This window comes from Ambystoma mexicanum, chromosome 1p (assembly GCF_040938575.1).
Source record: "Ambystoma mexicanum isolate Mex_15411 chromosome 1p, UKY_AmexF1_1, whole genome shotgun sequence".
NCBI classification, from domain to species: Eukaryota; Metazoa; Chordata; class Amphibia; order Caudata; family Ambystomatidae; genus Ambystoma; species Ambystoma mexicanum.
In genome coordinates this window covers 819,159,710-819,231,798 of record NC_090921.1, presented here as the reverse complement: position 1 = coordinate 819,231,798, position 72,089 = coordinate 819,159,710, and positions in this window count along the sequence as shown.

Genomic DNA, 72,089 nt, shown 5'->3' with positions numbered 1-72,089 from the left:
TATGAAGTTTGGATTAATGAATGATAATGCAAATAGGAGTGAATATGTTAAAGGTTTTCTTGTTCTGATAAACCAATAAAACATTTTTTTTTTAAATGAAAAAAACATTGTAGAGGGACCGGTTGTGCTTGGATAGCCAGCGGTCACGTAGATGCTCGGGAAAGCTGGTGAAGAGCAAGAGGGATGATTGTAGAGGGTGTGTGTGTGTGGCAAAGTTAAGGACTTTGGCAAGGGGAGAAAGGGAATAGCAGAGGATGCTTGGGAGGAGACTAGAGCAGCAGGCAAGGCAATGAATGACCAGCATGGACTTAAGAACATTCATGGAGTGATACGTGCGCAGGAGGCAGTTCTTGAGGATGTTGAAAAGATTGATCCGGGCCTAGTGGCTGTGGAGAAGGTGAAGTGCTGGAGCATAATATCACTAATAAAGAGGGCCTTAAGGTAGGGTGCCTCGACGGAGGGCCTGGTGTGGTCCGAGGAAAAAGGGTATGTTTTAGAAGAGATGAGCATAAAATAGCAAAGAGCCACACAGTGCCCAAAGGAGGAGAGGCAGTTGGAGATTCTCAAGGTGAGGTCAGGGGTGAAGAAGGGGAAGGAAAACCCGAAATAGAAGGTATTTTTGCCAAGGGAGGAAGTGTATAGGGTGAAAAGTGGAGGGTCCAGGTCAGAGTCTTGGGAGACACTTGGAAACGAGTAGAGTCAGAGGTGCCATGTTCCAGGCAATAGAGAAGGAATGGGAGAGTGGTACGAGGCAATCCAGGTAGACCAATCTCTTGCATCCCAGGTTTAGAGAGGATTAGCAGGAGGAGCCGGCGGCCGGCAGTGCTAAACGCAGTGGATAGGTCGAGGAGAATGATGATGGAGGAGAGCTTCGAATGATGAGCAGAGGCGAGAAAGTCAGTGATCTGGGTCAACGCTGTCTCAGTGGAATGATGGTTGTGCAAACTGGATTGAAGAGGGTCACAGATCATTATTTTCAATGTACTTAGGGATGTTAAAGTTCACTCAATCCTTGATTGTTGAATAGTGGGGCAGGAAAGATTCAGACTAATAGTTGGCAGGGCATTTGGGTCAGCAAATGGCTGCTTCAGGGTTAGTAGTACTGTGGCTACCTTGACACATGTAGGAGAGGTTCCAGAAGAGAGGGAGAGGCTGAAGATGGATGAGAGATAGGAGCAGTTTGTTGGTGCAAGATCTTTGATGATTTATGGGGAAAGTCGGTCTACCAGAGGGCATGACGGGTTGGCAGTCCTGAAGATAGGAGCCTGTTCATAAGGTGCAAAGGGGGAAAAGAGTGTAGGCTAGAGGGGGTATTGGAGATTGGAGGTGACAAGGGAAAGGAAGACCTGAATGTACGGGGCGTTATAGATCGTAGAGATGTTGGTGACATAGTTATATCATAGTGTTACATTCCCTCATGGGTGAACACATTCCTCTTTTTGGTGTTGGGACACACTGGGCTCAAATCATGGCTCGAATTGGGTCAGCAGTAAGAATGTAGGTTTCCTGGCTGTCTTGGGCCCCTGGTTGCTGTGAGTCCCAATTCAGGGGCAAAAGGATACTTTTTCATCCTTGTTCTCTCAAGCACTAGGGAGTCTGGTCCAAACCTGCAGAAGTTCTACAGCACGGTGAGGTCCTGTGTACTGTTGTGGCTGGCAGAGAGGCAGTTCTTGTCCCAGCAGCAGGCCACCCCCAAGGGTCTGTGGGGATGGTTAGAGCTCAGGGGACAGAGATTGCCTCTACCTTGGACACTCAGTCTTCCTCTCTCTGGCAGAGGACTTTGGAGAGATCAACTCTTCCAACAGTGGTCCATTAGAGCTGCGTGAACCCGACGGGGCTCAGGACGACTCTGGTCAAAGCTTGGGCTCTGGCCTGACTCTCTTCTTGGGTAAAGGCCTGCCCAAAGCAGGGACTGACCACGAGCCCCGTCGGCTGCCTCTGACTCCCAAAAAAGTTTGCTATCCACCATACCCAAAAAAGACAAAAAGACACTCCACATGACTTCTGGTCCAACCCACCTGACTTCCTGTCCCAACCCAGCTACTCAATGACTGGCTGGGACAGGAGTACTTCCTGGCACCACCGTGCAGCGACTGGCAGCAATTCCAAAGGTAGGTGAGTGCCTACCAACTCTTTTTGCTCCTCTGGGGCTCGCTAACCTTCTATTAGGCCTGACGCATGCATGTGGTCCCTGCACGTAGCACAGCCTCACATGCATCTTCATGGCGGCTCTTTCAGCGGTAGTGGCTCGTCCTGTGTTGTGAAGATGAGGCCAGGAGGCGACCCGCAGAGGGTTCGCCATGCATTGAGGATGAGCATTGCTGTGTTGGTTTTGACGTGGTGTGGTGGAGGCCCCATCCCCTCGTTACTACAAACGGCCTTGAGTATCCTTGGATACCAGGGTGTTGTGTCTCATGTTCGGGCACGAGAATGCGCTACAAGATGAAAAGCAGGGCTAAATGCCAGTGTGTTTTAAAGCTTGTTGCCAACCCTGCTGTTTCCTCTGTTCTGGCCATATGTTTTATGGTATTCCTGTTTTCCTGCTGCTCCTTTCTGGCTATGCCTGTTCGGCTGTCCTGGCCTTGGCCCTTCTGTTCTGCTCCTTTATTTGTTCTCTAGTGTATTCCTTCCTTTTACCCACTCAAGTCTCGCTGTAACCTGTTCCTTGCTCTGTACTAAATTGTTAGGGCTCTATAGCTCTGTTATCCACCTGCTGCCATATCCCTGCTTTGGTGCATTCCCTTCCACCTTGGACCAGAAGCCTCCAAACGACCATGAAGAAGACCTGCAGTACCCCCAACCAGTGCTGCAGCAGTCTGCAATAACCGCGAAGACCTGCGGCACCCCTGTCAGTGCTTCACACTGTTCCTGTGCCACGAACAAACAGGGGTGTCATAACATGGCATCGAAAGCTTGCCAGCTGGATCTCAGGGGAGCCTACCATCCGTTATGTATTAAAGCAGGAGATGAATGGAAAACCACCTTCAAGACTCAACTAGGCCACTATGAATACACCGTCATGCCCTTTGGACCCTGTAATCACCTGCTATATTCCAGCGATTCATGGACCACATTTTTGCTGATATGTTATGTCTGAATGATGTCATTTTACCAAAATGCCAGGGGTAGCAGAAGTGACAGCACACGATCCCTGACCTCTGATGACATCACAGAAAGTGATGTCATTTGACCCCACCCCAAAGTGACATCACAAGAAGCAATGGAACACAACCTTTCAGCCCCTGACAAAACAGTGGCATCACATAGCATTTTTCCTAAGTACACTACGAAAAATATGGTTACGACATCACTGTAATGTGATACGCATTTCATACAAGAATGGATCACCATATAAATCATTAATATCAGTCTGTATAGGCCCATATTACCAAACTACTGTGAATACAAGCAGATGTCCAAGGCGAAATGATAATGATGTGTTATTAAATACAACTTACGCTTAAGTGTGTTATGTAGAACACATTTACATACAATATCAGCCAACCTGTGTTGGTACTCATTTATCAACCTCAGAAGGATGAAAGGCTGAGTTGGCCTTGCTGGGATTTGAATCTTTCAACCTGCAGATCACACACACACACAGGCTGCAGTAGCAAGTGTTCTACCCACTGAGCTATTTTACCAGCTATAGTAGAGTGAGCAATTACATGTCTGAATGTTCTCAAAGTCAGAAAGCAAATCACACCCCATAGTGGCTACCATTAAACTGGTATCTGAGATTTAACAGCAAGCAAGTTCATCTGCAGGTCTGGTGCAAAGTTAACCATATGTCAAGCCTGCATGGATCTACATATCCTTCAGAGGTTGGCAAAATACATACCTTTGGGAGGGTTCATAACTGTGTAAATTAAAGAATTTAGAGTAGCACAGGCAAAGCAGCACACTCACACTGCATCCCATACTCTGGGCACCCGTTACCTCAGAAATGCTAACAAACATCCTGAACAGCATGCCATGGAGATAGGGAAGATAGACACATTACAAAAAAGCATTAAAATAATTGTGCAAAGGATACTTTATGAGCTATGGTCAGACATCGTACACAAGTTTTTAGGCATAAGGATTTTGTCAACTGATCGATGACACCAAGCTGGAATGTCTTGTGATGATCGTAACAGTGACAACAGCAGAAAAAATATGCTATAACTGCAACTTGTGAAAAGCAAAATACATAGTCCAAAATGGATGCCTATTCTACTCTAAATGCTTTTTGGAAGTATTTGTCTGCATTGTGAATTTGGGGTGTTCAAGAACAGACTAAATCAGTGACTCACCCATTGAAATGTGCCTGAAATAAACCTTTAACGAGTCTAGAAATTATTGTATAGAATTCCAGAAAGACAAACTATTTGTTATTGTTAGGGAGAATTCTCAAAATGTGCTAATTCCCCTCTACCTTAGAGACCCCCAGCTCTTTTCTTGGACTTTGGGACTTTGTACTTTTTAATTCTGTTTGTTTCCTGTGTTTATTCTTTTGGTTATGGAGTCTAAACAACTCCATAGGCATCATCTTTTCATGTGTGTCACACAGCATCCTCAGTGCAGTGACACAGGTGAAGCCTTTTAGGCTGTCCCAAGGTTTGAATACCTTCTCTGGGGTAAACTACTGTTTCCCATAGAAAGTAAAGTGAAATTGTCTTTACTAGTCTTCTTCAAATTCCCAGACCCAGCACACCCTATCTTACAATAGAGTGCCGGAGGGGTTACTTAGTATCCCCTATACCTAGAAACTCATGTAGCAGTCAAATCCTACCCTTTCCTCTCGAAATGGCTGGTGGCAGTGGTTTTACCAGGAACTACCATCATTTGTCCTGACCGCGAACACCGATAGCGTTAAATCGCGGGAGACATGTTTTTTAAGATGGCGCCTTAGCCCCCTTTGTTTAAACAGGTCCCGGTCTTCTTTGTTCGCCATTTCTTTTTGGAAAGGTCCTTCTAGAGTTTGTCTCTGCGTGCCAAACCAGGTTTTGTCCCTTTATTCCTACGCCTTTGGCGGGCTTCAGGACTGAAGACTGCCTCTGGCGCCCGAGTGTCTGGGGTGGGCAGGAAGTGAGGGAGGTGCCCGAAACTCCCTGTGCTTAGTCTCCTAAGAGACCGAAATGCACTCTGGCGTGATTGGCTAGCTGATTCTCTGGTAAGGACAGCCACCCTGCTGGGTGAGTGACAGCTATGCTGGAATTAATGGGAGGATACTGGATAAAAGGCGAGACTCTTGGCTTGGAGGGCAGAGTCGACCACTGGAACAAAAGAACCCAAGATAAGCTGGACGAGGATGGCTGCTGCAACTCCTGGACCATTGGTTTGCCCGGTGAAGCCCTGCTGCAGGTCCACAACGCCAAGTTCATCTCGACAGAGAAGCCCTTCAAGGACGACTTCTCCCTTTGAGTTGGTGGGACCAATCAACTCATAAGCCACCTAGATACCATTCTCTGAGCTGGTTGTATTTTGCTCAGCGTGCTGCAGGAAACCGAATAGCCAGGGAGAAGGGCACCAGTTTGTGTGCATGGCTACAGCTACCCGAATTGAAGATTTGCCTTTGCCAGCTTTTTGACCAGTCCCAGTGCAGTACAGGAGTCCCCTGACGTTCCTCCCTCTTGTCCCCACAACTGAGGCTCAGGAACAGCGAGATCTGCCGGAACTGCCAGGAACAGACGTCTTCAGCTGCATCTTTTTCTTCTTTGGCAACTTGCAGGCCTAGTCATCTTGTGACCCAACATATGACTCTTTCTAATGCAAACTACTTCTGAGAACTTTGGCAAAGACTTTTCCGTTTAACTTTCAGAACTGCTTTATCCTATGCAAGACTTTAGCCCATTGACTTTGGCCTAACCTATTGGATTGAATCAACTCCTTTGGGGAACTCAGGCTATTTGCACTGTTTAAGAGTAACTGTAATATTTGTTTTATTAACTTATGCCTTTTTGCGCCTACTTCAAATGCTCTGAATGCCATTTTGCTCCTCCTTTGAAGTAGTTTAAATGCCTCAGAACCTGATATTGTGAAGTACTGAAGTATATTTTTGTGTGATATAAATTGCCTCCTTCTGGTGAATGTTTTATAACTGACTGTGAAATAAATTATTAAGTGTTTTACCAAGAAACGTTGAGTACAAGAGTTTATTTGAATACTTGTAATTATAGACCTCTGTGTAACCTCCCTACAGCTCACATTCCCTCTTGAGATAAGCCTTGCTGCTCAGCAACGCTACGCTACCACAAAACTGTGTAGTACAGACTTATACCAAAGGTTGGTTTTGCTTACACCTGTAGTCCTAGTTGTGTGTAGTGGTCCCAAAGGGTACTGCATACAAACTTTGCCTAACAGTTATTCCTAAAAGTGTTACACTTGTCCAACCCTCTGTTTTTTTAAAAAGGCCTGAACAAGAAAGCCAGCCACTTCAGAAACAAAAAGCCACATGGCGCTGGTTACAGCCCAGAAGCTTCCATTTAAAAAACCCTTTCCTTTTTTTAGAGTTATCAAGGGAGACCACAGGGAAAGCAAGGGTGCCCTCAGGGGTTGCAGGTGCGACCCCTAGCGACCCCCAAATGACATCCCTGTCTGAATGTATGGGTTCATTTAGACAATATCCTGGTGTTCTCCGCTTGCTACGATGAACATTTCTGCCATGTAAGAACAGTTCTGGCTAGATTGAAAAAAAATCATCTCTCTGCTAAATTGGATAAATGTCGCCTTTTTCACCACCCTTGCATTGAATTCCTGGGATACCAGATTGGTGAAATGGTGTACAAATGGATCCACACAAGGTTCAGGCAATTCAGGATTCGATTTGTCCTCAGTCCGTTAATGCGCTTCAACGTTTGCAAATTTCTATCGTTGATGTATTCACAATTTATTCAGCAAACGGCCGTGAAGACCTGCAGTACCCCAATCAGTGCTCCAGCAGTCTGCAATAACCACAAAGAAGACCTGCAGCACCCCAGTCAGTGCTATGCACTCTTCCTGTCCCACGTAAATGCAGGTGTATAATAACGTGGCGTAGGAATCTTGCTCAAGAGGTTTGGGAGTTCCGCATCCTCTAGGACTGCTTGTGGAGTCTCCTGTGTCGCTTACACTGTTTTATCATCATGCCTGCCACTCCTGATCCACGAGTGCCAAGAAAGACCCAAGGTACTCAACGTAAATGTGATTTGGTTCTTGACACCTTCCCAAGTGCTCGCCCCGAAAAAGGCCTCTGCTCCTCAGCCCCTTTTCTTGCCCCAGCCCCCTTAGCCCCTTTTCTTGCCCTCAGCCCTCTAGAGCACCTCTTGTTGCCACCCATTCCCTCTTATCCCCTTTTCTACGCCCATTCCTCCCTGTTATTGCTCCCTACCCTTTTGGCCCTTGTATTGACCCCTTTAGTCCCTTTTCTTCCCTAGCCCCTTTTACATGCTTTTCTTGCCCCCATTTGTGCCCCAACCCCTCAAGCTCCTTTTCTTGCCTCTACCCATGTACGCCTCTTCCTGTACCTTTTCTTGCCCCAGTCCATTTTAGACCCTTTTCTTGCCCTCCTTAGCCCCATGTCCTACACCCAACCACTTTTGGCATTTTTCTTGCCCAGCTCCTTTGAACCCCTTTTAAGCCCCCTTTCATCCCCTTTCTCGCTGCCTTTCACTGTTTTTCTTGCCCCAGATTATTTTCTTGCCTCCTTTCGACATCTTTCTTTCCCCCAACCCCTTTAGCCTCTTTTCTGCCCCTTAAGTCCCTTTCCTAGTCCATTTATCTCTGTTTCTTTCCCCCTCCCCTTTTGCCTATTTTCTTCCCCTTTAGGCCCTTTTCCAGCCCCCTTTCACCCCATGTCTTGCCCCAGTCCATGTGTATCCCCTTTTCTTGTCCCTTTTGAACCCCTTTCTTGCCCCAAACCCTTTTGGCCCCTTTTCTTGCCCCCATCCACTGACGCAGGCTTTGCGTTGTCTTTCCCCCAGCTCGGGTCATGTTTGGTCATAGGAATCAGGCCAGGCCCCCTTGCTCTGCACTACCCCTGCCCCTGAAATCCCTGGCTCTCTCAGGTCTAGGTCCAATGAGTTCCTCCTCATGTTTATATTCAAGAATAAATCAAATAAGTGGTGTGAGACCTCTTCATTTAAAGATACATTCTGCATGTAATTGGACAAACGCTAGAATGTTTAAGGGGTCTAATCCCTGTTCTTGAATGAATTGGACTTGACCCTTCTGACATCAAACCCAAAGTGCTTTGTGCCAGAGGAAGTTCAGGAGACAGGAAGGAGAGAGCGAAGCAGGGAGAACAAAGATGGCAGAATCATCCTTCATCTACTCAAAGCTTCGCCTGTCTGCACTGAACTCCACTTCCCATCTCAAAGTATCAAAGGCCCTTTGAAATGCAGTACCCTGGTGTGAGGCCAAGCCTTTTGTGAATGGGTGCACCCTTTGATTCCTGCTCCCAGGCCAGTTTTCTGTGGAGTGGTTGTCTTCTGAGAAGGGAGTTACCTACCCCTACAAAGGAACTAATTGAGTCAGTCCCCAAGGCAACAGTTCTGCCAGACGTGGCAAGGCCCAGCCTGTCTGGGGAGAATAAACATACTCCTTCCCCAGCTGGGCATGTGTTCACAAGACTGACACATGTGTGATATCAAATTGCTTTAGCTTTAATAATTATGAGAATACCATCCACCATACCACAGGTATGGTCTATATTTAAAGTTTATTCTGCCACCAGAAGGTAGACTCAAAATTATAGGGTATTGGAACAGAGGTGCATATCTTAAATGCAGCCCCTCTGCTGCTGAGACTAGGTTGTCAATCAAGCTGTCAAATGGGCACCTGTGACCTCTGAACCTGCTCTCTGCCACTGGTAGACCAAGTGAGGCAGATTAAGAGGCTGATGCAGCACGGCACAAGTACAAACTATGTTTTTGGCATGGATCCTATGAAAGGGGAATATGATCAGCAGATTAGCCTTTCAATGATGGAATTACCAGCATCATTTTATTACATTTATAAAATGTAAAAAGCCAGTGCTCCTACACCCTTGTCAAATGGCAATCCATAACAGTCGCTCTTTCTGCTGCTTCCTCAAAGTCTGGAACTCAGAGCTACATTTAAGTTGTTGAATAGTTGCTGAATCGATGAGACCTGTTGAGGTGAGAGGGCTAGAAAGGAGGATATAACCATGTTCAAATAGGGAGCCAGGAAGTCCGTTTTTAATTTGCATCTAGAAATTGGGGAGGTAGGGGGGAGAGAGATCAGTGGAGGGAAAAAGGCTTTCAAGTGGATAATGGTTTGATCAGATAGTGAGGGATCAATAGTGAGGTCAGATAGGGCAAAGGAAGAAGAAAGGAAGACATGGTCAAGAGAGCTTGCTTGGATTTGAGTGGGAACATTTGAGTTGATGAGAGAAGAAGATTATGGCAAGGTAGGAGTTCTCCATGAGAGCTACATGGGCTTCTGTGTGAAGGGAGTCAAACGGAATGTCAAGATCAGGGAAGAAGGAGTTGGGTGGGCCAGGAGGCCACTAGATAAGGAGGATTGTGAGGGAATGAGAGAACTCAAAGAAGAGACAAAAGACATCAGATGACCGGTGGGGTGCAGAGGTAGAGGGATTTTTGCAAGTCTCTGGTGTTACCTGAGTGCCTGTGAGCCCCCCACCCGTATACAGACTCAGGCTGAGGCTGATGTGGTCGGTTCGGGCTCCCCGGTTGCTCTGCGGCAGCCGGGAAACCCCCTTTTATTTATAGGGCCCGGGGCGGAGTGCAATGTCACTCCACTGCGTGCCTGTGCCCGTAAAGGGGCAGTTCCACACTCGTCCTTTTTCATAACAACAACAGTGAACAAAGGATTACTACCTATCAAAAATATAAACACACCGCACGCCAACATTCCCAAAGAACCCCTTTGAGGACAGCCTCCTTGGTTCCCCTTCACTTGAACACTCTTTCGCCGGAGAGATTGCAGAGGAGCCGGGCCACCGCCCTCATCTGGCACCTCTGTCATGTCCTTGCTCTGCACCGCCTCTGCCCTGGACTCGCCCAGCCTCTTGAAGAAACTGGCATTGCGAGTGATGGACGCAGTCCCATCAGAGGCCATCACCATCAACCCTTTCACTGCCACCACGTCCATGGGCCCCGACTCATACATTAGTGATAACTTCCCATGTGGGTGTCGGTTTCTTACCAACACCTCATTGCCGGGGCAAAATGCTGAGGCCTAAATCCCCTCTGAATGTTCTCCTGCTTTATTCTCTCCTTCCTCTCCCTTTCCACCTGCTCATTGTCTATGACAGTGGGCTCATGCTCGCCTGTTTCTGGCAAAAGACCCCTTGGATATCGCTGAAACATCACCTCTGCTGGTGCCACCCCATTAGATGTATGTGGAGTGGTGCGTTATTCCCGCAGAAACTTGTATAGGGCCCTTTGCAAACACTGACCTTGTCGCTGGGCAATGCAGAATACTTTATTGAGAGTCCTCATCATACGCTCTGCCTCACCATTCGCCCTGGGCCAGAGCAATGTTACCTTATGATGATGTAGTCCATACTCCTCCATCAAATTAGCAAAACTTTCGCCTTGAAAGGGTGCTCCGTTGTCTGATCACAGCACCTTGGGCAATCCGTGAGTGGCAAAGATCTTCTCTACAGCCACCACCACATTTTCGAACACCGCCGATTCAACAAACTCCACCACCGGGTACCGGGACCACTCATCAACGATGACCAAGAAGTACATGTCCCGGGTGCTAGATCCAAAGTCTGCGTGGACCACCTCCCACGGCCTGGTGCCCTATGGCATTGTCTCTATTTCAGGCTCCTTCTGCACTAGTGACACCACCTGGCACCACACACATGCTGTCACAAACTCCTCCACCCACCTCTCCAGAGCCGAAAACGACACTTTCTGGCAAAGACGGGCCTTTGTCTTGGCAGTGCCCTGGTGCCCCTGGTGGGCCAGCTCGATAATCTGCTGTATCCTCCCCTGTGGAATCACTGTCCGGCCCCTCTGAGCAGCAAACCAGTCTCAGAGAATGTCAGTTCGTCCTTCAGCCTCCACAGTTGTTCCAGCGTGATTTTGGCTTCATGAGTTCTTAGGGCCAGAGTGTCCAGTGCCGCCCTCCACAAACCCTGCTAAACGGTCGTCTTGAGAATGAGGAAACATTCATCCTCCGCTGAGGCCTGCTCCAACTCGCCCACTGGCACCGAGATGGGAGTGGCCGCTTCCACCACTAGCCGAACATGCTCGTCTGCTTCTTCTGCACAGCTGTTACGTGGCCCTTCTGGCTCACCTCTCGGATGTCGAGAAAGGTAATCAGCTGCGTTGTTGCTGCCAGGCCGGTACACCAGAGAGACCCCATACTCTAACAAAGCCAACAACCATCGTTCAATCTTCGCTGGTGGCTTGGAGGATGACCCTGCCAGGATGGGCAGCAGGGGCTTGTGGTCCATGACCACCGTCACCGGCCTCCTCAGCACATACAGCATGAAGTGTTGACAGCCCCACAGGACCGCCAAAGCCTCTCGCTCAATCTGAAAATACCTTTGTTCTGTTTCTGACAAGGCTTTGCTGGTGTATGCAACTGGACGGACCTCCGAATTTGCGTCCACCTGGGTAAGCACTGCTCCTAAGCCAAACAGGCTGGCATCCACCACGATCTCTGACTGAAGGGCCGGGTCGAAAAAAGCCATGGTGTCCTCTACCGTCAGAGCCTCTTTGATGTCCTCGAACGCAGCCTGTTCAAGTGGTCCCCACTGCCAAGTGACGTCTTTCTTGATAAGGGCCCGCAGTGGCTCAGACCGGGAAGCAAGGTTCCTGATGAGCATTCCCATAAAGCTGCCCACCTCTGATAAGTTCTCCGGCAGTCGGGCCTCCATTATGTCCTTCACCTTTCTTGGGCCAGGTGACACGCCCCCTTCATTAAATACAAATCCAAAGAACTCAATGGTGGATTTTAGGAATTCACATTTTTCTCGGTGCAATGTTAAGCCCAGCGACTGGAGCTGCTCAAAAGCCTTTGCTGGCTTATTTAGATGCTCAGCCTCGGACTTGGCGAATACCAAAATATCATCGCTGATATTGAGCACACCTTCCAGGTCAGTGAGGGCCCCCTGGATGGTGTTTTTTAAAACCTCAGCTGCGGCCGACAACCCGAAGCTCAGACTCTTGTAGTGGTGCAGGCCACGATGGGTGGTGAATCTGGTAATGTACCTTGACTCAGGGTGCAGCAACACCTGATGGTACCCAGCCCGTACACCGGGCTCCTTGCAACTCTGTGATGATTTCGTCAATGGTGGGCATCAGATGTCATTCCCTCTTGATTGCTTTGTTAGGGAGGCGCATGTCCACACATATTCTGACAGAATCAGGCTGCTTTGGCTTTCTCGCCATGAAAATCAGAGAGACCCATGGAGTTGGGCCCTCCACCTTCTCAATGATGTCTAGTTTGACAAGGTTGTCCAACTCCTGGTGGACCAGGTCTTGCAGATGGAACAGTACCTGCCGATGTTTTGGGGCGACCGGTTGGATCGGCTCATCTATATGCAGCCTCACTGGATAACCAGCCATGCGTATGATCCCTTCAAACAGGCGAGCGTACTTCTCCAGCAGCATCTGAATGTCCTCCACATATACGGAGTAGGCAAAGCTGACGATGCCCAATGCTTCAGCAGTGCGCAGCAAGGTGTTAGTGCTAACTGAGGTAACCTCGAAATGTGCTCTGATTGCTGAACCACCATGCCTCACATCAGCCACAAAGGGCCATCCAGCAGGATTGGCTGAGCCCTGCCAAAAGTAAAAATGCATTCCTTCGGTGTTGTTAGCCTTGGTGGACCATGGCCTCATAGTGATCCCGCGCCATGACGTTCCCCGATGCACCTGGGTCCACAAGCACCGGAACCGATGATTTGTTCACTTGCACTAGGCACCTTGGCTGCCGCTTGGTCTTGGACTGTAGGACACACACACTAGATACAAAAAAGACATTCTCCTCCTCTTCTTCTTCATGATCGTCCTGGGTGGCACCTTCTTCCCCTTGATCCACCTGGGCAACATTGGGCAGGTGCTGCTGGCAGAAGAATCCTGCTCTGACTGGAACCCTTGGGACTACATGCAGGAGCAGAGCCCTGCACATACGGGCGTAATGGTCCACAAAGCTGCAGCAGCCTCATGACTTCCCTATCGCCGGACACTCTGCTGGGTGTGGAAGGTCGTACCCACACTTCCTGCAACACTGACCTGGTGCCTCTATCCCACTGGTTTTAACATGGGCACCTGGTCCTCCTGCCAGCAAGGGCACGGCCCACTGCACAAATGTCCCCTGCCTTTCCGGGGCGCACCCCAGCCTCGATTCGGGATGCCCTTACCTCCAACACCTCCCGACACCTTCCGCGTTCCAGGATGCGGGGTAGAGAGATGCTGGGTTCCCACAGAGCCTGCCTGCTTAGTTTTCCTGACGCGAAGCCCTGGATTAGCCGGTTTCGTATCATGGTGTCAGGATTGTCCCAGGCACATGGCAAAGCTAGGCGGCGCAACCTTCCATAGAACGTGTCCAAACTATCGTCATCCTTCTGGTGAGACAAGCTCATGATGAAACGTTCGTAGTCTGCGTTGGCAAGTGGCAGGAAATAATCATGTAGAGCATCCTTCGCTGCATTATAGGAGTTATTCAGAGGTTGGAGAGACAGAAAAACCCCATGCACCGCAGGCCCAGCAGGGTATAGCAGAGTTGCCAGCTTGCTATCATCATTGGTTTCCATGGTGGCCCGAAAGTACCTCTCCCGCCTATCAATCCACATCTTCCATCTAGGTCCTAGGCTGGACGGGGCTGGACGGGGCACCCGAGATATCAAACTCGGGCATTGGTTGTAAAGCACCAGGTGGTCTCATCCCAGGCAGTTGTTGTGGCAGAGGGGACTGGGGCATCTGCGCAGGGGGCTGCTGAGGCACAACTTGGTCGGCATCACTCATGCTGGCGAGCGCACAGCACCCCACCCAACATAGATGGGGTGGCAACTCAACACACCTCTTTCTGCTGTAGATCTACACTCCACTCAGATGGTACCGAGCCTCAGCACACACCACTCCACCAGATTGCTGCAGCACAGTCTTGAACGCCCCCAAAATGTCCAAAAAGAAGAAATTCAAGGGTCCCAGCAAACGCCACAGTCTACACTGCCCAGGATGGGCAGAAATCACAGCTAGCCGTAATAGGCCAGTCAGTGGCTCCAAAAATTGAGCTGGGTGGGCCCAGGGAAACCAACAAAGGAACAGCAGGCCTCCCCTGGCAGCTCCTCACCTCAAACTCAACGAAATTCTGCAGAAAAGAATTTCACAAGGCACATCACGTGCAATATCTGCTGTTCGCAGATGGATTTCCCATAAATTGAGCAGGATGGTGCACAGGCACTCTAAAATAGAGCCACAACCAACCCCCACCTTGCATACAAAATTGGCCGCCAAACCGAGTGATCAGTCCCCTCTCCACAGCATTCAGGATGGTGAAAATCAATTCAGGAAAGAAAAAGAAATTCACTGCCTTCACCGCCATGCCCGGGTGACTGACCCGGTCTCCGTCGCCACTGTTGCAAGTCTCCGGTGTTACCCGGAGTGCCCGTTGGCCCCCTCCCACCTACAGACTCAGGCTGACGCTGATGTGGTCGGTTCGGGCTCCCCGGTCGCTCTGCGGTGACGGGGAACACCCCTTTTATTTATAGGGCATGGCGTGGGGTGCAACTTCACTCAGCCGCAGGCGTGTGCCTGTAAAGGGGCAGTATCACAGGGATTAGCCCTATCGATCATAAGGCCACCAACCACCTTCTAGGTCAAACGAGAGGAGCGGAAAAAGAAGGCAGAGTGCGAGTGTGAGGCAACAATGATGAAACAATCCTTGTCTTGCCAGTCACTTCATAGACAATCATATCATACCAATCAAATATATGCCTATCAGTTCCGACGTACTGATGAAGACTCCAGTTTTTGATGTTATTTCTTAAATTGACAATGTGGACATTATAATTTCATAATGTTTATTAGCCTCTCCTGTTGGTGTTGGAGGTAGATAGAGTATGTCAGAGGAGATCTCCTCAGGGCATTGCAGGCAACCTCCCTTCCTCCTTCCTGAGCTGTTGGGAGCCAGTGGGGCATATGGCATCCTTGTGATTGGCTTGCTGGGATTAACATGCAAGGGACGTATGCCATGGAGCCATGCATGACAGTGTTGTGGTGCACCTCTTGATCAGCCATCCAAGCAAATGGTGCTGGTTTGGAAGATCCCAGTGTGGACAATACAGGCACTGGTACTGTGGTGCTCTGCAGGGTAGAACAACAAGGAGACTTGTTGGTGGACCCTGGGTGAGCCTCAGAGCAGAAGGGGAGTGGGACCAATGAAGGGACTCTGTATGGGACAATGTTGGAGCTGCAGGGCTAAGGATCACAGAGAAGAGGTCAAGAGGGTTATCAGGTAAGGTGGCAACTCAATCCATTCCTGGAAGAGCTTCCCCCATTAGATACCCAAAGTGAGATAGGGCAAGTCCAGGAGAGGAGTTGGTGGTTCACAAACCAAAATGGTATCAAGTTTTGTTGATGCAGTGTCCTGGAGCATCCGAGAAAGGACTGGGTTAGCGTGAAGGGAACCATGCAGTGGAAAGAAGCAGCAAGCCAGGTAGAGAAGCAACCTGCATGGAAGGTTGTGGTAGCAGTGTTGGCATATGGTTTTCCACCCAGGGGGAGTGGAAACACAAGATCTAAGGACATAACACTCCTTGTAAAAAAAGTGGGGGTCCAACAACATGAAGAGACAGAAGGGAGGCAAATGAATGAAAAGAGCTCCACATAGGTAAGCTTCACACCTGACAGTTTAGCTGTCTGTGATGTGGCAAATGAGGCACTCGGGTTGGTCATAGCGGGGCGTGAGGCAGATTTCCACCCACTTTGGGAGCAGTGCATGAGTTGATGATATAGCACCATCCAGAAGAGGACAATCAGTTGTAGCTTGGACGGGCCTCCCCAGGGAATGGATACATGAGGGGCCATGGCTGGATCCAAACTCCTCTGTGATCCGGAATCCAAGACCAACTCGGGGACAAGGTGAATGGTGGGAGGCACCACAGAGGTTGAGCAAAAAGGGTTTTGCAGGCGTTGGGGATGAACCAATTTCACTTTATCGGTTTCCAGACTGCTTGTGGTCTTACCATCAGTACCAATGAAACTTTTTTAAATCAATTATTTTGGGAGCAAGGGTGGAAAACATGCATCTTTTAATTTTTTTTATTTTCACCCTTCGGAGTCAGTCTCACGCACGAGTGAAAATACACCTGCGCACAAACTTCAAAACAAGAACATGCTCGAGATCTGACTCGGTTACTGAAGTCTTCCTGAAATCTTCTCTTGAGACAAGGGAACACCAGAATAACTTAACAATCATCATGAAAAGGAACCTGAAATATCAAGAACCCGCATTCGCGTTCCATCTAATAACAGCAATACAGGACAGCCACTTTCAACTCAAAGGCAGATTGGAACTCTAATGACTCCTTGCTACTTTGAACTCCACCAACAGGACTTCCAGGGAGCCTCCCAACCTCCATGTCCCTTCCCTATGTCACTGACTCACCTTCCAAGCTTCTAGCGCCGCTGTGCTGAATGCAAGGGCCCCATACACACTGCAAACTTACACCTGCTGGCACCACCTCTACCACATGAACTCTGCTAACACCACATTTTTAACCTATAACATACTCCATCACCTTCATCTCCCCCTCCAGTCCAACAGCTGCCCTTGAATCCTGTCCCTGTCAGCTATTAGATCTTGGGTTTGCCCCTCTGGATAAAACATACACCCAAGGGTACCTGTTACAAACAACTAGAATCATACAGGAACACACGGACCGGAGTACTTCCATGCTGCACTCATCAACACCATCCTCCTCCAATCACTTTCTTGCAGAACCATGTGCCATGAGGCTGAAAAAATGCCAGAAGTGTGCCACAAAAGGCCACCTTACACATCAAATTACACCACCCCTTACATCTCCAAATCCATTTTGCATTGATGATTGGATTGAAGAGCTACTGACACTTTCGATTTACGAGAGGCACATTTATAAGCATAAAGGTGAACTGGACAAGTTTGATGAGAGTTTCTGGAGGTGTACAGCTAAAATTGATGTGGGCTAAGCACATTACCAGTGCTTAATTTGTAAAAAAATAAGTGGCAGTGCCCAAAAAATATTGGCCCCATAATGCCGGGCGTGGCGCCGCCCACAGTGCGCGCGCGGCCTGCGCCAGTTCAGTTCTAGACCTAGATCAGCCCACCACCAGCCCATCACACTGCTGCTGCTCCTAAGCACTGGGTGCAGCAGACTGAGCAGAGCAAGCTGAAGCTTCACTCACACAACCCACAGAACGGGTACATCAAAGGTGACATAGTTCCTAAGTAACCGCAGCTTAACCTTCCCACACAGATCAGGTCCAGTATGGGCAGAAGTGTCACTCCCAGAGTAGGTATCACCAGAATCAGTGGGTACATCACCTTCCTGCACAACCTCTTCAGGTCATCTAGAAGCCGTGTAGGCTTTACAGGCAGAACATGTCCAGCATTGACAGCAGCACTATGAGCTTGCCTTCACCAGAAACAGGCAGCACACTGTATTAGCATGGGCTGCCATTGTTGCTGAGATATGAAGACATGTGCACAGCCGCTCCCGCTGACCCGTTCGCCGCTTGCATCGCTTCGCGGCCCCACGGGCCTGCTGCACGGCCAAATCCTCAAGACTGAGGTGTGTGTGTTAGACTGCATGATAGGATTTGGGGTGCTTACCCCCGGTTTGCATTGCAAATTACCCAGTTGAGGAAGGTGGGGAGGGGATCGTAAAAATGCCTGCAATAAACTGTGGTGTTAATAGTGCAAGTACAGCATAGATAAAGTACCGCAGACTTTTCCACTAATTCTATATTACACTGCAGCTTGGTCACAGTAGTGCAAGCTGTGGTGTGTGTGTGGGTCCTGCGTCCAGCAGTCCTGACAGAAATGGCCCCCATTTCCTGCAGGGCCGCACGCCCTAATACTGTCTGCGAGAGTGGGTTTGGCGTGTGCATTCTAGGCTGTGTTGCCATTATGCTGCGGGGCTTGTTAAGCAGAAAGCACAGCACTGAGCAAACGCAGATTTGCTGCGTCACAGCCAGGGACACTTTAAATAGTGCTGTTGATGCCTTCTTGAGATCAGCGCTGATTAATGGCACGCGCCCTGAACCACAGCGCCAGATGACAACAAATATGAGCTATAAAAATTGTCTCCACGACGGGACCATGGGAATGTGCCGACACCCTCTGCAGGCCTGGCTCAGTGTATTTCTCGATAAGCAGCGCCGATATTTATGAAAATTGCCACTTGGAACTACCAATCAAAAGTTTGGATTCTGTAATCTTTTTGATAAAGTATACTGGTGATTAAGGTTAGTGCTGTGAATCGTTTGTGCTTGTACTTATTGAGGCAAGAATGCATTTCATCCAGGTAGAGTTCAGGGGGCAATCCCGAAACAGGTGCTGCCTTGGAGGAGGGCTGGAGGGCTGGGGGTGCAGAGACCTTGGGCAAGACCAGGCACAAGCCAGACTATAGTCTGATTGGACTGGCTGTGTACAGGGTGCTATGGGCGGGTTCAGCTCAGCTGGCACTGCAGGTCGCAGGCCCGCGGGGCCGCGAGGCAATGCGAGCGGCTGTGTGAATCTGATCACATAGTAATGGTAAGTGCCCCGCAGCTGCAGCCTTGGTCGGACGACCTAGGCTGCAGCCGCGGGGCATTTTTACCGTTACTATGATCAGATTCACATAGCCTCCGCTCCCGCTCGCATTGCTTCGCGGGCCGGGCCCTGTGGGCCTGCACGGCCAAATACTGCCCTATGGGCTACGGTCGCACGGCGGTCCCGGCACGCCTGGGTGGGCACAGCGACCACACAGAGACGACACCAGCCGCAAATCACGCAATGAAAATTTGTGCAGCGCATACATTCAAAGGGGGAGTGAGTGACGTGTTGTTGTTGCAGATGCAGCAGGCAGTTCACGAGCACACTTGACTTGGCGTGAGTGACTCATGAAAGCCTGCTGCCCTGCACGTGTGGTTCCAAATTCGGTGTGCAGCCTAGTTTTGCTGCTGCAGGCAGCTTAAGTTCCTCTGGACTGGGGCAGGCGCGGTAAGTACTCGTCCGGAACTACTATTTTTAGTGTATTATAGTTATTAATTTGTGTCTCTCTGCCCGCCGCTGAAATGAATAATCATCCACGGCGGCGAGCGGCGCGGCAGCGCCATAATAATGAAGTACGCGTACATACTCGAGCTCCCCTCTCCCCCCTACTTGATCCCTACCTTGATTGTGGTTTATTTTTTTTATTTTTATTTATTTTAAACTTGCAACCAAAATTACAATGGTACAAGAGCGGGATACTCCGCTAATACACATTCCACATCATGATCAAATACTGAGTCATTTGGGGTGGCAACCCTTAAAGTCCTCATTCACTTAATCGAGGGAAAAAACAAAACAGGTTCACTTTTGCTTCCTTGCCCATAAACAAGTGGTGCCATTGGCAACGCAGCGATATTACAACAAAACAACCTACACCCATCTAGGGGGCCGTATATGGTGAGGGGCCCTGAACATCACCAAGGGCACACTCGGCAAATTCTTAAATTAACTTATGCGAAGACATACATTATGGGCCCTACGTCAATAAGGCTCAAGCTATGCTGCCAGCAGAACGAGGAAAGCAACACTCATGCAATTCCAAATCCTGCTTCCGGAGGCCTGGTCAACTGGTTTCTCAGTAGTAATGGTTTTCAATAACTTTTCGGCCCCTTCCACACCCAAAAAGAGGTATTCCTTTCCATTCCAAGTTACCCTAAATTTGTCCGGATGGAACAACCTGCTTTAACCCGGTGTCCCAAAAAAGATTTCTTGACGACGTTGAGAGCTCTCCTTTTCTTATCAGTTGGCTGGGAGAGATTTGGAAAAAAAGAGGATGCTATGGTTTTGGAATTCCACTGTTTTCTTTGCCACTACTGCCTTTAGGATCTTATCTCTGTCACAAGTGTCACTCAGACACACCAGTAGTGTAGTGCCCTCCTGTGACACTGATTTTGCTTTGGGTCCCACCGCCCTGAACCTGTAACATTTGTCTACATATATGGGGTTATCCTCCACGTCGAGCTCCAAAAGCTCAGGGAACCAAGTCGTTACAAAGCCTATCGGATCTTCCCCTTCTGCACCCCTAGTGAGACCTAAAATGCACAGTTGCGAGGCACGCATTGCATTCTCAAGAGTTTCAAGTCTATTGTCCGACACCCTGATACATTTCACCACTGCTTCCTTTTGACTATTGATTTTCTGCACCTGAGGGAGCATTTGTGCTGTTTGGTTATCATGCTTGCTGGACTTCCGCTCTGACGTAGAGGTTCTCCCTTCCAACTGGGCCACCTTCTCTGTCAACTTGTCCATCTTACCCTCCAGCTGGGACATCAATTGCTCTATTCGTCCCAGTGCTTCCATGACAGGGGCCTGGGGTGCAGACTTGTCCATGTTGTGTTGACCACTGCGAGGGGCGAAAGAATCTGTCTCTTTCACCACTCTTTTCTTTTTCCCTTTGCCAGATAATAATAATAATTTCGCATTTATAAAGTGCTACGAACCCTCAGGTATCTGAGCACTGCTTATTATTACCCACGGTGTGTGGTGCTCATTTATCGACCTCGGAAAGAAGAAAGGCTGAGTTTGGCCCTGCCGGAATTCGAACCTACGTTAGTAGGCTCCGCACAGATGTCAAAGCGAGCATGATGGCATTGTTAACACATTACCTGATGTTTCTTTTTATGTAGGCCATTAGAGCGGTGGGGGGCCTAGGCCAAAGGGAGTAGATCAGATATTGCAGGCCTCTGGCAGCCATGTTTTAAGGTCTGCTTATTTGACACGAAAAACGTGTAGAGAGCAGCTGTATGCCTCTGCAGGAAATCCCTCCCCCCTGCCTCCTATATGTTGGAAGTCGGAGACTGTGCCATGTTTGACACCAGCAGTTGTGCCAATATGGCAGCGAGTGTTCTATAAAAGGTATCCATATCGAATGTACCCCCGAAGAGATGACAATCTGCATGTTGCTATGAGACCACAAGTTCAAACAGTTTGCTTTGTTTATACAATTCAAAGTTTTTCTGCACGTTTTTAAATGAAAAGCCGGTGTTTTGGGTGTATTTGAAGTTTTAAAACACAAAAGAGAAACCCAGATGAAATCTTCACAGATCACATCAATTAGTATGCTGGTATTTACTAAAGTTGATGATGGAGACAATGAGCTAGAATCTAGAATCTAGCTAGAATCATTCCCATTGTGTATAGTATGCTTCTATATGTGTCATGGTTTCACTGGCTATAATGTTGCTTCCTCTATAATAATAGTTATGTTCTGTTATGTACTGTAATTAATTTTGTAAAGTGACCAAGCATAGCGAGGGAGCCCAAAATTATTTAGATGAGTTTGGGGAGGTTCTCCCCCCGAAGAACCTTTTCAAAAGAATGTGTTGAAATGGTAAATTGTACAGCACACTTTCTGGAAAAAATGGGTAAAAATACATACAATCTACTATTGGTTCTAGTGTAAGACCAAAAAAAAGCAATAAATGCCATGTCACAAGAAAGAATTGTACAGCGTTTTTATGAAGCTGCCTCCACATTCTATCTATGCTGTTAATGGGAATTGTAAATCACCTGCATGTGCCTGCCATCACATTCTATGATAGCAATTGGCACTGTAAAGCACTTGCATGATCCTGTGGACGCAAACAATCTATGCCAGTAATGGTCACTGTGAATCAGTTGATTTATGTGATTTTAGCAAAAACTATTTCAGAGAGGAATGTTTTAACGAAAGAAAAACACAGAAATAATCACTGATTTGTTTTCTCTATTTGGGGGTGGGAGTAGCACTTGGTTTCCCTCTGATTGTATCCCTACCCCAACCACCTCCCCACCCATTACATATATATTGAAAGAAGATTCAGTGATTTCTTCTGTAAAACATCCCTCTCTGAATATTTTTCTGTTAAAATCACTGGATACCAATCAGTTGCATGAGGCTGCCAGCCAGGCTATGGGAATAATGGTCACTGTAAATCAGTTGCACATGGCTGTAGTCAATCTATTCTAGAAATGGTCACTGTAGATCACTTTCATGAGGCAGAAGCTGCAATCTTTCTTTTCCAGTAATGGTTGCTTTAAATAATTTTCATGAAGCTGCGGCCACAGCCTACACGCAATGTCAATAATGGTAACTATAAATCACTTTCAAGAAGTTGAGCCCACAATAAATATTAACATTGATTGTTACTGACCGCCGCACTCAAGCACATGCACGCATTGCATTCATGCTAACACCCATACTCAGATACTCCTGTAGAGGAGGAGCCAAAAGCCTCTACCGGAAGTCCCACCCCTAACCTGCCTATATGTTGGGAACCAGAGATAGTGATAAAGACGACACCGGTAATGATGCCATTAACACAAGCAGCCTTTGAAGCAAAGTAGTACCCATTAAGAAAGCCATTCTTTATGTATCCACGAAGAGCTGACAGTCTCTTGAGGAAGATCCCCGAAGAGCGGGAGAAGATGAATGAAGGACCAGACTGGTGACGTCACATGATGTAACGTGATGCACTGAGAAGAGACAATGGTGAAGCATGTAAAGAGAACATATAGAATCCGATGGTGAAGTAAAGAATTGAGTAACCTGTTACGTGTAAAATGAAGATTACATGTGTGAAGAGCACGGAAGAAAATGCAAATCACTTTATGAATGTACAGAGCCAGCAATGCAAGCAGACTAAGTGATCATAGAAGCTAGCTATACATAGTATAATAGACTGCAGGCGGTGCCACCAAGGTATACATAAGCATAAGAATCTGGATATTCCACATCTTGTTTTAGCACACTGGGATCTCATGAGCAGGACGCCGGAAGTGTGTTGCAGTTAACAAACATTAGCTGATGAGCAAGAAAGAAACAAGGAGGCTTGGCTGGCTCAGTGTCAAGAAGGCCAGTGGAGCCGAGTACAGGTTGTATATTCAAAGGATAACATTAATACAAAAGATGAGCCAAGCTACTGCCAAGGTGCAGATGAGAGACAATGAGTGCCAAGTTTTATTTGTTTTAATACCATTCAATATTGAATTGAAGCTCAAATCGTGGTCTTCAGACATGTGACCGAGATGAAAACAGATATGAGCAGAACTATGCAAGAGACCAGAAGATAAAATCATGGTCACTCCCTATTATTACCAGGAGTTTGTTGAGCCTGCAAGGACATGTTCAAAGGCTAATTGATGACAGAAAGTAAGAGTGATGATAGATGTTGGGCTAATTGGGTGGGGAGGTATGGTCAAGACCAACCCACCCGCACCTGGAGTACCAGCTTGTGCACTGCTAGTGAGTGGAATATTCCAGAAGGGTACAAGCGTGCCAACCAATGATAGAGGGCCACGTAGCAAAGAGCCCTATAGTTTGTGAACCAATAGATTGTTGTGTATTTTGTGACGATGAAGATGACTTGCACTAGAGGAGGGCTTAGTTACCCACCTGATAGTAGAGACCCAATCACGACATGAAACTCCATAGAAAGTATATGTAGATGTTTCCCATTACCCAACAATAGCCCCACATAAGGTTTTACAATTTGCCATGTAGCACAACGTCAATGATGATGGGTTTTTAGTATAAAAGAGTGTTTTTTGTGAAAACCTTGTGCTTGATACTGTTGACATCCATAGATGTCCGTTGTACTCCCTGTTTTAGATAATTGTTAATAAATCTGCGTGCCTTAACTTCCTGAGTCGACCTTATTATTGATGTTTTAGTAATTTCTGCATCCCCATCCTTCCCATAAGAACACTACCTTGTCTTAAAGAGCCCCTCGGGTTCACCCTCATTCTCAGATACACCCATGTGCACACAAAAACACTCACTCTGACACCAGCATATACATACAGACACACAGGCACACACAACAGACTCACTAAAAACAATTGTGTCCACGCACAGTATTCATTACACTCAAACATGCATGCAGGCACAGAGACAGTACAAAACTAGAAATACAAACACATTTGTAAATGAAAACATGTCTTACCCTTTTGAGGGGAGTCAGAAGGAGGAGCCGAACACACTGAGGACATGTTACCTTGCTTTTAATGAAAATATAAGACAATGGGCCTCATTACACGGTACCGCTAAATTCCCTATCTAATTACGACCCGGACTTGCCGCTATTAGCGCAACCGGTAAGTACGGTGCCACTAATAGCGGCAAGTCCGTGGGCGCGCGACCCCCAGGTCGGAAATAGCGGCACGGCGCTAATAGCATCCCATCACAAGCTAGGCGGACATGGCAATAGCGGCATGGGAAAGACCCAAAAAACCCTTACCGGCATGGCGCAAATACCGGCATCGCAAACCACCTGTTAAGAGACCTGAGCATTGTTTACACCTGCCACAGGTGGACACATCCTGCACAGATGGAGGCGATGGATACTGTGGCAGCACAAAAGAGCACACCACACCCCTTCCCACACCCCTTCCCACACAAAAATGCTTCCAATACTGCCAGCATTACATGGGCTGGAGGACATGATTGCAGTGCGGCAGCACCAACAACAGGCAGCACAGAGGAGACGCAGGAGGAGGAGGAGGAGTAGGGCAAGACAGGCACAGCAAGCACCACCAGGGCACCCAGAAATACCACAGAGCCAGCCACCAATCTCCAGGATCCAAGCCAGTCCATTGAACCAGACACCCGAGCACATACAAACCCTGTACCGTCTGCACTGGGATACCATCACCATCATCGTGGATAAGATACATGACGACAGCGTGAGACTCATAGACATTAGAACTGCAATCCCCCCTCTAGTGCAGATTGTCTGCATGCATGCTGTCAGTTGTGACTTCCAATCACAATTCAAAGAAGACATGTGTGACATGTACAGTCCACAGCAGGGTGGCCTGTAACAGGTACCCATTCTTCACCCCATACAGGCAAAGCCGGCTATCCCCTGAAGAGGTAGCACCTAACCCCTGTATGGAACCCACAGAACCAGCAGGAAGAGGACAACAATATTGCACATACCCGTACCTGCGTCGTGATGGAGCAGGCATTCGGCCTCTCCAACACACAGCTCCGGTGCCTAAGCGTGCCAGGTGAGGCTCTCCTGTACGGCCATGACAAAGTGCCGAAGATATCCATGGCATGTGTGATGCCGGACTAAATTTTCATCAGACGGAATGTGCCTCTACCACCTGACATGCAAGCGCCAGATGAGGATGATGTGGATGGTGATGAGGATGGATCAAAAGGCCCGCAAGGACATGCAAGTGGCAATGTCCAGGAGGGACACGATGTGCGTCAGCATCTGATGTATCAGATTCCATGACATCCAAGGTACAACTATTATGGATGCAGATGGGTATTACTGCCCTGATGCATGTGGTAAGTCCCACAAAGAACCATCTCCCCAATACAGTACACACACACAATGATGAAAACCAAGCCTGTGTTTCAACTTGTCAACAGTGTATTGTGAACAAAAGACAATAATTAAGTGCATGGCCCCAACTGTGCAAACGACTTTACCCCCCTCCCCCCACAACACTCCCAAGAACACCCTTACCCCCCTCCCCCCACAACACTCCCAAGAACACCCTTACCCCCCTCCCCCCACAATACCCCCATGTGAGCCTCATGGTGTGTACGTGTCCTTCTCCACGTGTGCCACCTAGTCCTTGCTGGCCCTAATTGTCAGTGCCTCCTCCGCCATTTGGTGGTTGGGTTGTGGTGCGCCTCAGGTTGCGCAGAGACCGGCGCAGGAGGCTAGTTTGCCGGGAACTCCCAGAGGAGGTGGTGCCCGGTTCATCCTGTGTTGTGAGTGGACATCGGCGCTCAATCGTGTCTGCTATACGGATCATGGCCTGCCTGAGTTGGGCCATTTCATTGCAGATCCTGTTCATGCATGCCTCAATACCCTCCCTTGTCTGCCGTGCATACATACTGAGGTCCTCCCTCAGACGCCCTGCCTCAGCCACATGCTGCCCTACTAGCCCAGTGATCTCTGCCTGCCTCTGGATGATGGATGAGAGGTCATGTTGCATGCTAGGTGCTGGTGGGATGACTGCTGCGCCTTGATCCATGGCACCGGCATCAGGTGAGGACACCTGGGGGCTCCATGCCCCTTCCAGGGTGGGGGTGGCTGATCCTCCATGGCTACCCGGACCTGATGACAACCTTGGGCTTGCCAGAATGGAGCGTGTTGGGCTGGGGGTCTGGCTTTGATCCACAATGCCATGTGCTTCCTCCTCGTCCGAAAGTGGGGCAGTGGCTGCTGCCTCACCAGTTGAACTGGTGGCAGCAGAGTACGTGCCCTCCATGCTGGTTTCACTTGCAGGGAGACACACTGCCTTGGGTGCTATGATGGCAGCAGGCATGGCCTCAGGCTGCGTGGAACTGGTGCTCCTGCTGCCTTTGTCCCTCTGGTCATGGTCACTCCTCCCGGTTCCCCTTGAGGCTGTGGCGGTGTCCCCTGTGGCATCTCTCCTGGGTTTTTTGGTGGATGGGGGAGCAGGTGTCGCAGTGCGTGGCTCCTCAGTTTCTGTGTGTGATCCTGTAGGGGTGAGAAATGGGGATATTCATCATTTATGGTTCGACCTGCCTTATGCTGAATGCTTACGTCATGCCGCTCTATGCATTTGGGCCTCTTTATTGTGGATTCAGGTAATGGGGATGTTGGGTGGGTCATGCATGAATGGGTCTGTGTTGCACGTGTATGTGGTGATACATGCATGTATGTTTGTGGCTGGATCCACAGCATTAATATGGACACATATTTGGGGGGCCCCTCACACTTCACTGTGCATTTTCTGATGTATACACTCACCTCCATCGGACGAAGTGGCCACGCCATGCTCCATTTCTCCAACACCCTCTATGGATTCCACTCCAATTGTGGATGCACAGGTCTCCTCCCACTCACGGAGTTTAATAGGCGATTCGCTGCCTCCTCCTGTGCCCATAGCCAGGTTGCGGTTCGCTGCCAGTATGTTCCTGACACGGAGCCGGAGGTCGTCCCACCTCTTACGACAGTCTTTGACTGTGCGGGTGGTGGTGCCCACTGCGCTGACCTTGTTGGCAACCTCTGCCCAGATGGCCTTCTTCTTGAGGATGGTCTCCCACTGCATGTCATTGCTGAAGACCACATTTGCATTTGCCGCTAGTGTCTCGGTCAGCATTATGAGCTCCTCATTGCAGAATTTTTCCTTACATTGCCACTCAGTAGATTTTTTTACGGCCTTCGGCATCTTTAGGCTGTCCTGGAAGGATTTTTGTCCGAGTTTCCTGGAAAGGTGTCCTGGATGCGGAGGATGGCAATGGATTGTGTTTTTAAAGATGGCCGCCGTGCTCTTTCCCGTTCCTGTGCGATGACGCTATTTCCGCTTCCGCGTTTTAACGGTGACCGCAATTTGCATGCAGTAAGAAGGCGGAGGTGCTATTAGCACTTTGGTCGAATCCGTTAATGGACTTTTTGGGGGCTTTTACGACATGGCGGTAGGAGGATTACCGGCATGGCGCTATGCTCGTGTCCGCATACTCGTAATAGTCCGCAATTTGTGGGCTCTTGCAAGGGCGGAGACGCAAATAACGCCATGCCAGTAAATGCCTTTTTTTTTACCGCACAACGTGTAATGAGGGCCAATGCCCTGTCTTTCCCTATTACTAAAGGGATCACCCTTTATATATAAATTAACTACAGGTGCTTGGCTGTCATCAGGAAGTCCATAAGTATAATGTGTCTTCAGTCCCCAACCTAAGTCTACCTGACCCTACCACTTATATGAATAACTCAAAATAAGCCAAAATAATGTCTCTCTTCTCCTGGTCGTCTCTCTACTTGCCTTCTTCCCTTCCCAGTGGATTTCTGTTTAAGGCTGTGTCTTATCTCCTGTGATTAATGATACACAAATGTCTCTCTTTAGAATATAGGATTCTTTAAGATATCTTCCCTAATTGTATTTTGATGTTTCCTCCAGAAGCTTATGTAGCTCTTCCTATATGCTTGTGGGCTTTGTCTTCTCTTTAATGCCAGCTTTATGACAATGTTACTTGAAATAGTTTCTCACACTCAGGTCTTTACTTGTAAGTCTCTTATCTTCTTGAGGGTTCACAAACCCTAGGCTTTGTATGATTGTATCCAAATTATGAGTCCCCCTCTCCTGTGTTCTTGGTATTGGATTCTCCCTTTTTTGATTCTGTTTCCTTGACTCTCTGATTTCACAATCCTTGTTACCCTTATTTGTGGTGGGCTCTCGCCTCTCTTCAAGTCTCTGTATCTGGGGATTTCCCCTTCCTCCCAGGGTATTCACTTCCACTTTTTATCTATTTCCCAAATAGCATTATTCGTCATGTTCAGTATGGATTTCAGAAATCTCCCATTCTGCTCACTTAATGTTCGACTTTCATATTTGTGACTTTGGGAGTTTTCTCACCTTTCAATACTTTGCCCCGGTGACCTCACACCTCTCCTATTCTGTCCGGTTCCTTTTCCGACATGGGAACCTCACAGGGCTCGGCGTGCGCTCGGGTACTCGGCTTCTCCGTTCCTCTTTTCTCTGCCTGGCTTTGCCAGCACAGCGTTCCCAGCTCCTTTTTCTTCGGTGCTGTCTACGCACACGGGATACAGGTAGCTGGCAGTAGTCCCTTCTCCGATGGTCTCTGCGTCGTTCGTTGTGCATCTCGCCCGCCACAAAGCAGCCATGGTCACGTCACCGCCTTGCATGGGTCTTTGGTCCCCATTCGGGTAACGGTTCTAAATCGTGAATGCTGTGCTGATAAGTTTTCCCGCAGGGGTGGCTAGCATTTCAGCACAGCATTGCATTCCTGGAAGTTTTCCCAGAGCTGGTAGCAGTGGGAGAAAGAAATTGGCCAATAAGAGGGTGACAATGCTTATATATAATGAGGCACAAGCAATTGACCTGTGAAATAAGGTTCTTACAGCTGGTGTGTTTGTTTGTGTTACAGTATTTATAATGGAACATTCCGTTGGAGCACAACACATAGGGCCTCATTACGACCCTGGTGGTACGGAGTGAACGGCGCCATAAAAGGTGCCGGCGCCGTTCACTCCGTACCGCCGCATTACGAGTTCCCCTCGCGGGACACGGTAAGCACGCCTGGGAAAACCAGGCGTGCTTACCGGGTCCTGCGAGGGGAAGAGGGAGCAAACAACGGGCCATCTCGTAATGGCCCGTTGTTTGCTCCCTCTCCCATTCCCATTCAGCCCTATGGGGGCTGAAAAGGGAATGGGGAAGGACCGTGTCTGGGTCCTTGGAGGGAGGAATTACCGGGCCTTCCGAACTCGGAATCGCCTGGTAAGTCCTCATTCCGAGGACCCGGGCCCCGACGCGATTTCGGCGGCAGCCATGCCGCCAATAGCGGCATGGTTACCGCCGAACTCGTAATGAGGGCCATAGTTTGCATGAACAACAATATTGCTGATGTGCTAGTTGTGAAAAAGATGCTCGATGGGTGGCCAAGTAAAGGTTCAAAAGTGTGACAGGATGAAACTGATGACCTTGGAATTGTAGAAACAAGTGGCGATTTTTTTGCAGGAATGTGTTTTTCCTTGATTGTAGCTCGACATCGTTGTAGGCTGTGTTTTGGCTATTTTTTCAGGACTCTGAGAGCATCAGGGATAATAGGATATGAGTAAGAGGAATTGTGGAAGGGGCATGTGACAAAAGAGGGAGTTTGTGCATTGTCAGGTTGAAAACGGATCAGAAAGATGGTGGACAGATGGTGGTGATGGGCAGTGCTTGCATGGCTCTGTATGCCCCTGGAGGTGATGCATCAATGCATGTGTGTCATAAAGAGGTGTGGGGAGACACATCAGACTGGAAGGGCAGTAAAGAGCGCCCAAGTGTTTGACGTCTGTAAAACTGTTGCAAGTTGGTGTAGAACAAAGGACTTTGGGACACCAAACACAAGTTCAGGTATCAGGATAGTAAGTAATGTAATGTATCATATCATACCTGGCCTTGGGTGGCCAGAGAGATATGCGGGACTGGCCGTGTCTTAGTCGTGCATGAATGCATAAGGTGGCTGCCTGGCGGGAAGGTGTCCTGAAGTACATGGCAAAGAAGAGGAATGCTTAAAGGAGAGAAGGTGACCATTAGGCGGTGCGGGAAGAACCAGCAGGGAACTGAGAGGCTGAGGAACCAGTAGAGGGTTTGTGTTCATGCTTCAGTGTGGTAACGATGATTAACTGTATTATGAAGTCGGTTAGGACATTTTCTTGTTTTTAAGGTGATGGGGCCAAGGATTTACATTCTGTGCATTTGAATCTCTCGTTGTTAAATGCAACCTTTTTACAAACATAGAAACTCTGGGACGTCTGTGTCGTGCTAGTTGCTCCCAATGTACCCGCTGGCAGCTGCAGCGAGAGAACTGCCTCCGCATGTGAGGCCCATTGCCCTCCAGCTTTGGATGCAGTCTTCCCTCTGTGGGGAAAAGGCAGTGCTGGCAAGCCAGGACTTTCATACAGCGTCGTTGTTTAGTAAATATGACTGTGGGGACTCCGCATTGCATCGACCACACCCGAAGAGTCCCCGAAATAGGGGAGGCAGCCACATCCTCCCCCTCAGGTGTGTTGGTAGGTGACAGCACATGCCCCAAATCTGCAGAAGCTTGCCAAACTGTGATTGGTTGGAGGGACATCACGTGGGTAGGAGCAGGTGTTAAAGAGCCATGCCCAACAGCATTGTGTCACACCTTTTCGAATGGCAATCAGAGGATGGGGACCACACACACCTGTCCCCTTCTTGTGAGTTAACACACGGTTTTGATCACATGGGAGTTAACAGGTTCTCAAAGGGACAGTCGAACGGGGACGACATTGAATGTGCAGTTTAGCATAGGCCTCCAGTTTCCTAGGATATGATCACGTTGCATTTGTGAAGCGGTTTCACTGTAAGGACACCCCTCGGAGGGTGTGGTGAAGTGTCCTCTGTGACATTGAGACCTGCGAGACATGCTAACCATAGTTACGTCGCAAACTCGGCAGAACTGCAATACGGAAGGAGGCTGGAACAAGCAAAAGGGGAGTCTTCACAGAGCTGCGGTGCAGGGGTTTGGAGCAAGCTGAGGAGAGTCTTGGAAGGCCAACCAAGCAGTGGTGAGTTGGTGGATATCAGATGCAGAGCCCCATAACCACCAGTGAGGACAAGATGGCCACCACTCCCAGATAAGCAGGAGAGCGAAATGCTGTCAAGGGGGGAGATGGAAACTGAGAGGCAGAGGTGAAATGCCAGAGGATATGACCATGCAGAGCAGCCAACGGATCGTCTTTTCTGGAGGTTTATCTGACTGAAGAGAATGCAAGAGGAAGGAACAGAGAAAAGCATGACACATGCTGGCGAGAGGTTTGCAGATGCAAATTAACAAGGGGGTTCCGGGGAGTCCCTTTGCCAGACATTAGTCCTGGTTACGAGAGACTTACCCAGAGTCTTTAGCTCACTATCCTTCACAGAGTAGAAGGATATCCCAAACATATCAGTCTTTGTCCTGCCCTGGGGCAGTCCAGCAGCGAAATGCTAGGCAATTCTCATTTGAACAAGAGTGCCAACAGCAACCCCAGACACGTTTTTCGGTGTGGTTGGACCTCATCAGTAGAGTGAAGCTGTGCCTCTCAAAGAATAGTGAGAAAGAGGTCCACGTCTGGATTCTCCTAGTAACTTAGGATGAGACCCAAAGTTACTTAAATATGCAAATTAGCAAGGGGGGTCCTGGGAGTCCCTCTGCCAGTTATTAGTCCTGATTACAAGAGAATAACCCAGAGTCTTTAGCTCACTATCTTTCACAGAGTAGAAATATCCCAAACATATCAGTCTTTGTCCTGCCCTGGGGCATTCCAGCACCGAATTCAGTAGGGTGGAACTGTGCCTCTCTAAGAATAGTGAGCAAGGGGCTCACCTCTGGATTCCCCTAGTAACTTATGGTGAGACCCAAAGTTACTTAAATATGCAAATTAACAAGGGGGGTCCTGGGAGTCCCTCTGCCAGACATTAGTCCTGGTTTTGAGAGACTTACCCAGAGTCTTTAGCTCACTATCCTTCACAGAGTAGAAGGATATCCCAAACACATCAGTCTTTGCCCTGCCCTGGGGCAGTCCAGCACTGAAATGCTAGGCAATTCTCCTCTGAACAAGAGTACCAATAGCAAACCCAGACACGTGTTTTGGTCTGGTTGGACCTCATCAGTAGGGTGGAGCTATGCCTCTCTTAGAATAGTGAGCAAGGGGCCCACATCTGGATTCCCCTAGTAACTTAGGGTGAGATCCAAAGTTACTTAAATATGCAAATTAACAAGGGGGTCCTGGGAGTCCCTCTGCCAGACATTAGTCCTGGTTATGAGAGACTTACCCAGAGTCTTTAGCACACTATCTTTCACAGAGTAGAAATATCCCAAACATATCAGTCTTTATCCTGCCCTGGGGCAGTCTAGCACCGAAATGCTAGGCAATTCTCCTCTGAACAAGAGTACCAAAAGCAACCCCAGACACATGTTTCGGTCTGGTTGGACCTCATCAGTAGGGTGGAGTTGTGCCTCTCTAAGAATAGTGAGCAAGGGGTCCACGTCTGGATTCCCCTAGTATCTTAGGGTGAGACCCAAAGTTACTTAAATATGCAAATTAACAAGGGGGGGGGGGTCCTGGGAGTCCATCTGCCAGACATTAGTCATGGTTATGTGAGACTTACCCAGAGTCTTTAGCTCACTATCTTTCACAGAGTAGAAATATCCCAAACATATTTTCCGTCTGGTTGGACCTCATCAGTAGGGTGGAGCTGTGCCCATCTAAGAATAGTGAGCAAGGGGTCCATGTCTGGAATCCCCTAGTAACTTAGGGTGAGACCCAAAGTTACTTAAATATGCAAATTAACAAGGGTGGGTCCTAGGAGTCCCTCTGCCAGACATTAGTCCTGGTTAGGAGAGACTTACCCAGAGTCTTTAGCTCACTATCTTTCACAGAGTAGAAATATCCCAAACATATCAGTCTTTATCCTGCCCTGGGGCAGTCTAGCACCGAAATGCTAGGCAATTCTCCTCTGAACAAGAGTACCAAAAGCAACCCCAGACACATGTTTCGGTCTGGTTGGACCTCATCAGTAGGGTGGTGTTGTGCCTCTCTAAGAATAGTGAGCAAGGGGTCCACGTCTGGATTCCCCTAGTATCTTAGGGTGAGACCCAAAGTTACTTAAATATGCAAATTAACAAGGGGGGGGGTCCTGGGAGTCCATCTGCCAGACATTAGTCATGGTTATGTGAGACTTACCCAGAGTCTTTAGCTCACTATCTTTCACAGAGTAGAAATATCCCAAACATATCCGTCTTTGTCCTGCCCTGGGGAAGTCCAGCACCGAAATGCTAGGGAATTCTCCTCTGAACAAGAGTACCAACAGCAACCCCTGACAAATATTTCGGTCTGGTTCGACCTCATCAGTACGGTGGAGTTGTGCCTCTCTAAGAATAGTGAGCAAGGGGTCCACATCTGGATTCCCCTAGTAACTTAGGGTGAGACCCAAAGTTACTTAAATATGCAAATTAGCAAGGGGGGTCCTGGGAGTCCATCGGCCAGACATTAGTCCTGGTTACGAGAGACCTACCCAGAGTCTTTAGCTCACTATCTTTCACAGAGTAGAAATATCCCAAACATATCCGTCTTTGTCCTGCCCTTGGGTTAGTCCAGCACCGAAATGCTAGGCAATTCTCCTCTGAACAAGAGTACCGACAGCAACCCCAGACACGTGTTTCGGTCTGTTTGGACCTCATCAGTAGGGTGGAGCTGTGCCTCTCTAAGAATAGTGAGCAAGCTGAGGAAAGTCTTGGAAGGCCAACCAAGCAGTGGTGAGTTGGTGGATGTCAGATACAGAGCCCCATAACCACCAGTGAGGACAAGATGGCCACCACTCCCAGATAAGCAGGAGAGCGAGATGCTGTCAAGGGGGGGGGGAGATCGAAACTGAGAGGCAGAGGTGGAATGCCAGAGGATATGACCATGCAGAGCAGCCAACGGATCTTCTTTTCTGGAAGTTTATCTGACTGAACAGACTGGAAGAAGAAGGGACAGAGGCAAGCACGACCCAGGCTGGCGAGAGGTTTGCAGATGGCTATCATTGAGGAGAGGTGAATATCGCGAGCTGACGCGAGGAGACTGGATACTCACTTTTAGGAGGGATTCAAACCCATGATTTTGGACATGATACGCATTACACATGGAAATTAGTGAACCAGTTTCATGATTATTTGATGAAAATGGATGTACATTGTGATTTGTTTTTGGCTTGAGAAAAACTGCCCTGATTTGAGAAAGGCACCTTGTAATGCCAAAACACGTGTAATCCAAAGGGCTCTACCAGACAATAGCGGTTCCTCATTTCATGTGGTTGCCAACTAAGCGCCACCACATTAGTGGGTTTTCATTTTCACTTTCTGTTTTTTACTTTTTCAAGTTCAAGGATAAAGTTTTTGAAGTATCACAATTTCGTGTGGTGCAAATTTCTTTGTATGTTGGGAAACCATTTCTTCTAAGTCAGGAAGATACAACTAAAGACCTGTACCATAAGGGTTGAAAAAAATCTCCCCAACAAGTGGTGCTCAGCTTTGTGGATACAGGTTTCGGGACACAGTGAACACAAAGTAGTGAAATACCTGCGAGAGACTTACACACAAGCTGCACAAAAAGAGATTAATTTATCTTGAAAAGTATCACTATATAAAATGCAAGTGTTCTCTGTTGATACTGTGAACAAATGAAAAGTTGAAAAATGAAGTGAATTATGTCTAGTAAAAGGACTTATTTCAACTGGTGCAAACTGTGAGCTACTAGAGGCCCTTTCTCAATTCCAAGAACAGTTCGCTACATAGGAAGTGGAAACCTCTGAATCTACCGCTCCCCTTGCTCCACAATCCTTGTGCCCCAGCCGTACCATGGAGGAGTCCCTAATATTGTATCAAATGGAGATGGATTACAAAAGAGCCACATTTTCTGAGCAGGAATATGACTGCGAAATTGAGTGGAAGAAAGTGCAGTTGGAACACTTCAAGCTCAAGGAGGCCATAGAGTAGAAAGAAAGAGAAAAACTGGAACAGGAAATGGTAACAGCTGACAGAGCCAGAGTTCTGCAACTACAGCAAAAACAATCAAGGAGCTGGAGCTTGATGCAGCAAAGGCCAAGAGCACCCTTCCCAACAAGACATTTGATGGTAAGGGGTCAACCCCTTCTCTAAGAATTCCCAACTGATGGTGAGGGAATACAAGTAGGTGTATGATGGCTTGTTGGCTTGTTGGGATTGAAACCATTTGTAAGAGCTTGTAGAATATCTGAACAGCCCCTCTGTGTGACAGTAAATTGCCTTATATTGCCTTAGAAGCACTCTTGGAACTGGATGAAATTGAGCAAGGGAACTAAACATGTATGAAAACAAGATTGATTGTTAAGTATGGTAAGACTTCCTTTCAATACCTTGAGATGTTTAGGGAGCAGAAGAAGAAAGGCAGTGTGTCTTGGTCCATTTGTGTTACTCCTTCCTTTAAATGTATAGTTGGATATGAGGTTGCAGGTTGGGTACCTTTGATGGTTTAAGACATTTGATAATACATGAGCACATATTGAATGCTCGATCTCCAGAGCTATAGCTGCACCTTGGTGATTCTAGGGAATTTGACACAAAGAAGTTGGCAGTGGCAGGTGACCGCTGGATAATCCACAAGCTGTCTATGAAGGGGGCTCCCTCAGAAAATTGAAAGCACAAATCAAACTTGTAACAGTTTTGTGACAAGGCACACTCCAGCCTGAGACTTCTTACGCTGACAATGAATGTGGCGCACAATGAAAATGTTTTTATTTTTATTTGAACCCTTGGTTCTTGGTTTGAGTAGGCACCCAACCCGTCTCACACCCACCTTAACAAATACCCTGTGTCGCAATGGACTATGAACCAGGCCGGTGTGTAACAATGAAATATTTATAAATGTTTAGAATTCAAAGAAAATCAAGCAAATCAAAATTAGGGCAGCAGCTACCACTGTGTGGCAGTATACATGTAAAAATCACACACTACAGTTACTTCACACCCCTAACATAAGATACATAAACCTTTAATAGAAACGGAAACAAAATTACTTTTCTTCAAAATAACAGATAGCACACAGGTTAAGCACTCCCTTTGCAACACTTCCCCCAAACAGCTGCTGACTAAATTCTTTGTTGATGGAAAGCAGTGGCAATGAGTCATAAAGAAGGGAGAAAAACCAGATTTAAAATTCCGCCCACCACCCCAAGATGGGAGGCCAGAAACGAAAATGAAAACCTTCAATAGGAGCAAAATGGCATACACGGATATTACTTGTTACTTGTATCTCAGTTTATAATTTTGGTAGGCTAGCTTTGACAAAAGTTTGTTTAGCTGCACTTAAGAGACAAGGAAGCTTACAGACTACTGAACAGGGCACCAAAGCAAGGTGGACACAGGTAAGAAATCGATTTTTGGAAGGAAACAATGCAGAAGAAAACACATGCGCCAGAATTGCAACTCTTATTTTACACAGGCTTTAAAATGACAAGCAGCTAAGGAAAGGGGCTTAGCTGTCAAAATCAGAAATCGTTTTTTGTATGAGAAACTAAGGCACATAGACAGGATTCTGAGGGAAAGGGGATATTCTTAATGGGATGCAATTTGGGTTTTTCTGGGAAAAGTGCAAATCGGAATTTAGAGAAAAGCACAATACATGGGAAAATGTGTTTGTTGTTGCACAATGACAGGTTCTACTGAGGCTATATTTTAATGACTATATTATCAAAGAAAGACACTGCGCGCAAGGGGGTTAATTTCGAATTTTAACCAACTCGCACTGCATACCTCTTTATAGGGAATAAATGAATACATTCAGTAATTTATTTCAAAATGGTACTAAGGACTTACACAGATAACTGAAATAATTATAAAAGGAATACGCTAACAGATAGGGACTATCACAGATTCTTCTATGGACAGGTGAACAGATGATACTGGCAATTTGGGATTTTGTCTGAGATTTTAATACGATTTGAATCGGATGCAATGGTAAAAGAGCGTGATATGCAGTTTTTGGGTACTGGGTGATATGATACTTACAAGATAAGCTTGAGTTTGAGAATTTGGACAGCCAGCGAGGTCTCTGCACAGCAAGGCCACGGATTTGGTCACTGGGACAGTGGGGTCAAGAGATCTGGTCACTGGGACAGCTGGGCTCTCCTGGATGGGATCAGCTGGGCAAGGTCTTGTCACTGGGCTCTCCTAGATGGGATCAGCTGCCTTTCCTCCTTTCTCCCTGGAATATTGGGTATGCCTGGATCTGAATGGGTGGTTCTGCCTGTGTGGAATTAGCTGCCTTTGGATTTGGTTTTTGAGTTTTTTAATATTCTGTGTTTCTCTGTCTCCTGCTTATACAGCCAAAGTGACATCATATAATTTTACAATCTGGGGTATGTACTCTGGAATTACCCCTCTGCTGGGATAGGCCAGGCTACTGGTGTCCCCTCCTCCCCGAGTTGATTGGTTCATGGGAAATTACATAATTTTATGTGTGTGCATTTATGACTTCCTTTGTTTCCCCAAAGTTAGTTTTTACAAAAATAAATTTATTGAGCAAAACTTCAAATCTATAGTAGTCCCCATCATAAAAAACAGATATGCAGATTCCATATTTCAAAGGGAATCGGACAGTCTGATCGCCAACTCTGTGCGAGGTAGCATCACGTTTGGGCACAATTTCACCATTTCTATGAGATACATAATTGTTAAAATTATGGCAATGAGTACACATGTTCATAAATATGTTTCACATATTTCCCCCACGTTTCATATGGTTCCCATTTATAGAGCAGCCAGAGCCGCATTTTTCATGGTCATTTCAGTTCCCCATGGGCTAGAAAGATGCACATGGTCTCTTTCTGTTCACTAAACCTTTACATAGAAACCTAGCATAATATAATCATTCATGTGCTTTCATAGTGCTTAGAAAAATGTCTTAAACTGCAGCAGTTCTTTAGTGTCACTGGGAAAGTTGGTCATGTGGGAGGGCAGTGCTGCAAAAAAAAAAACACAGCCAAATTGTCGGCACTTGGCTTCAGTTTACACAAATGATCTCCTGGGAAGGGTTTGAAGTAAATCGCACCTTTGGGTCAAAACGCAGGGCCCAGTCACCTCCTTTGGATTTGCTGGCAGTGCTGCCGGCCTGTCTAGTAGGACCTGCAATTATCACACCTTCAGCCCCAGGACATGTCCGTGCAGAATTAGTTAACTTGACGATGTGAAAGTGGGAGGCAAGACCTCCTTGATCAATGCCTGGGCCCAAAACCAGTTCTGCTGATTTCAGAGTTTTTTATTTCTTTTTCTTTCAACAGAAACCAAGTCTTTTTGGGAATAAATATAATGTACATTTTATAGCAAACCCCCATATTCAATCACCTTTCTGTGCAAGCACAGGGTGTCACTTGACATTTAGTTTTCAAACTGCATTTTCCTGATCTGCACAAGAGCAGATCTACACGTGTGTTTATTTCCTTTCATGTCACTTTCACAAATGAAGGTTTCTTTTAAATTAACCTTCTGGAGGGCTTTTACATCTACGGTCAGTTCCTGGACACAGAGAGATGCTGCAAAGAGTTTCTTTGTAATTGTCAGGAGACAAGAGAGAGAGCCGCGCTATTGCTTTCCTTTGAAGTAATTTAAGTGTGCTGGTCTCTTTCAAAAGGAAATCATATCCGTGTTGACTGAAAACAGAATTCCTGCCCTGCATGTACTTTCTCAGTAAAAACAATGCCGTAAGGAAGGTATTGCCTTACTTCATGGTAATCAGAGGAAATACACATCAGGGCTGTGTTTAATGGAGCAAAACATTGTGCTGTTTAAAATGAAAGGAGGAACAAATTGCAATGCCGTCTTGAATGCAAGTCATTTTTCTTGTGCTTGATTTGAAACAAAAATAAATGCAGCCATTCTCTGGGGTGGCAGTGTGCCAAGCAAACAAAAAGCACAGCTGTTGTTGTGGACTTGTTTAATGTGGTTTCGGGTGAAGGGAATTTCTGTTAGGGCTGGTAAATGTACCCCCAAACTCTGACAAAAATTACTCTGAATGGGTCCATAAAGTAGAAGGTGGTAAGTCCCATGGGGGAGCTAATAAAGTTAGTGAAATGCCTACTTAAAAGCAGGAGGCCAAGAAACCCTTCCATAGACTTCCACTTAACGGTGGAGATTGTGGGTCTTAAAACCACAGAAAGGGGACTATAGGTTGACGCGAGACGAAAAGAGATCTAGGTCAAAGGCATTACTTTTCTGCCTGAGCATGAGTCCAATGGTACCTGCCCAGAACGTACAAGTCTCCACAGTCACATTAGGGCCTAGCGGAACTTCTCTACTACTGTAGCAGAAGTAACAATAAACACCAGAAAATACATTCAGAGGGCTTCTATCAATGGCCAGTAGACCACTGGTCTTAGAGTCTCTGTGGCTAGCATGACAGTAGTGGACAAGACAGTGATCTAGGCTGAGGATTATCTACCTATAGAGCCACAGGCCACCAGACCTCTTGTTGGACCACCTAGAAACACCCCTATATTCTAATTAACTGTAGAGGCAAAGGTATTATCTACTTCTGTACCAGTGAGTGCCAAAGAAAATGCACCTACAACAGTCCTGTTGGGGAACGACCTTGGTATTGTGGGTCTGATACCCCTGGTACTGCTGTGGTCACAAGATCACAACCGCAACAGGAAGACGCTGACAAAACTGTCCCTACATCTAAGAAACCTCAGTCATCTAAAGAAGTCTAAGAGGAAACCTAAAGCTAAAAGAAGAAAGAAGGGGACTTGACCTCCTGTAGCTGAGCCAGTGCCTGGTTCAGTACCTACAGCACCTACAGCAGGGTTTAATTCCTTAGGAGAAGATCCCCATACTGGCCAGAACACTTGACGTTGGAAACCAGCCTGAGCTACTAAATCCTCTGTCAGACGAGAGTCTCTCCAGACAAGAACTCTGCCTTGTTCAGCAAGCTTGTTCTACTCCACAGGGCTTTAGAAAACAGCATGATTCCCTGTGTAAAGGGTTAGTCCTTGGGAAACACAACATCTCCAGGGAGGACGGGCTCCTTTTTAGTGAGCCTATTGAGCCTAAGACTGACGCCCACAAGAGATTGGTGGTGTCCAGGACCTTTAGGCTCTTCCTAATCCAGTTAACCTATGAGGTGCGTCTGGCTGGGCACCCTGGAGTGGAGAAACCAAAGAGAGGTCTACTTTTCACTACTTTTGGCCCTAGGTAGGGGGTTGAAATAGAGGGTTACTGCAAATCTTTGTACACCAGCCCAACAACAGGAAAGGTGCATGGTAAGTGCCCACGGCCCCTATGCCAACTTCCTGGGGTTGGGGTAGCCTTAGACAGCATTGGCTATTGTCATAGTTGATCCCGTAAACCCTCCTACTTCACCAGTATGCATATTTATTCTGGTTGCGGTGGACCATGCCACCAGATAGCCTGAAGCAGTGCCAATGAGAACTTCCTCTGCAAGAGCAGTAGCCAGGACTCACTTGTGTATTTTTACCCATTTAGGAATCCCCACAGAGATTGTCTCTCACAGGAGATCCAACTTCATGACTAGGTAAATGCAATCTGTGTGGCAGGAAGTGGGGTAATATACACATTATCCACCACATACCATCCACAGAACCATGGTTTAGTTGAAAGTTTCAGCAGGACCATGAAGAACATGATGGGTTCCCTAGAATAGCCCCTAAAGAGGAAGGTGGGTTTTCTCGTACCATGCATTCTCTTTGTTTGCAAAAAGGTACCTCAGGATGGAGTTGGATTTAAGTTGCTTTAAGTTGCTGTTTGGCCACCCTGTAAAAGGTCCCATACTGTTGCTCAAGGAATGCTGGGAAGTCTTCTCACATAGTCAGGCCTTAAAGGAGATAAGCTATGTCCTGGCCCTCGGGAGGAGAATGGCCAAGATTATGCATAACACAAAGAAAAACGTAAAAGCAAGTAAGCCTCTGAAGAAACACCCAATTTGATCAGACGGCTTCTTGGGTTGGGCTAGTTGAAGGACAACAAGTCCTTATCATGGAGACTACCAAGCCTAGAGTTTTGGTGGACAAATGGACTGGACCCTACACAGTTGTCTCATAGCTAGAGGAAGTCAAATATCTGGTTGATTTGGGAATTCCTAAGGAGGCTAGCAGAGTCTTCCACATCAACAGGTTAAACCCTTATTTCCAGAGAGAAGAAGTAGCTGCCTTTCTTCAGGCATCGGAGTAGGAGGGAAAAAGTGAGCCTCTCCCAACCTTCCCCAAAGCAAGCCCAAAGATGGGTCAGTGGAAGGAGTAAATCTATCCCTACATTTGACTCATCTGCAGTAGGGATATTGTAGAGCTTTACTCTAAAAATGTTCCTGTCTGTTCTTACTTGAACCAGGTCTTACATCTGTATGTCAACATGATAATGACACTGGGGATAGAATGCCTGTCATAAACAGGATGTATGAAAACGTCAGGAGCCACATGAAGGCAGAGGTCAGCAAGATATTAGAATTGGCTGAAATAAAACTTTCTACCATTCCTTGGTCCAGTCCTGTTGTGATGGTACCTTAAGCAAAAACTAAGGAGTTAACAATTTGTGTGAACAATATAGCTCTCAGTGCAGTCACGCAGATTAGTGCAATCGGTCTGCCAAGAGCTGATGAGCAAGTAGACAAACTAGGTGCTATCAAAAGGTTTGATTTTACTTCTGGCTACTGGCAGTAGCTTCAAACTGTGCTAAGGAGAAAACAGCATTCTCCATCCAGAAGGCCTGTACCAGTTCAGGATCATGCCTTTTGGACTTAATAATGCATCTGCCTTAGTGGTCTCGAAGGTTTCAGTGTTGCCTACCTGGATGACATAGCTGTCTTAAGTGGCTCCTGTGAATAACATATGAGCCACCCCAGTTATGTGAAGTTTTATAGATTGCGTTCAGTAAGCAGACACGTGTTTCAACCACCAGATGTTCTCCAGGCTTGTAATTGCATTGTTTTCCTGTTCCAAATCTTACTCGGAGGGGAGTCTATTAGATTACACTCCATTTGTAACTTGTAAATTCCAATTAAATCAATAACAGCTCCAATTCCTTAATTAAGGTGTGATTTCTTGTTGTGATTAACAAGTATCAATTTATAAGATTATTATCTTCTTCAAAGAAATTCCATGGATGTCCTGTCAGGATTCACCCTCGGCGTGCCGATTACAAGCCTTGAGAATGACCTGTGGTCGAAACACGTGCCGGCTTATTGAGCACAATCATTAAAACTTCATAAGACCTATTGAGACACATGTTTCTGTTCTTACCGCAAGATAAGCGCAAAAGCCTAGTAAACAATACATTGTTCTATTAGAAATAAAGTAAGTTGCAAAGTCAGAGGAGGAAAGAGACGAGAAAACAGACGGATCAGGTGCTTTAGGAGACAAAATATTGTTAAGAAGTTCATAAAGATAAGGAGGGTGATGGGATAGAGAAAGTGTGAGTTCCAAAAAATATGTTGTCTTTTGTAGCAAGTTAAGCAGAGTCAAAGGAAAAGTGCAAAGATGAAAGTGCAAAAACGTCAGAAATGAATCGAGAGTTTTTCATTGCCGTTTGGCTTTAAGCAAGCTGCAGCAAAGGGAAACCATCTCAGGAGAGCACCAGGACTGAGGAGTTTTACGAGTAGGAGAAAAAGAGTACAGAGGAGAGACTGAGTCAAGCACAGATGGTACAGAGGAATGCAAAGTACTAGCATCTTTATAAGGAGGAAAGGCAGAGAAGATAGAAATTGATGAAAGAGAGGAGTGCAAGGAAGAAATAAAGGATGTTCAGTCAAATGAAGAGAGATTATGACAAGAAAAGATAGTCGAGGAAGTAGAAGAAATTGCCAGAGCGGGGGGAGAGGCAGAAAAGGAAAGTAGTAAGTGATCAGAGGCATGAAAGGGTCAAGAAGACACAGGAGAAGAAGGCCATGAAGGCCCTGACCGTGCATGCTTTGCTGGGTCCATATGCAGGAGCCCCTTCACAGCTAGGACCCCAAACACTGTGTGCTGAACCACAAGGGAACCTTCATACAAGCACTCTGGTCCTATCTATCCCAACTGGCAAGCTCCTGAGGCCTGTGTTGCTTTGCTTATTGTAACTGTATTAGCAAACTTCCCTTCCGGATCCTTCTTCTGTGGCTGGCTTCTCTCTGGTGTGACTTATTCAACATGTCCCTGACATTTGTTCTTCTTTGGTGTCTCGCCACGCCGACCAAATTCTCAGAAGCCCAATCCAGTGCCCAAGAATTACGTGAGAACCCTGTATCTCCAGCAACTGCCAACTGCAGCCCATTCGCCTTTCATCTCCTGTGAGCCCAACCTCTGACCTGGGGACCACTGGAGCGAGAATAACTACTCTTCCCAAAGGCCTTTGGGACCCTCCTGCATGAGTGACATGTCTTTGGATCTCTCGGTGGCCGCTGAACAATATGCACGGCAACCACTCTCTGGAAACCTCTAACCGCCGAACGCAGAACTGCTATTTCTGTTATAGGGTATTGCTCTCCTGACAAAATGGCTACTGGCAAGTCTTTTTTTTTTTTACATTTCCTTATCCCTGGGCCTCTTCTTCATCTTCAAGAAACTCTTGAAGGCTCCCTCAAACAGAACTCCAGAAACTGCTTCTTGGGGCACGTTCTCACAAAGGTACGTTTTTACTGACAATGAATGCCTCTATTCACACTACTGGCTTCTCTTGGTCTCCACTTGCACGTGTCAGCCTAGATAGAAAAGCTTTTACTTACCTGTAAGTGCCCTTTGCATCCTAGGAAAGTCTCTCTATTGACTATAAAGAACTCTTGCGTACTGTGCTACTTACCTTACACATTGTGAAATCTTCTGTTTTTCACAGTTCCTTACATATGAGTGTAAGTAACTATGAGTGATTCCGACCTCGCCAACCTTAAACGCAAGTGTAGGGTGGCTGAGAGGAAGTGGAGGGCATCAGTCTCATCACCTGACAAACTGGCCTGCCACCTTCTCCAAAGGCAACATGTGCAACTCTATAGTCCCCTACTTCTATGCACTTACTGAGCCACCATCCTAGCAGTACTTACTACGTTCTTGCCACTGCACTCTCGCCCTTCCACACATGGCACTTCTCCTCTGCCCTCCCCCTAGCACTTGCACGATCTGCATGACACATGGCCCAGTAAGATCGTTTGTTGTGTCCTCCATCCGTCTACCCTTCCTTGTCTTGTCGCGCCTAAAGACTCTTGTGTACAGGCGGGTTATAAATGACTTATCATATCATATCATATTGCTTTTTCTCTCTGTCTTTCCTTACTTAAAAATTATATTGTTATACAAAGATATAGGGCCTCATTACACGGTAGGTGGTATCCATGGCGCTATTAGCGCCATGGCTACCCCCTTACCGCATTCCAGGTCCATGTTCCCGGAATGGGGACTTACCAGGTCATTCCGACCTTGGCGGGACCGGTAAGTCCCCATTCCGGGAACCATTCCCCATTCCCATTTGAGCCCCCATAGGGCTCAATGGGAATGGGGAAGGAGCTAATAACGGGCCCTCTATTAGCGGGCCCGTTATTAGCTCTGAAGTCCCTCAACGGGTCCCTTCCTTAACGCCCGGTAAAACCAGGCGTTAAGGAAGGGACCCGCTAAGGGACCTCGTAGTAGAGCGGTAAGGGATTACCGGCACCGGTGCCCTTACCAGTGCCGGTAATCCCTTACCGCCTACCGTGTAATGAGGCCCTATATTGTGTGGACATTCTCTCACTTGATAGTAATGACAAGTGTGTACTATGCATGTGAACCACCCCACTCCACCTCTTAATAGTTAAGCCTGGGCTGCTCTGTAATGATTACCACCTGGTGAGCCTGGTGAGCTTGAAGGTATAGCTAGCAGTACCTAGGTCAGGAGAAAACACCAAAGGTCCCTGAGAACACTTCCTGAGAAAGAATCTTCCTAACACTGCTTTCTTTGCCTGTGACTAAGGCGGAAGCGGGTGCTCTTGCGCATTCTCTTCTGCTATATCGTGGGACATCCAGTTCTGGACTCCTGCATGCGCTCTTCACTGAGGCACCCCTATATCTCCAGTCCTCAACCCTTTGTCTCACCCGCACATCACTGCTCTGCATCCAAAAAGCCAGCACTGTCACATTCACTGATGCACAATTCCAGCCATCTAAAATCCTCATGGCTGTCTCGTAGGAGGTCTCCTGAAGGAGTCTGTTTTCCTGGAACAATCCTTCTGTGCCCAAGGACTCTGTGCTCAGTCCCTGAATCAGGCATCAGGACCACCACCTGTAAAGCCCGATATCACCTTTGACCCTGAATCATCAAACTGTGGGCCGTTTCTGCAGCCTTCTTCACATTTATGGGGTCTTATGGCCTCAAATCCATTGATGATGGCCGACGTCAGTCCTTAGAGGTCTGTTATGTTATGTTATGGAAACTTAGTAAAGCGCACGTACACCCAAAGGCATCTTGGTGCTGGCTACTGGGAGGATAACAAATGGCAAACCCAACAACAAGAAAAAAAGAGAAAGCTAACTATAAAAGAGTAATTTTCAACAGCCTGCGGAAAGTGAGGTGATCTTCAGTGAGCGTGTGCAGACCATCCTCCAATGTATTGCTACTCTGACTTTGCCTGCTTCTGATTCTCTAGATCACTCTGGACCTATGGATGTCAAACCTGGGTCAGGAACTCACCCGGCAGTGTCCTTTATCCTTGTCAGCTTCAATGATGCCACCTCTGCAGCTCCCCTGGAATGCTGGCAATGCCTGCCTTAACTAAACGTTTCCTTATAACAGCGCCCTGAACTATTCGCTTTGTCTGATTGACTTCTATGGTCAGACTTGTGTTAACTTGCATAGCTCCCACCCAGACACAATTAAAAGCATATATGTTCCTAATGGGGTCTAGGATTATGTTTTCAAAGTACCCAGCTATCAGTTGATTATTAATACTGACCTGCTATTTTATATGCATTCTGTATAAAAAGCACTGCTTAAAACCCTTTCCAAAGTGGATACAAGTATACTTGTATAACCATTTTCCGGCTGTTTCTAAATGTGCTTTGGAACTTTTATTGATCCTTCACTTTTTAAATTTTACTTGTGTACAAATGTATTACTTATCTGTAAATGCATATATCCCTTCAATACTCCTACAAAAAAGTGTATATTTCAGTAAGAATACAGTGTGGACAATCCTTTACTGTGTACTTGTGTGCTGGTAAACTCTGCTCTATGACCTCACCCCCCCACCCCTCTGTCTTTTTGCTCTCTCACATTACCAAGGTTAGTGTCAGCAGAACAATTGCAACCGGGACAGTGTAGCAGACATGCCAAGTCTCCCGCAACTCGCAGGAGTCTCTAGCAGAGGGAGACAAACTACAGCACTGGCTCCCGCCTAAAATAATTAAAACCTATGGGGACATTCCTGACTCCTGCTTTCTGGAGCACAATGTCCCTCCCACCTGGTCGAGAAACTTGGAATGCCTGGCGTTCTGGCCCTGTCAAGTGGGTGGCATCAGAGAACCCACCCACCAGCCCAACATGGGTGCCTTAACTCCATGGGCGTTATTTTAGGGGGGGACAGGGGTCTTTGTCCCCCCCAACTTTCATGGCACACTATTTTGTCCCCATTCATTTGGCTGGGGCAACTTTTCTTTAGATGTCATTGTGGAGGGTTTTGACCCATGTGGAATCATTAGACGGGGTAAATGTGGGGATTAAGCTGTCGCTGCCCATCATTTTACCCCAGAACAAAAATAAATCATTGGAGCGGGTAAAGATGGGGATGCGCTGTCGCCGCCCATCATTTCATCCCAGAATCCAGGAGAGCTGCGCAGTTGTGCACACACCAAAATGGGTTGCCAAAGGAAAAACAGTAGCGCCGGTTAGCTCAAAACAGCGCTTCAAAAACCACCCTGGTTTCCCTGAATGCAAGCTTCAAATGCCCATTTTAAACATTGCACATATGCAAAATGTTCACTGAACACCAGCAGACATTTGGCAGAAGGAAATTTGGTGCATACTAAATCTGGGAAGATGAAGAGCCCAAAACAATGTTTATAACAAGACTGGCTGAGCTGTGGATTTCAGCAGTTTAAGTAAATTTGGACTGAAAGACACTAAAAATCTAAATGTTTAAAATAAATGAGTGACCTACTTTTGAGTGTCACATAGGCTGCAATTGTTTAAATGTCATAGTTTTAAACTTAGAATCAGCATTCTAGCTGCATATGTAAAAAATTGTTAGTTATTTGAATGCAGAAAACTGGGGAACAGAAATGACATGTGGCTAAAAACTGGCTTAAAGAGATTCCAATTTTGCCTAGCAACTACCCCCATCAGGAGTGAAACTTGATTCACAAGTAACTTCCCAGGCCTGGCTGTTTCCTGCTGGCCACACTAAGGATATGCCATCTCTCTGATAATTGAATTAAGGGGAGCCCCCACAGAATACAGGAGCTCTGAACAATGCAACCCCCTTCACCCAGGCAGATGGTTTATTGCAGATGTCGTAAAACAGCTTCCTCTTGGCAGAAGCTGGGAGGGGCAGGGTCTCTGAGCTTGGCAGAAACTGGAAAGACTGGTTTCTGTACCATGTGACCTGAAAAAACCACACCCCTTTGGGGCCAGAACATAACTCTAAAAAGATGAATAACTCATAGTACGGACTTGTGAAAATTATTTAAATGACACCATAATTCTTGTGATTTTTCTGCCCACATTTTAAGAGGTTTTTAGAACCGGTGGCATGATCTGGGGGCAAGCTAGCAGTTAAGAGGGTATTACTTAAAATGTATGCATGTTAAAAATCTGACATTTCATCAAGTAATGTCCATACTCCTTGCGCACATGTGTGTAAATTTGGGTTAATGTCCGAAATTGCAAAATCAGTTAAAAAGTGCAAATGTTGCCATTTCTGAATGCAAGCCCCCAGGAAGAGCAGATTTGGACAGGGTATACCTCCTGTGATATGTGATGGGTGCGTGTAATTTTAAACGAATGTGTACCTGTGCAAATATGTTTTTTTTATCAAATATAGATTGTGTGCAATTTGACAGGGGAGGATCCTCTGACCCATAAAACCTACAGCATCACTCTGACTCACAGTTCCTTCCCCAATCATGAGAGAGGGGAGAATTGGGCCAATGGCAAGTGTAGAGGGGTAGGGTCTAGTGATGCTGCACACACACCCATTTTAAAAACAGATAAAAGCAGACAGACAGGACAGATAGGGACCTTCAAATCCATTTGCTGCGGGACACTCTGCCGGGAAAATCCATACTTTACCTCCATCAATCTCTAGAGAAAGCTGTGCAGAAAGATCCAGACTTTAAATCCATCAATCTCCAGAATCCAGAGAGAGAGCAGACCCAGACCAGACCGCTGTTAGCAGAACCAGAGAGAACTGACCCAGATCACTGTGAAGTGCAGAGACCAGACCAGAGTCCAGTCTAAAACCTGACCAGATCCATGGCGAGGCCCATTTATTTCAAAAATATATTGTGAGTACCTAGCAAGACTGTGCAGAACCAATCTCTTAGTTAAAATGATATAATTCAATCGATTTTAATCTAAGTAGAACTGCCTCCTAACTGTCACTTGTCATTTTCTAGTTGCTAGCTGTCACTTGTCTTTTTGAACTTTAAAATTTCAAATCTGAAAAACGACCTTTATTTAATCACTCATATCTCCGTGACCGTTTGTCCTAGAGACGTGCAGTAACTTTCATCTGGAAGCTGAGATCCTAGGACCCCAAAACGATAGTGATCGTCCTTGTAGTTCCTCTGTAATCGCGCCCGGCGCACTCGCGAATTTTGCCGCAATTTGCAAATTTCTCAACGTGTGAAAACAGCAGTTTTCTTGCTTTCATTTGCCAAAAATTCGTTTAACCTGCTAGTTACTCCTAGATCCTTGCTAAAGTGTGCCTGAACTCATCCCAAGTATATTTCACTCACCCTGAACCTCCTAGAGGAAATTAAAAGCATTTTAGTATATTTTTCACTTCATTGCCAGCACATATAAAAGCATTTTGGGCCTGTGTTTAAAACTCCAATCTGTAATCTAAGCTTGCTGGGGTGAACTGAATTACATTTGATTGCATTTCTGAGAACTGTGTGCTTTCCTTCCATTTCCTTGCATTGCATAAAGGGGGGAGGGGATTGCCAGAGAAAAGTGATTACATTGTTTTGTTGAAATCATATTGAGTATTTTCTGTATTGCATTTTCATTCAACATTACATCCATCTGAACTTATATAAAGCATTCTCTACCACCTTCTTCTTCTGTTCCCATTCACAAGTGTGCTAGTGCCAGATTCTCCGTTGTTAATCTTTATCATATCAGATTAAGTGTGATATCCAATTATTAATTTATTATAAAGCGTGATATATATATATTGTTTAAATTATCAAATAAACCTTTTAAACTTGCAAAACAGAACTACTTCTTGGCTCAGTGGGGTCAGGGGGATTCCAAGGGAGGGGTGTTATATAGGGGTAGTCATCCAGAACGCATGAACTGGACATAAAGATATATCAATAAGGGTTTCCATTCAGTATCCCAGACTAGGCATTGACTTAGCTGTAGTGTTGAATTGAATCCTCTTACAAATTGGGGGCTCGTGCCGGACGTTTGGGTTAGATCTATCACTTGTGCAGATTAATACAGCGTGCCAGCTGACCAGATACACATATCCGGTCGGATCACACGCTGTGTTACGCTGTAAAGCACTCCTCAAAGGAACGCTCTAAGGAAAAGGTCTGTTTTGCAAAAATAAAATACAAACTTCTGTAAGTCAGGAAGGAACTCAAATTCCAGAATGACGACCTTGGTAGATATGAAAATAGCCAGAGAGCACTTCTTACAAAAGCTATTTGTGAGAGGTGAGTGGACCCATCAGGACCAGATGGTCTGGTTGCAGGCCATCACGCAACAGGTCACGGAAACAGGGTCAGATATATGGAGAGATCAGGGTCCCTTACATGTGGCCCTGAGTGAACTATACATGGCTCCTAAAGCTAAGGATGAACAAGACAAGATGGTTAGGATAGCGGCATACCTGTACCTATATATGGGAGACATGCAGGATAAATGTACTGAAAGCCAAGATCTGGCGAATAAGCGACAGATGGCGTTAGAGAAGGTCCAATCTGACCTGGTCTCTTCTGAGCAGAGGCTGCAGGGGAGCCAGGAGTCAGAAAATGAGAGTAGACAGCACATCATTAAAATAAAGAGGGATATGGACATCCTGCAACAGGAAAAGGCTGACCAGGATACCAGATTTCTGGCCTTGCAGAAGGAGTACCAAGAAGGTTTGGACTCCCTACTGCAGAGCCAGAAAAAGCTGGAGCAACAGTTAGACTTCAATAGGGCATGTGCTGAGCAGGTAGTCACCCTGCAAAGCCACCTAGATAGGGAGAAGAGAGAGAGATAAACTGATCCTGAAAGACCTGGATACCCAGGCAGAGTTTGATCAGGAGTGCCAGAAAGCTGGTGCCTTCCAAAGGCAAAGGGACGACCTGGCGGCACAGATGCAGGCTCTTAGTCAGGAAAGGGATACCTTAGGCCAGGAAGTCTGCCACTTAAAAAGGAAAATGGAAGAAAATCACCTGGCCCTCCAGGGACTGGGTGACCTCCAAAAAGAACACCAGAACTTGTTAGAGCACACCAGGAATGTGGGGAGGATGCTCTGGCAAGAAAGGAGCAGGCCTATAGGGACACAGCTCAGGAGGTAACCCTCCTGCAGCAAAGACTGGCCCAGTGCTCCAGGACCAATCAGGAAACGCAGAGAGAGAATGAGGCTCTCTGCCAGCACAATGATAGGCTCCAACAACAGGTAGCGATGCAGGAGAGACTGATAGAGTCTAGTAAGGCCTTAACTGAGGAACTGAAGGCGCAGGCTCTTGCATTGCAACAGGGAGCAGGGGCGGATAGAGATGAGGTTCGCTGGGAAAGAGAAACTCCTGAGCATAACCCCAGGAGCCCTAGTACCAGAGGCCTTTATTTCTCTCAGTCCCTGGACTCTGCCACCCCCATGTCCCATGGCGCACATGAGCACAGGGCCACAGGGATGGCAGATTACTATCCAGCCAGAAGCATGGGGCTCATAGGCCAGTACCACCCAGGAATGGAGGGGCGGGCATCCGGGTATGGGCACCCAAGCACAGTGCAATTTGATGGGGAACCCCAGGTGAGTAGGCCCATTAAGGGCATCCTGAAAACCTCTGCCCAGTAAGTCAGTGGGGGGGGGTACCCATCAAATCCTGGCAGCAAGGAGGGATCTGAAGACTCCTCTGAGCGGTACAGGACACAGGAAACCAGGTCCCCACATTCTGCCATCCATTCCCAGGCTCGCAGAATCCGGGAAAACCTGGAAGAACAGACGGGAACCTCTGCGAGCAGTGCCTCTGAGTCAGAGGACGAATGGACAAGGGTTACCCGAACCAAAAAGGCCAATAAGGCAAAAAGGGCCTTGATTAAGGACCCCTTGAAACAGATTAAGGCAATCAGGAGTGTCATCACGCCTTATCATAAGAACGCCAAGTACTCTGTTTGGGAACACTTGGAGCTCTATGAGCAAATGATGGAGACTTTTCATTTGAAGGACAGCCAAAGCTGTATCCAATATGTAAAGTGGACATTCTCCCCAGAGTACTCCAGTTTCTTTGCAGGGCTGGAGGACCAAAATCATTCCAGGTGGTCCACCTATAGGGCGGCCATATTAAAACATTTTTCTGTTCACAGAAACCCTCAAGAGGCTCGCAAGGCAGCCTACAATTTACAATGTGGGGAGGATCAGGCCCCACAAGAATTTGTGTAGGAGTTAAAGCGTGCTTTTGCACAGACCACAAGAAGGGTGCGCACGGATAGCAGAGAATTTATTAATACGTTTTTCCATGCCTTGCCCAAATATATAATGACCCAGCTCGTGAGAGATTTTCATGAGAAAAGATCTTTAGACTGGGTCATTGAACAGGCAACCCAGATCTATGAGGTGCAGAAGCCAATAGAAAATAAAAATAATGCGCCCAAAAACCCCAAAGTCAACAACACCCCTGCTGCTGTCAAGGTGGCAGAGGTAAAGGTCACCCCCGTTTTAGAGTTGGGGATGGGGGGGCCTAAAAACCTACCTGCACCTAATAATGCTAGGCCCAGAAGGTCCTCGGGCCAGGCACAGACAGGGAGCCAGGGAGGCAGCCCCACAAATGGGGTCCCTCGCTCTCCTGACTATGTAAGTCCCCGTTACAAGGGATATCGACCCATCCTGGGTTATGTGTGGACTCCTCCAGCCCAAGGGGGGGGATCCAGCCAAGCACCTAGCCCAGGGAACTTCCCTCCTAACTTCCCACCGGAGGGCAGAAATTCTCCAAATCCTGGGCAGAACTTTTTCCCCAGGTATCCACCCAACTTCCAACCCCAAAATCATCCATCCTTCTTTCCCCAATTCCCTGAGCCCAGACAACCTAATCCGGGAGAGGGGAGGCCAAGGGTGGAGGGGTATCCAAATCTTCCCAACCAGGGGTACTACCAAAGAAGGGATAGCTACCCTTCCCGGGATCAGCCCAGGGGAGAAAACAGGGCCCCATATCAGCCTTAGCGGGTTTCCCAGTTAGAGCGCCAGGTTCAAAACATGGGGCGGGATCTGGGTCACATACTGAGGGCTCAGCAGAACCCTCAGATCGGCATGCCGGCGCAGCACGCACCCAACTCTGGACCTGGTGCCCCAGAACAATGACGGGGGCAGCACCCCGATAACTCACCGGTTCCCAGGGAGGAGGCACAAAGGGAAGGGGGGTGTAAAGCCTTGGAGGAAGCTTCCTTCCTCACTTGTAAATAGCCCCTGGAAACCCAGGAACCGGAAACAAAATCTCTTGCCCCTGAAAGTCTGCCTCCTAAGGAGCAGAGGGGGGGTAGGAGAAACAAAAGACCCAAACAGACTCAGTTTGAGGAGGAGGTACAGATATTCCAATTTGAGGGAGAGGGATCCTCAGAGGATCCTGGGAAAAGGATCTTCTCCTTCAGAGAGGGGGGAACTCCTCCCAAAGAAAATGGGTCCCTAGGGATGCAAATCCAGACTGGGGAGATGTGGAGACTGAGCTACCGCCGCCCACCATCTCATCCCAGAACCAACAGCAAGAAAATCCCCTGGTTCAAACCCATCCTGGTGACTGCCTCCAAAAAGGGGGGGGGGCGGCCCGGAACCGGAGCCAGGGGAACCCACAATGGCTCTGATCTCCAGTTGCCAACTTTTTCTTTCAGATTCCCAAGGCTCTCCACCGAATTCTGCCCAAATCTCTTCGCTAGCGATGTCCAAAACCAGAAAGTTAGCCCACCAGTTGTCCAAAAATGTGCATTATCTGTGCCCCCTTGAGGAGAAGGAGGGAAGATACTATGCCCCGGTACAAGTACAGGGGCAGGGGACAATTTTGGCACTGGTGGACACTGGATCTCAAGCTACCCTTCTGTCCAGAAGGGCCTTTGACGAACTGAATGCAGGAAGGGGAGAGAATTACCAAATTCATCTCACCTCTCTTCCTGGACAACTCCAGAACTTTGACGGGAAGGAAATTCCCGTCGAGGGGACAGCAGACTTGGACATTAAGATCGGGCGACACAAGGTGAAACACCCGGTCATAGTTGTGACTCCAGAGGGCACCCCTTGTTTACTAGGGAATGACCTCCTGAGATGGTTGTCACCCCTAATAGATTGCGTAAACAAGGTCCTCTGGACCCAGACTAGCCGACCAATAAAATTAAAACAGAGTGTCAACCATGTTAGTTTAAACGGCACCTGCCACATGGTTGAACAAAAATCTGACCAAGTAGAATTTCACTTCCAGAATAGCCAAATTCCAGACGTGACAGTAATAGCAGTAGGACAACAGACTGGTGATGGAGGGTCCTCTCTATTTCTGAAAATCAACCTTCCTTCCAGTCTAAAGTGGTACTCCACGCTGGAAGGAAACACTCTGAGATTCTATACTAATCAACAATCAGAAACTCCCACTCCTATAGTCCAGAAAGATGTGAAATCAGCTCAGAGCCTGGCTGATATTCAGCAAATTGGAGAGCAGTTGTTCATCCCTGTTCAGTTAAATGATGAGAAGGACTCTGTTCTCGCTCAAGTGTGTGTGAATAATGGTAAGAGCTTCATCAGCGAAGCCATGTTTCGCCAACTCCCAAAAGATCCAGCCATTCCCACCTCCAAACTGATAGACAAATGGGAAATGGACCTGGAAGCACCTAATTCCAAACATCTCCTGCCAAGCAGGTGTATGCTCAAAATCTCCATTGGCAACAAGAGCATAGTCCACAATTGTTGGTTCGTGCGAGACGTCCCTGCCGCCTTTTACTTAGGCAGTGACATTCTCAATCGCTTTGCCATTAGTTTGGACCTAATAAACTTCAAAGCTTGATCCCGATTAGCGGATAATCCCATGGGCTTTGATGATCCAGAAAAAGCATTTAGGTCAGCTCAATTGCTACCTTATGCAGTTGAAATTCAGGTTAAAGAGGAAGTCACCATCCCAGAAAGGACCCGACAATTCTCCCTGGAAGTGAAAGTTAAAAGGGGACAAGAGTTGAAAAACCCTGATGCTTACATACATCTAAATGCTTCTCTCCAACAGCAAGGGTTGGGGGTAAAACCAACACCATTAGTCAACATAGAACATGACACCATTCTAATAGAGGTGGATAACAGTGACTTAAAGAGTATTACTGTAGCCGCAGGCACCATTATTGGAATGGCGGTTGATGACCGACATTTTTCCATTGATTTAGGAAATGAACTGTTAGGACCAATCCCCAAGGACTGTTTTGACAGTGACAGCGATGACAATACAACACCAGACAGGATTTTTACCCGGCATGGGGGGAACTTCCTGGTGTACACTTCTTGCCCTTATAGTAAAGAAGATGTGACTTGTGACTTCAGGAGGGATGAGGTGATTTTCCAGGTCCATGAGGGCTGCCTTTCCCACCTGAAGCCTCCAGTCCAAATCAGCACTCTGACCAGGGACTCCTCCACCCAGCTGGAGGAGGCCGCGGAGATAGCCAAACCAGAAGTCTTTCCAGGCTTCAGGCAGATGGTGGAAGAGAGAGTCAACCTAGCTGATGCCTGTGTGACTCTGGAACAAAATCAAAAGTTGAAACAAGTTTTCTTGGATTTCCAAGATCTCTTTGCGGTAGACTCATATGACTGTGGTCGCACTGACATCCACACAACAACAATCTCCACGGACCCTGGCATGACTCCAGTGTTTGTGAAGCAATATCGCTTGCCTCTCGCATCAATGGAGTCCCTTACTGAAATAATTAAGAACCTTGAGTCCCGGGGAATAATCCGTCCAGTCCACAGAACCTTCAATAATCCGGTGCTGGGAATATTGAAGCCAAACGGCCAGTGGAGACTCTGTGCCGACCTCAGGGAGCTCAACAAACGGGTCCATACTTCCCGATGTCCTCTTCCCTACATTGACCAAGGGCTGGCCCAGATTCAGGGGTCACAGGTATTCACTGCAATAGACCTGACCAATGGATACTGGACCGTGCCGGTCAGTAGGGAGGACCAATACAAGCTGGCTTTTACCTTTGGGGGCCAGCAGTATACATGGACCCGGACTCCCTTCGGATACCTCAACTCCGGCAATGAATTCAACATTTTCCTACATAAGGCCATGCCCGACCTGGGTGCGAGGGGTAACCTGGCTTATGTAGATGATGTCCTCATCAAAAGTTCCTCTGTGGAGGAACACATAGCGGAGATCCGTTATGTTCTGACGCAGTTGAGGGCCGCCGGAGCAAAACTTTCCTTTCAGAAAGCACAGTGGTGTAGAACCCGTGTTAATTTCTTGGGGCATGAGATTACTCCTCAGGGTCTCTGTCCCCAGGAAAAGAAAGTGGAAGCACTTCAGAAACTGAAAGACCCCACAACTCTGCGGGAACTAAGGAGCCTCCTTGGACTGACTAATTACAGCAGAAAGTTCATTGAGGGCTACGCAGAGATCACCAGACCCCTGATTCATCTCCTGAAGGGGGGGGTCAAGTGGGAATGGGGTCCAGAACAAGCCGAGGCAGTAAGACAACTCAAAAGAAGCCTCTCACAAGCACCTTGCCTAGCTTACCCTGTCAGAAACAAGGAGTTCTTCCTGGAGACGGGGTTCTCTAATACGTGCTTGACAGCAGTATGATACCAAAAGCATGACCAGGTCAATAAAGTAATCTCCTATGCGAGCAAAACTTTATCCTCTGTGGAGGAAAAATTCAACGATTGTGAGAAGGCACTCCTGGCAACAGTGTGGGCATTGAAGAATTACCGCCCGTTTATCCAGGGGGAACACATCATAGTGGAGACTCCACACCAGCCTCTGCAATATCTCCAAAGTGACAGAATCCGGGCCGGAAATGTGAGTAATTCCCGAATTACTTCCTGGATTCTGTCAATGCAAGGCTTTCCTGTGGAGGTCCGATATGGCCAAAACAAGAAGAGTCCCCTCGCGCAAGGTCTGGCTGACTTGCATGATTGTGCCAGAGAAAACTGTCTCGAGGACGAAAGTCTAAAAATAAAGGACAACATGGAGGCATACCTTAATTCCTCACACAAAGTCTTTGAAGAAGACAAGTGTGAGGGAATGCCCACTGTCTATGTGGATGGATGCTCTTACCATGTTGACAACAACGGGGAGAAAGAACTGGTGGCTGGCGTAGGGAATGCATGGGTGAAGGAGTTCCCAGAACCCTCCGCTGGGTACAAAATTGGTCCCCGAAGTAGTCAGGTGGCAGAATTGATGGCTGTGCATCAGGCCATCCTCACTGCTGTCCAGCATCAACTCCACGAACTGGTCATAATCACAGATTCGGATTATGTACGGAACGGGTTCGTGGAGCACCTGGTTAATTGGAAAACCAGAGGCATGTTATGTGCTAACAACAAACCCTTGAAACATGGGAAGTTGATCCAAAACATTGATGATCTGGTCACCTCGAATGAGATGACCATCTATTGGAAAAAGATCAAGGGTCATTCCAAAGTAGAGGGACCAGACAAAACTGGAAACGACTTAGCTGATCAGCTGGCCAAAACCGGGGCCATCCAAGGGGATCTAATTGAGATTGAGTCCCTGTTGGGGGAAATCCAGGTCACTGCTATCACTAGGTCCCAGACAAATGCTCACAACGACCTTTCAATTGCACAATGGAGTAAGGAGACCCCTGATGCTGATTTGATTACCGCTCAGAAGGGGGATCCAATAATTGGTAAGTTTTACCAACACCTTGAGGACCCTGAGAACTTTCCCCTGACGGATACCGATTACATTGGGAAAGAGGACCTAAGAGTGTTGATGAAATGTCCAAAAATGTTCCGAATCCAAGACGGTTTGTTGGTAAGGAGATCCAAAGCTGGCCACGATCAGTGAGTGGTTCCTACCTCATTCCGAAGCCTGATGTTAAGTCACGCCCATGATGCGACCACCGCCGGTCATAGGGGGTTTCACACAACATTGGAAATCTTAAGAGAGGTTGCATACTGGCCACACATGGGGCAGGACCTCGACCAATACTTGAAGGGGTGTCTTGTGTGTGCACAATTTCAGCCATCATCCCTCACGCACCGTGCGCCTCTCCAAAAGAGGGGGATGACACTGCCATGGTCAGATTTACAAATCGACTTTGTAGGGCCTGTGATTCGCTCTGCTAGGGGGAATAAGTACATGTTGACTGTGACATGCTTGTTTACCAAGTGGGTGGAATGTCTCCCAGCCCCAAACTGCAAGGCAGAAACCGCAGCTGCCCTGATGATTAACCACATCTTTTCCCGTTTCGGTCTACCTCAAAGGATTGAGTCAGACAAGGGTAGCCACTTCACTAGTGAAGTAATGACAAAGATGAGGGAGATACTGGGGGTTAAAAGGAAGTTGCATATTGCTTATAGACCAGCTTCTTCTGGGGCAGTAGAGAGATATAACCAAATCATTGTGAGCATATTAAAGAAGTTTGTGGCAGATTCTGGGCCAAGTTGGGATATCCGATTACCTCTGGTCCTAATGGCCATCAGATCTACCCCTTCATCTGCAACCAAAATGTCCCCATTTGAGTTGATGACTGGACGCAAGATGGTGCTTCCTCAGCATTTGCTCTACAGGACCCAAGAGCAGACACTGATAAATGCCTCCACAACTCATGAGTATGTGGAGAATTTAAGGAAACACCTTCAACATGCTTTTGCCTATGCTCAGCGGAATCTAGAAAGTTCAGCTGATAGCATGAAGACCCACTATGACTTGAAGACTTCCAGGAAGGAATATCAGGTGGGGGACCGGGTCTATCTATACAATTTCCAAAGGAACCAGGCCAAACAGCGAAAATGTTTGCCTACATGGAAGGGACCCTTTGAGATTATAGACAAAATCTCCCCTGTGGCCTACAAAATCCACATCCCCAAAGGTCCTTTGGCAGCGGGGGAAGACAAGTGGGTCCACATAAACCAGTTGAAATGTTGCCATCCCAGGCACACTCTGCAACAACTGGAGGAATCCTCTGGAATCCTAGCGGGTACTGTCTCAGACTAATTCAGTTCCAACCATAAAACATACCACATCTAGTCTCTAAAATATTGTGATTTGCATGAAACTGTCTCTTAGTTATACTGTTTTTTTTTCAAAATAAGAATGTAATGTTTCGTTATGATGAAATGCATATGCTGCCCCACTATCTCAACAGTGGTGGAAAAATGTCTATGAATAGGTATTGCCGCTCTTCCTTTGTCGTCCTAGGAGAAAGAAAACCTGGAGACGGGACAAGAAGGACGATCCGGAGACCGGGAGCAGAGACGCAAGGGGCCCAGTGTACCGCCCAATGTTCCCATCAGGACCGGCGAGGAGAACCGATCGATCCGACCGGATGGAGGAAAAGATGTTGAACTGTGCCATTTGCAGAATTGGAAGAAGATAATGTGGACATACCAGTGCCAGGGTTCAAAACCTCCCTTGCAACCGACTCCCCCTCGACTCAAGTCAAAGCGTAGTCGGGCGGGGGGGTTTGTGGAGGGTTTTGACCCATGTGGAATCATTAGACGGGGTAAATGTAGGGATTAAGCTGTCGCTGCCCATCATTTTACCCCAGAACAAAAATAAATCATTGGAGTGGGTAAAGATGGGGATGCGCTGTCGCCGCCCATCATTTCATCCCAGAATCCAGGAGAGCTGCGCAGTTGTGCGCACACCAAAATGGGTTGCCAAAGGAAAAACAGTAGCGCCGGTTAGCTCAAAACAGCGCTTCAAAAACCACCCTGGTTTCCCTGAATGCAAGCTTCAAATGCCCATTTTTGTGTGCATACTAAATCTGGGAAGATGAAGAGCCCAAAACAATGTTTATAACAAGACTGGCTGAGCTGTGGATTTCAGCAGTTTAAGTAAATTTGGACTGAAAGACACTAAAAATCTAAATGTTTAAAAGAAATGAGTAACCTACTTTTGAGTGTCACATAGGCTGCAATTGTTTAAATGTCATAGTTTTAAACTTAGAATCAGCATTCCAGCTGCATATGTAAAAAATTGTTAGTTATTTGAATGCAGAAAACTGGGGAACAGAAATGACATGTGGCTAAAAACTGGCTTAAAGAGATTCCAATTTTGCCTGGCAACTACCCCCATCAGGAGTGAAACTTGATTCACAAGTAACTTCCCAGGCCTGGCTGTTTCCTGCTGGCCACACTAAGGATATGCCATCTCTCTGATAATTGAATTAAGGGGAGCCCCCACAGAATACAGGAGCTCTGAACAATGCAACCCCCTTCACCCAGGCAGATGGTTTATTGCAGATGTCGTAAAACAGCTTCCGCTTGGCAGAAGCTGGGAGGGGCAGGGTCTCTGAGCTTGGCAGAAACTGGAAAGACTGGTTTCTGTACCATGTGACCTGAAAAAACCACACCCCTTTGGGGCCAGAACATAACTCTAAAAAGATGAATAACTCATAGTACGGACTTGTGAAAATTATTTAAATGACACCATAATTCTTGTGATTTTTCTGCCCACATTTTAAGAGGTTTTTAGAACCGGTGGCATGATCTGGGGGCAAGCTAGCAGTTAAGAGGGTATTACTTAAAATGTATGCATGTTAAAAATCTGACATTTCATCAAGTAATGTCCATACTCCTTGCGCACATGTGTGTAAATTTGGGTTAATGTCCGAAATTGCAAAATCAGTTAAAAAGTGCAAATGTTGCCATTTCTGAATGCAAGCCCCCAGGAAGAGCAGATTTGGACAGGGTATACCTCCTGTGATATGTGATGGGTGCGTGTAATTTTAAACGAATGTGTACCTGTGCAAATATGTTTTTTTTATCAAATATAGATTGTGTGCAATTTGACAGGGGAGGATCCTCTGACCCATAAAACCTACAGCATCACTCTGACTCACAGTTCCTTCCCCAATCATGGGAGAGGGGAGAATTGGGCCAATGGCAAGTGTAGAGGGGTAGGGTCTAGTGATGCTGCACACACACCCATTTTAAAAACAGATAAAAGCAGACAGACAGGACAGATAGGGACCTTCAAATCCATTTGCTGCGGGACGCTCTGCCGGGAAAATCCATACTTTACCTCCATCAATCTCTAGAGAAAGCTGTGCAGAAAGATCCAGACTTTAAATCCATCAATCTCCAGAATCCAGAGAGAGAGCAGACCCAGACCAGACCGCTGTTAGCAGAACCAGAGAGAGCTGACCCAGATCACTGTGAAGTGCAGAGACCAGACCAGAGTCCAGTCTAAAACCTGACCAGATCCGTGGTGAGGCCCATTTATTTCAAAAATATATTGTGAGTACCTAGCAAGACTGTGCAGAACCAATCTCTTAGTTAAAATAATATAATTCAATCTATTTTAATCTAAGTAGAACTGCCTCCTAACTGTCACTTGTCATTTTCTAGTTGCTAGCTGTCACTTGTCTTTTTGAACTTTAAAATTTCAAATCTGAAAAACGACCTTTATTTAATCGCTCATTTCTCCGTGACCGTTTGTCCTAGAGACTTGCAGTAACTTTCATCTGGAAGCTGAGATCCTAGGCTGTCCTAGGACCCCAAAACGATAGTGATCGTCCTTGTAGTTCCTCTGTAATCGCGCCCGGCGCACTCGCGAATTTTGCCGCGATTTGCAAATTTCTCAACGTGTGAAAACAGCAGTTTTCTTGCTTTCATTTGCCAAAAATTTGTTTAACCTGCTAGTTACTCCTAGATCCTTGCTAAAGTGAGCCTGAACTCATCCCAAGTATATTTCACTCACCCTGAACCTCCTAGAGGGAATTAAAAGCATTTTAGTATATTTTTCACTTCATTGCCAGCACATATAAAAGCATTTTGGGCCTGTGTTTAAAACTCCGATCTGTAATCTAAGCTTGCTGGGGTGAACTGAATTACATTTGATTGCATTTCTGAGAACTGTGTGCTTCCCTTCCATTTCCTTGCATTGCATAAAGGGGGGAGGGGATTGCCAGAGAAAAGTGATTACATTGTTTTGTTGAAATCATATTGAGTATTTTCTGTATTGCATTTTCATTCAACATTACATCCATCTGAACTTATATAAAGCATTCTCTACCACCTTCTTCTTCTGTTCCTATTCACAAGTGTGCTAGTGCCAGATTCTCTGTTGTTAATCTTTATCATATCAGATTAAGTGTGATATCCAATTATTAATTTATTATAAAGCGTGATATATATATATTGTTTAAATTATCAAATAAACCTTTTAAACTTGCAAAACAGAACTACTTCTTGGCTCAGTGGGGTCAGGGGGATTCCAAGGGAGGGGTGTTATATAGGGGTAGTCATCCAGAACGCATGAACTGGACATAAAGATATATCAATAAGGGTTTCCATTCAGTATCCCAGACTAGGCATTGACTTAGCTGTAGTGTTGAATTGAATCCTCTTACATCATGTCCCCCCCCAACATTGTCAGTAAAGTTACTCCACTGCTTAACTCAGACAGGCCCCCTCCTTACCTGCAGAGATGACGGTCTCCAGCCCTTAGCTGAAGTGGGGCAGACGTCCCAGGCTGAAGAAGACCCTCCTGCGGTGGGGCCGGTTAGATCCTTGCTGTATTGATGTAGAAGCCGGAGATCGTAACAGCATGCCTGGCAAGGGGTGCTAAAAAATGCCACAATACCGACCACAGACCATAGCAAGGATAGAGGTGGCACCAAGGTGCCTGGTACATCACAACACTGGCAGGCTCCAGTAGACTATGTTTCCTGGAGTCTGCAGCCATAAGGGGCCCCGCTAGCCACCCAGAGATTATTTTCATATTAAAGGAAAGGGCTCTAGAGAGGCCTTTTTACCCACTAAACCATCATGGAGTACAAGGGGAAGGAGCCTCCAGCGAGGCTTGGGAGGAAAGTTGGTCTTGGGGAGCCAGTATAGGCGCCATGTGAGAAATGTAGCAGGGTCCATGATGGAAAGGAGCACAGGTGGGGCTTACCAGCCTTTTTAAGACCTCCCATGACCTTCCCCTGTCACACCCCCTGGAGTCAGGAAAGCTATTCACTAAGGTAAATTGGCCAATCCTGGGGGGGGGGTGGGGTATTTAAGTAAGCCTGTGTGAATGCTTTAGTGTGGGCTGGTTGGGTGAGGACAGGAGGTGGTGGAGGAAGCGAGAGCAAAAGAAGTGTGGAGGCTATTATAAGGATGTGGTCTGTGGAGTGTTTGTGTGAGAAAGGGGAGAGTGTGAGTAGCAGAGGTAGACTAGGAGTAGGGGAATGGAGTAGTAGTAGAGGCAAAGGTAGTAGTAGCAGTAGTTAGGAATAAAGACAGTAGGGAGTGGGAGTAGCGGACTAGCGAGTGAAGGAAATAAATAGTCGAGTCGTAGTTGCTAGTAGAGGGGTGGGCAGGGCACCATATCCCTGAGTATCCCTGAGCATCTGAATAGGGGCTAGAGAAGGGGTGAGCAGGGCACCATACCCCTGAGGGTCCGTGAGGGTCTGAATAGGGACTGTCTTTGAGATTTAAAGGTAGTAAAGGGATAGCGCCAGTAGCGGATTAGGAACAGTAGTAGAGGGAGAGTGGGAAGCGTGACAGTCAGTGGGAGACAGGAGTAGCTACTGGTCTAGAGTGAAACAGAGATTATGGCCCTCATTCCGAGTTTGTGTAACACTCACCTGGTATCCACGGGGACGTCACTCAGCCTGTTCTGACCTCTTACGACCTCAAACCCTTCCCTGGAGTCTACTCGACCGGAGACTGGGCCTGAAACACAGGATTGTTAGAGTTTAACTGCCTATTGTCTCTGTGTGCTTGAACCCCTTCTTCCCCGGGGTCCAACCCTTCCCTTTGATCCACAGCTCACCTTGTTTTCGTGGAAAGTGCGCTCTCCGTCCTGCTTTCAGCGCAGGGGCGCATTGATTGATGCGGGCGCGTTGCTGCCTAGTTACTTCACTGGCAAGAGTCCGACAGGTAAGTTTAATGAGTCTTTTGAACAGTTCTCTAACTTCCTTCCTTTCCTTCCTTAGATGATGGCCGGCGTCCGGGGATGGCGACGTGCTGCTGAGATGAGTAGCGCTGAAGGTGAGTGAGAGCGATGCGCGATGTAACCCTTTCGTATTTGTATTGAACTGAGTTCTTTTTCTGTGTCTTTTAGGTGCCGCAACGTTTTCAGTGTGTATGCCGGTTATGAAGAAGAAATGCAGTGAGTAAGCGCGGTATGCGGCGCCTCTAGATGTTTCCACGCTAACCTGGAGTGTCTTTTCCCTCTTGCAGATGGATGAGAATTTCCAGAGACAGAGTTCCCCCAGAGCGGCTGGGATTCAGGTAAGCGTTTGAAGCTTGTACAGTCTTTAAAAATAAGCAAAGATTAGCTGAATGCTTACTAATGCCTTTTATCTGTTATTTTCCCTTTTCCTTAGGAAGCGGCGTGCCAGGATGGGAATGACACCGCCGAAGATGCCCGCAGACAGAAGGAGCGATGAATGATGGGCAGAAGCGCCGCAAGGTAAGGCTGTTCCTAACGGTGTTCTTGTTCTTGGAGGAGCTGAGCGCAGAAGAAAGATTCAGGCCTATTGGAGACCGATCCGAACACGGTGAGTGTCACGCTGCAGGTGCAGAAAACACAAAGCATGTTTCTCAGCCTGGGCGTGGCTTAAATAGTCTCTGGGTATCCCAGGTGTCTCTGGGCTGAACCACACCCAAAAGACTAGACTGCACATACAATTCTGGGAACCAAAATATGTGGGGGTATCCATCTTGTCCCCATCAATGCACTACACGTCCAATCCCCAATGTTATCCTATGGGAGTGAGTGAGTCTGGTGCCACAAGCGCCAAGTCTGACTCCAAGTGGGTCTTTGGAGGGATGGAGAGGCCCTTGAGGGCCATGTAGGTGATCGTGGCCTGGCTCCAGCCGGACCTATTGGAGGGCTGGGGACATGAGGGGCAGGAATCATGACAGTTTGGAGGTAAATAACGTCCCTCACCGGCATGGTGCAAATAGCGTGTCCATGCTGGCACCAGTCCGCTAACAAAGGGCTATTACGACTTTGCGGGCACAAGCTTTGCACCATGCCGGTAAGGTACCTAGCACCATGCCGCAAAAGGCTCCCAAAAAGCCCTTACCGGCATCAAGCTAGGCGCAGATTACACTACCGACATAGTCCAATGCGTCATTAGCGGTGACCGTAATTAGCGAACACCGCTATTTACGGTCACCGCTAAATAGCGAAACCGGAAATAGCGTTATCGCACAGGAACGGGAAGGAGCACGGCAGCCATCTTTAAAAACACAATCCATGGCCATCCTCAGCACACAGAACCCCTGGGACACTGCTGATCAACTGAAAAGTCCTCCTATAAGACAAGAATGCCCAAAGCTCTGAAGAAGGGATCTGCCCGCCTCAGAAAGGAGAGATTTAATCAGGACGAACTCCAGATGCTTATGGACACTTTGCATGAGCATGCAGGCAGGGTCTTGAGCAGCAACATGAGGAGAGAGGCAGTGCTGCGTAAAAAAGAGATCTGGGCACTTGTTGCCCAGAAGGTTAGTGCAGTGGGCAACACACCCCGCAGGGTAAAGACTGCCGTAAGCGGTGGGATGATCTGCGCCTAAGGGTGCGCAACATATTATCGGAAGATCACACCCAGGCCATGGAAACTGGAGGAGGACCTAGTTTACCCATAAAGCTCACCCCGTGGGAGGACACATGTGCAAGCATGATTGGGTCGAAATCGATTGAAGGCATAGGTGAGATGGAGTGTGGCGCCACGACATCTGCTGATGGAGGTGAGTGTCCAAAGTAAACACTGCTAAGCCAAATCTGATGAAAGTCAATGCCAATGTCTGTCCAATGAGTCACGCCATGGTCGGCCACACACACACTCCCTGTAAAGTAGGGCAAAGCAGCTGAGACACATGCTGATGCCTGCTGCAAGGCTATATCGTACATGACACATACCACACAAAGTAGGACATTCCACGAGGCACACAGCGTGCATGACCAAAATAGTGAGCATGTCAGACAGCACTCTTCCTGTCCAACATGAGTGACTCCGACATATGGCTGCATTTACCACCCATGTATGAAATGACGTACCCTTCCCAACACAAATGCCTTTTACCCACAATTGTGTGGATGAGCAATTGTCCCAATGTATGTATGATGCCTATCCAAAAGTCACCCATGCCGTCCCTCTCTTCCATCCCCACAGGCAGTGAGCATGACAGTGAAGAGCAGGACACCACCTCTGCACAGGCCACACCCAGTAAGAGGTCCCAGAAGGACAGCAACCGTCCGTCAACCTCCAGGGGACAAGCCAGTGGGCGCCGTGTCCCAGCAACCAAGCCACCGCAGGGACACATTGCACCTGTACCACCAAGGCCCGTGGAGGGCACACCACCCCCACCACCCCCACCCCCCATCGACTGTTCTGACTGGAGACACCTGTGAGACATCCTATTTGGAGGAGTCCAGTGTGGCTGGGGAGGTGGCAGCCACGGCACCCCTCACAGTGGATGACAGCCAGAATGACATCTGGGGCATCATGGAGGATGATAAAATGGATGTGGTCCATACCCCAACCCAAATTGCATCCCCCCAGGTATCTACGAGCGATACTGTGAACACCAACACCCCAGAGCAGTTTGGCCATGACCACACCCAGGGACATATAAGTCCAGTATTCAGTGTTGGGGAGGATGAGCAGACTGGGCATGGCAGCCAGATTCCCAGCGCAGCCACAGGTGCAGCCGCAGGACCACAGCGGCTGACCTGCTCACTGCACTCATCAGAGAATTTGTACAGGACAACCGTCAGGCCAGAGAGGAGTGGCGTACAGAGTTGTCAACACTGGGCCGGTCCTTTATGGACAACACCAACCGCCTCTGCGAGGAGGTCTTGGCCCTCCGGCAGGTGCTAGGGCGCTTCGCTGATGCCTTGGAGGCAGGTCATCCCGCCCCACAACCTCAGCAGGAGGCCACACCATCCACCAGCAGTTCAACCCAAACCAGCCTGCTCCGCCGGTCAGTCCGTGCACTGTGCCGACGGAACTTGCCACCCCCTGTCTCTGGGAGTGCCGAGTGAATGTTATGGCAGCTTCATGTAGGCTTCGTGGACTCAATGGGACTTGTGTGGGGGAGTTGTAGGGGGAGGGGCAAGGGGTGAGGGTGTGTGGGAGACTTGTGGGGAGGGTGCAGGGGGTGAGGATATGTGGGGGAGTTGTGAGGGGATTGGGAGGGGGTTGAGGGTGGTGGAGGGCATTGTCACTTACGTTAATATTGTTACATTAAATACACCAGTTGTGTGAAAAAGAGACCAGAGTGGACATTCATCATTTCGCATGTGTCATTTAATCATTCACAGTGCATAGCGTACATGTACCCCCACACCCAGTGCCCTATGTCCAAACATTATGTCACCCTCTGCTGACATGTGTGTCAGAAATATTGTGCGATCACTGACTGGCGCACAGCACGTCCCTCCTGTGCATCGGCACTGTGATGATGTCCTGCCACATTTTCCTCATCCCATTCATCATCATCAGGTGGTAGCAGTTCCATGTCAGGGGGCAGGGGCACGTTCCGGCGAATGCACATATTGTGCAGCATTACACATGCCATGGTGATCTTGGCCACCTTCTCATGCCTGTAGAGGAGTGCCCCACCCGACCGGCTGAGGCAGCGAAATCGTGCCTTCAACAGGCCAAAGGTCTGCTCGATGACCACACGTATACAGGTATGGGAGCGATTGTAGTCCTCCTCATGCCTGTTCTGTGGGTTTTGGACAGGGGTGAGGAGCCACGGCTTCAAGGGATAGCCACCATCACCTGCATGAGTGGGGAATGAAGGTAAATGTTCGCCAAATCATGATGGCCATCTGTACTAGTGACACATGCCTGCAGGTAATGGTTGCCCACATGCACATGTCCCTGGATACATTGACCCCATTTTACGTCCCTCAATGTGTCCTGTGCCATGGACTAATGGTGTGGGTTGCATCTTCAACATGATACATGGTGTGCACTGACATCTTGTTGCACGTGCATCGTGTATGCATACAGCAGTGTTGGAGTCAAATTAGTGATGTGTTGTGTTCTGTGAGATTTACTTGGAGGGAGCGTTGGCAGTAGTCTGTGCAATATTGGGCAATCAGCGCTGATCATTCCCATGGTGACATGCAGCACTCCTGTGGGTGTGCCAACCCGGTGACACACTGTGGATTCCCTAGTTGGTTCACTTTAATGCACTCCCAGGGATGAATGTCCTGTGTGGTGATATGCTGGAGACAGCAACATAGTGCATATGCACTGCATGGTGCAGGATGGCATTACGGAGGGTGAGGGCCGCTGATGAGTGGTGCATGTGTTGTGGGATGTGGGGTGGTTTCCTGCTATCATGTAGTGATAGGTGTCGACCTTACATAATTACTATGGGATTTGGGTGTCATGTGCCGTTTGTGATGCTTTGGGGCACAGTGTTCGGTGATGTGCACATCGTGCAGTCACATCAACATTGGCAGCATGGTGGAGTATGCATCCCCCATTCCCACCCAGGTGGAGTATGCATCTCCCCCATCCCCCCCAGGTGGAGTATGCATCCCCCCATTCCCACCCAGGTAGAGTATGCATACCCCCCCATTCTCACCCAGGTGGAGTATGCATCGCCCCACCTCACAACCCCAATGCACTGCCATGGCCCAGTCAGGCAACTCACCAAGCAGCCAGGCAAGTTGTCCAGCATGTCTCTCCATGAAGCGCAGTAGCGTGGAGTTCCGCAGGACCATAGTGTCATGAGTTGATCCGGGATATCGGGCACAACAATGTGTGATGATCTTGCTGGCGTTGCATACCATCTGCACATTGATGGAGTGGTATTGCTTGTGGTTGCGGTACACCACCTCCATGCCATGCGGGACCGTCAACTCCACGTGGGTGCAGTCGAGGGCACCTACACAATTTGGCATGCCTGCCAGTGCATGGAAGCCAACTTTTGTATCAAATATCTCCTGGGGAGTCCGTGGAGGGATATGTAGTCGCTTGTGTGCTTGAGGAGGGCCTCCAGCACTTGGTTCAGAATCCGGGAAAATAAGGGTTGTGATATGCCATGCATGTGCCCCACTGTGTGCTGGTAGGTGCCTGTGTCAAGGAAGTGGAACACAGACACGACCTTCAGTAGAGGGGGATGGCGGTGCGTATTTCAATGAGGCTCACTATGTCGTTGTTTATCAGGTCCCCTATGGTGGTGATGGTGTCCTGGTCCAGCCGGTACAGGGTGTGGATCTGCTCAGGGGTTAGATTGAAAGGACTGGCTCTGATGCGAGGGATTGGGGGCTGCCCGCATGGTAACGTTGGCTGCACTGGTGGGGCATGCTGGGCCTGTCTCACCCTCCTTCTCATCCTACGTCTCCACTGTGGTGGCGGCTGTTGTTGTTGTTGTTGCTGTTGTAGCAATGCAAGCAAGTCCTCCAGCTCCAGTAATGCTACTACTATTTGAACCATCTTGGTGTGGGAGGGGATGTGGTGTGTGGTTGTGCTCCTTTTGTACTGGGCCTGACTCCACTGCCTCCACCTGTGCTGATTGTGTGCACCTGTGGCAGTTTGGAACACTGCTCAGGGCTTTTTACGGCATGTCGGCAATGCCGGTATTTACAGCGTCGCGGTAAGCACTTTTCTGCCTTCATGAGGCCGTTATTTGCATGTCCGCCTCCCTTGTGATCTACTCTGGTTTACGGCATGCCGCTAATGCCGGCATGGTGGGTCGCGTGGGCACGACCAGACCGCTATTAACTACATCGTACTTTACGATGCCGTTAATAGCGGTCTGGTTGGTCAGAATATGCCGTAGAGGTAATCGATGCCAGTATTCCTTTACCAGCATCGTTTTTCCCTTAGCACCAACCTCGGAATGAGGGCCTATAACTAGAGGAATAGTAATAACAGGAGAGATTATAACTAGAGGTATAGTAATAACAGGAGAGAATATAACTAGGGGAATAGTAATAACAGGAGTAGGAAAAGAAGTAAGATTGAAGAGGGGAGATGTAAAGGTGCAGTGAGAGATTGGAGGGACAGTGCCGTGGTGGGAGGAGAACAGTTTAAGAGAGCAGGATAGCTAAGGGTCAGGTACGAGATGATGTGAAAGGAGTGAGTGTGACGCTTGGTGAAAGAGTGCACCATTCATTACTCCCTGAGACTAATAAGCAGGGATAGGAGAGGGAAAGTTAGAAGACCCCTAGGGAGTCAGATAGCCAACGATTTAGGGAAACCATGTGGGGCCCAGCAAGTGAAAGACAGATAGGGGTCACCAATCCTAGTGCTACTAACATTCCCGATAGGGACGTCTGGGTTAGACAAGCCACCTTGTGACACAATACAGGTTGGTTTTCCTAGTCCCTCTCCAAAGGACACCCGAGAAATCTCCCTAAGAATGTGAGCATATGGGACATTTGATGGCAATTCCCGACAAGATGGGAACCAACTTCACAATACATAATGGAAGGCTAATGTCTTTGCCAAGGCACCTGGTATTGTTGGCTTACTGCAGTTGGCTCACAGGAAGTATCTGAATCTGTAAATTTGCAAGAATGAACATGTTTCACAATTGTGGGTGTTACCATAACAACAATAAGTGCATATGGCTTTACAGCATATTTTCATGTACAGGTGATTTGTTATTTGAAATGCTATAGGTACCACTTGAATGTTTACATAAAGTAAAACTACATGTCTTTTAGCGTGAATGATAACACATCACTACTGACTGTCCTTTAAATAATCTGTTGGTGATATTTATTGATTTTGTTTTCATAACAGTGTTTTTCAAATGTACTTGTTGAAGTTTATGGAACTGTAACGCTTACTAAATGTGTACACTGAAATGAAATATACATATATTTGATCACTTAATATTGTGACATTGCTTTTGTCCACACACCAGTACAATGTGAACTTGCCAACAAATGTGTTATTTGGAAGTGCTGATACAGATTAAAATGAATGGCGTTTCCTTTTATTTTTACTTACTAAATCAAATACTTAAATCGCAAAATGGAAAGTCCTGTGACATTACATCTAATCCTCCCACCTTGTCACAGTTTTGAAAAAGTGAATGGCTAACCGCACCTAAGACAGATGCTTTTAGTATAGGTAAAATCGAGAAATTACTCTTGGTTCCTAATATTCCATATATGAACTTCTCTATACCTCTCAAGGCATGAAGTGCATGCTTGTGCTGTGGCAATTGCTGGTATCAGTGGAGCAGCACGGATTGGACGGGCCCTATTTAGAAGCCCAGTAAGTACTGTTACCTTTGCCTCCCTCGAGGTCCGCAGGGTTGCAGATCTAGGAAGCAAGCGAATGGGATGATGCCAGGTGCATGGACAGGCACTGTTTCACACCCTTCTGCGACTCCACAGCATGGCCACGCATTTGTGGGTTCATACATTCATACATTCAGGTATGCTGCTTTACAGGGCCCAGCAACCATGCTTTCGGGGGTCGCAGGGTCAAGATGGGATCCAGGGGCCACATTGTTGAGGGTCCTGGACATCATGGTTTGCAGTTACATCTGTATGCTTATGGCTCCAGGTGTAATGCTGGTAAAGGTTTTGAAAACCAGCAAAAAGCCCCCACTCTTTCTTTTTCAGCTCCCAAACTCACATCATACAGCTGGCTAACTCATGCGCTTTGGAATCAGGAGTCAGCATTAGTTCATCATGTGGGTGAAGGAAGAGATTTCATTGGTAAATAGAGACAATGAACTGTTCCAAGATGGCATTCTCTGCAGTAATGGAAGAGGCAGTAGGTGTACTCAAATCAGGAGACACGTATCTGCTGACAGATCTAGTTCTTTGTCCAATGACAATGCAGGGGGAACAGGAACACATCTCTTGCAGGCGCTAATGGCAAGCTGTGCCATTGGGCAGAATGTTTTCTCATCTCGGCAGGAGCCATCCACATTCTGGGACCTTAGAAGGTCAGCTCAGATCACCTGAACAGGGATTTTCCATCCTCAGATGAACACTTTCTTCAACCCCAGGCCTTTAAAATTCTAGTGTCCTGATAAGGTCTTCCACGGTTGGTTTTAATCACTTCAGAGTCAAATTCACTCCATCTGTGATGCTGTTATGTCATATCCGGTTCAAGAATTTGGAGAACGGATGCCCTAGTATAACCTTGACTAGATGGTCCTCTGTATGTCTTACCTCCATTTCCTCTCCTGTCAAAAGTTCTTCACAAGATCTCATTAGTAGAAGTCCATGACCTGTTGGTGGCTTCTTACTGGCCTCAAACCCTAGGGTTTTTCTCACTATGGCAATCGACATTGTATCTCCATTTGCCATTTTGGAACGTTTACCTCCGCCATGGCTGCAAGAAAGAAGAAAGCATAACAAGCGCAGATGACAAAGAATAAGGAGTCTGCGGCGCAAACCTTAAATGCGTCTCAACCTACCAGTTTCCT